This window comes from Diorhabda sublineata, chromosome 2, assembly GCF_026230105.1.
Source record: "Diorhabda sublineata isolate icDioSubl1.1 chromosome 2, icDioSubl1.1, whole genome shotgun sequence".
In the NCBI taxonomy this organism is placed as follows: domain Eukaryota; kingdom Metazoa; phylum Arthropoda; class Insecta; order Coleoptera; family Chrysomelidae; genus Diorhabda; species Diorhabda sublineata.
Window position 1 is genome coordinate 11,973,525 of NC_079475.1, and position 64,537 is coordinate 12,038,061.

At 32.4% G+C, this 64,537-nt stretch overlaps 4 protein-coding genes across 4 annotated transcripts in view; 2 read left to right on the top strand and 2 right to left on the bottom strand.

Moving 5' to 3' along the window:
* LOC130440502 (uncharacterized) overlaps window positions 1-2,084 on the bottom strand; it is a 14,585-nt gene extending 12,501 nt beyond the window's left edge. The window contains exon 1 of the mRNA XM_056773690.1: window positions 1,806-2,084. Coding sequence (XP_056629668.1) covers window positions 1,806-1,856 — 51 coding nt within the window. The 5' untranslated portion in view covers window positions 1,857-2,084. The remainder of the gene's footprint in view (window positions 1-1,805) is intronic.
* Window positions 2,085-5,832: 3,748 nt separating this feature from the next.
* LOC130452822 (splicing factor Cactin-like) lies at window positions 5,833-6,770 on the bottom strand. The gene is made up of 2 exons (XM_056792285.1): window positions 6,629-6,770; window positions 5,833-6,587 (listed from the first exon to the last, which is right to left on the bottom strand). The coding sequence occupies exon 2, from the start codon at window positions 6,585-6,587 to the stop codon at window positions 5,958-5,960; it is 630 nt and encodes a 209-aa protein (XP_056648263.1). The 5' UTR covers window positions 6,629-6,770; the 3' UTR covers window positions 5,833-5,957.
* Window positions 6,771-30,784: 24,014 nt separating this feature from the next.
* Window positions 30,785-37,903, top strand: LOC130440817 (facilitated trehalose transporter Tret1-like). Its single transcript, XM_056774166.1, has 2 exons — window positions 30,785-30,961; window positions 33,087-37,903. Exons 1-2 carry the CDS (start codon window positions 30,844-30,846, stop codon window positions 34,463-34,465), a joined length of 1,497 nt encoding a protein of 498 aa, XP_056630144.1. The 5' UTR covers window positions 30,785-30,843; the 3' UTR covers window positions 34,466-37,903.
* Window positions 37,904-43,966: 6,063 nt separating this feature from the next.
* On the top strand, window positions 43,967-60,734 carry LOC130453109 (uncharacterized). Its single transcript, XM_056792710.1, has 5 exons — window positions 43,967-44,378; window positions 53,426-53,574; window positions 54,682-54,842; window positions 58,257-58,426; window positions 60,039-60,734. Exons 1-5 carry the CDS (start codon window positions 44,349-44,351, stop codon window positions 60,243-60,245), a joined length of 717 nt encoding a protein of 238 aa, XP_056648688.1. The 5' UTR covers window positions 43,967-44,348; the 3' UTR covers window positions 60,246-60,734.
* Window positions 60,735-64,537: the final 3,803 nt, after the last annotated feature.

The window sequence follows — 64,537 nt, forward strand, 5'->3', positions numbered from 1 at the left end:
AGACAACAAGAAAAGTGTGGATACATCACATAAATAGGAAAACACAGAAGATATGAGATTTCTGTTGCTGTGATTTTTATCACTGGCGTCATAAATCGCACTATTTTCTTTAACTTTTAAAATTAATAACTCCACCTCCATCTCGTATGGTTGTTGATTCAAGATTGATCGGACGAGGAATCTGACAGGTTGAATCAAGTACGAAGTGCACAATCAGAATCACTCCGAATCAAGTTGAATCTGATTGACCAAGATTCGGCTTCGAGCGTTCCGCTTAAATGTGAAGGGACTCTTTTCCCGCCTTCAAACCGGACGAATCTGGTTCAATCAGGTTTGATTCGAGGTCGCACTTGATTGAACCTGTCAGATTCCTCGTCCGGTCAGTCTTGAATCAACAACCATACGAGATGGACGTGGAGTTATTAATTTTAAAAGTTAAATAAAATAGTGCGATTTATGACGCCAGTGATAAAAATAACAGAAATCTCATATCTTCTGTGTGGAGGAAAATTGGCGGAGAATTAAATAATCCAGGTTGATTCCAGGAATTCCAGGATTCAGGTTAATTCAGCTGGTGTGAAAAAGTGGAGATGACGAATCAGATTCAACTCGATTCGGAGTGATCCAGATTGATTCGGATTCGTTTGGTGTGAAAGGGGCCTTAGCGTCACCTCGTGTCAAGCCTCCTGGGCAAAAGCCCACATATGGCTGATAACTATCCGTCATAATTTGTACTTCTCTTATATAATTTTTGATTTGATGTATCAATTTCCGTCTACATTGAAGTTTATATTCAAATATTACTACAATTATGCAAGCAAACCATCTCAAGATTGGAATGAACTTATCAATAATTTTAATGGTAATAATCGCGAACCCGTTTTTAATCGAGTAATTAATTTAATCCTGAAGCAAATGATGGTCAACAAGTTCAGCTTAAAATTTCTTTGAATCACACAATTATCATGCTCCTCTTGCTTCTTCATCTTTATCTTCTTCTTCTGTTCCTACATCTCGTCATGATCCAGTTTATAAATGGAATATTATTGTATTACATTGTCATAATTTCTTCAAGGAAAATATCTTATCCACCCATGATAGAGGATATTTCTTTTAAATACTCCTTAGAAGCTACCACTGCACTGGGCACCGAGAAAAAAATCTCCATGAATTATCTTTTCAATAAACATTAGAAATGAAGTTAGTAAGCGTTCAACTTCAACAGTTCAGATGAAATTGGGTCAAATTTTCGTTAGTACCAAGGAAGCGAACTTGGAAACGCCACCTCAGCATAGATTTAATAACACCCGAACTTCTCATAACTTTAAATTTATTTTTGTCTAGTTATAAACAGGTAAGGGCTTTATAAATGCCACACGAAGCATTAAAAAAATATCAATTTAAAAAGTAGTAACTTATGAAGAAAAATCATCATTTTTTTGGTTAGTTTGTTAATTTTTTGTGTTTATAAAATCTTTATTGACTTAGAGTCTCGGATTTGGCAAACTTAACCTTTAACTAAAATGTTCTACTTGTTGTAACAATTAATAGTCGAGATTTCTTCTCAAATTATAGAAATTGGAAATTTTATTTACATTATTGTATGTTAAAAACATCAAAACTTGAAACTAATACTTCTTTTTAGGTTATATGAGTAAATAATATATTTAGTTTGGTATTTACGATACAATATGTATATTACTTGTTTAAAAGTTTGAACTAAAAAAAAATTACGGTCAAACGATATTGAAAACATAAGAATTCATGGCTGTCGCTTAGTATGAAAACAAAAATTTCAAACTCACCGATGTTGTTATTAAAACACAGACCACTAATAGAACCGATAACTTATTCATGTTTCCATACAACCTACCTCACACTAAAGACATTTCGAGGCACGAATAATGTCATTAATGCAACGCATAGCGGTTTTTTTACTGTTCGTACTTATTTGATCAAAGTATTCTTCACTAAACAAACCACAGACTCTCCTTAACTAAACGTTCGTGTTGGAATAAATTAGAATGATCATGACCGAAGCGGGTAACCTTGTTCGTTTATAACAACTATCTTCAGTCAACTGTGGAAGTAATAGTCTGATTTCAGGTATTTACATGGCTCGATTCGACTAATTTATTTATAATTTCCAACGACATGTTTTAATTATATTTTCATTTCCATTTTATTGCGATTAAAAATTTTAAAAAATTATTTCTAATTACTGGAGACAATCCCATTAATATGAGACAAAAAACCACTTCACTATTTTGAAGCATTGGGAGATTTATGAGAACGTAACAAGTAACCTTACACTAGTAGAGTGCTGAATCTTATTCTAACAGATGTCTTTATCTTTAACTTTTTACATTTTTTCATTTGTAAAAACAGGTTTTATTTAGCTTTCAAGTTGTAAAATCTCAATATAGTTATTAATTAATTATATTTTGGAAAAATTATTTAGTTAATAAAAGTTTTTATTAACTACAAATTTAATTGGCGCAGTCAATAGGATTGCAAATTGGTTCAACAGAAATCGTGACATCCTTCCGTATTTACGGTTTATTTGTACAGTGATAGTTAGTTAGTGAGTTGATAATCGATTCCAAGAAAGAGGAACCACATCGCCCAGATCTTATTGAAGAAGAATGAAAATGTTTTCCATAGTAATGTAAGTCGTAAAATTTCTTCGTCATCAAGTATCATATCATCTCCCCATCAGTTTATCCATCTTTTTAGCATTTTGTCTGATCTGTATTGTGCATTCGAGTTGATGGTCTTCTATCGTATTCTTCTATGGTGTTATTAACCGTGTTGTTTTCCATATTTTACACATATGAAACTAGCGTATAATACTAAAAATTCAAGTTAAAAATCTCAAAGCAATGATAAGAAAAAAAAATATGAAACATGGTTAATCAAAAATAACATCTGAATTATGCAGTTTTTCCAAGTCTCCCCATTAGTTTATCTACCTTTTTAGCATTTTTTCTAATCTGTATGATCTATCGTGTTATTAACTTTGTTGTTTTCCATATTTTCGTTTCCTTTTCTCACACTGTCTTTATTAATCCATATATTTTTCTACCTATCATATCATTGTCACATTTATCCTGGCAGGTTACCATTTTATCTCTGTCACTTAGAGTTTTTTATGTCTCTCTTTGTGTCGATTGTTATGATGGTGTCGTCTATGTCGTTATGTGCTATTTAGCAAATCAATGTAGTTAATAATTAAGATTATTGTTTAAAAAGTAGTTTTTAGTAACTACAAACTTTAATTTAATTGGCGCAGTCAGTAGGACTGCAAATTGATTCAACAAAAATCCTTACATCGGCTCGTATTTAAAGTGTTATTTTTGTGAGTTGATAATCCATTCCAAAGAAGAGACACCACATCGCCCGAATTCTATTGGAGAAGAATGAAAATGTTTTTCATAGTACTGTAAGTCGTAAAATTTGTTTTCCAAAATAAAAATAAACGTAAAATTTCGATAATAGTGTATTGAAAAACAAGTAACAAAAGGCTTTCCATTCCAGCAAGATTTCCAAGGTACTAATACTGGAATGGTCTACTTTTCCGAGTGTTTTATACTATTTCTTTGCTTCGGCTTGTTTTTACACAGAAAAATTGATAAAAATATACATTAAGATGAATTTACGAAACACGTAGTAACAGGTGATTAACATATATTATGTAAGCTCTATGAGATCAAATTTTCGATGTAGATCTGTTCCCCCCTGTCTTCCCCGCTCATGCGCCCTTTCGTGTCAGTGAATATGCCTCAGCACTAGTCATAAATACCCCTGCGATGTACTTTTATGATGCTAGACGTTGCATACGACCCGAACTGCAGACTACCAACGAAAAAAAAGTTTCCCTTTGGCCAGCCAACTCAAAACAGCAAACGTGATCTAAAAACACCTAATGACGATAACTCTGATTGTCAAAGGAAATTGCTTGAATATTAAGTTGAGGAAAAAAATGCTGTTGTATGATTTTTCTAATTTACCAATCAATTTCCTATTAAATCTCTATTTGTACAAGGTCTTGCTATTAAATTCTTATAACGTATAGCTTTAAACTTATTATTTAAAATATTATTAATAGTTTCTTGATGAGCTTTTTAATACACAACGACCGTTTAGATACAATGCATCTACAGGTGGTTTAAAATAATTGTTATCCCGTCTCTAGGATAGATAGAAAACTGAAAAATATTTGGGGGGTTTGCTCAGTAAAAAAGAGCTGATACATCCAATGAACTTGTTTTTATTTCTCACTCTCATAGAGGGCGCTAATTACACAGTTCGTACTATAACTTTTTCAATATTAGAATTATTAAGCAAAATTTCCAGTGAACTTAAACATCATTTAATTTTCCTAAAAAAAGGTGTTCTTGATAAAACTCTATAGTGGGTACCGTTTTAGGAATATTTTTATTTGAAAATTATGAAGTAATAACCGATGCTGGTATGAAGTATTGAAACGGATACATTTCAAAAAATTGGGACTGGGGGTTTTCGTTTCTTGTAACTTCACAAAAATGTTTTTCAAAATTAAATAAGTATGGGCACTGAGCTATTGGAGGCCTTAGTATAAAACAAGCAACATTTTGGGTCCCAGAACTTATAAAATAACTACAAAATGTTTTATTTATGGAAATTAATAAATAAATAGAAAGGACTTGTCAATACAGAAAAGTGTTCTGGTTAAAGGTATTATTCGTTAATATTTGATTTTGAATTTGTAAGGATTTTGAAGGTTTGTGAATACAAAAATTAGTAAAGTAAGTGTTCAAGACATTGTCATCAATTGACGTTATTTATAACCCAAAGTACAGTTGCGATTTTTGAGTGTGTTGACATTTTGGAACATTCAAATTGACTTTCTAAATTATAACGGTATTTAACTGTGTTGTATCTAATTGCGCATTATCCAAAGAAGGTTTGTAAGTCTGTTTTCGATATTTTTTGCCACAAATATTTCTAACCTTAAAAACGTTAAGTTTCCCTTTTAAACGTTCAGAAACTTTTAAACTTTGGAAAAGAATCATACGCAGCAAAGATTGAAATCCGTGGAGAACAAGTAGTTATGTGGAGATCATTTCCTACCATCAGATTACCAAGATATACCTGGTAGCAAACGAAAAGTCTTAAAACTTAACGCCGTTCCAAGTGTATTTAATTGACAAGACCAATTGTATTAAAAAAATGCTAATACTTGTTTTTTTTTAATAGATTACTTTTTGCAGTAAATGGGGCTTTAGATAGATTAAAAGAAAATTTGGTTGTATTAGTTGTATCAACAATTATTTATAAATAATATAACATGAAAAAATTTTTAAATTATTGATAAGATATAATTGAACATATGAAAATATTCGAAGTTCTTGCCATTTGTGCGATGAGAAAGAATGTGATGGGGATACTACAATATAGCTATTTCAATCGACCTCACTGCCCGTTCCATTTATTTATCGAGTTCGATGCTGGCGGCATAAGATTGTACGCATTTTACAGCGTTGCCGTTGTCAACTCTAAGCTAACAATGATAATCCTATTCTCTCATTACTTGTTTACAAACAACGTTGAATCGCATTTAGTATCATTTTATTAATGGTCATGTGTTATTAGGTTTGCCTGACCACCAATTACTACGTATAAAACTCTTATCAAGTATTTGAGATAAAATTATTTAGTTTCTTGAAATAAAACAATTCATAAATTAATACTGCGTTGTTTATTAAGTAGTCAATTGAACAATTAGATCAAATTCCAACTTTATTAATAATATTTCATATTTTTATAGAGCTTGAAAGAAAAAACAACAAATGTCAATAATTTTTTAATTTATTGAAATATAATTACACATACAGGTTTCAAATACAAATTATAATAATACAATATAATACGTAAAAATACAATATATGAATTACAAGCTAAAAAAAATTAATAATCTATTCAATATCATCTGCATCATCACATAGATCCAAATACTCAAGATCACTCGTCATATATCTCTCAGCAGCTGGTGTACCTTCTTTTTCTTTTGTATCATCTTTGGTTTTTTCTGATTCTTTCGCTTCAGTACCATTACCACATTTGCAATTCAAATTCCAGGGGAATCTACCAGGTCTACCCCATTTTCCTTTTCTAGCCCAAGGTCCAAATTCACCACGAAACCAACCGTGATGATGTGGAGGGTGGTGATGAAAATGATGGTGATGACGTGGAGGAAACGGTCCGAAATTCTCCCAACCTACACACGGTTCGTTACCTCTACTGCAAGATACGTCACATCGTTCTCTACTACAAGATCTACGTGACTTCTTACTCCCATGCTTATAATATCCGTGTTTACTTTTACTTTTACTTCTGGATCTAGAACGACCTCCGCGACTTCTAGATCTGGATTTACTTCTTGATCTGGAACGACTAGACTCTGATCTGGAGTGTCTGCGTTTTCTTCGACCAAGTTTTGTATTTTCTAAAATACTTGTTACTATTTCAGCGACTTTGGATTCAATCACCTCCTCGAGTTCTTTTGGGATGGCTGTAGAAGCGGTTTTTTGTTTGTCGACCTCCATCTAAAACAATAAAAAAATCACAACTTTTTAACAACAGTTACCTGCAGTTATCACTGAATCACAATCACCGCGCACTATAACACTACTTGAATCGTTGGATCGTACTGATGAACAACGCTGTGCATGTAAACTATTTATACATCGACGTTGCCACAAATTGCACAACATTTCGTCAAGTCGATGACTAAGCATAATAGGAATACGATAAAACTGTTTGTGAATCTCGTTTAAACTACATGATATGAAAAAATATTGCGCAATACAGAGTAATTATGTATTGTTGTCGCGTTTATGTTATACTGTATGTTCAATACTTTCATATAAAAAAATTACTTTGGTTATAAAGGATATCAGCGAACCACACCGACGCAATTATTTGAAATGAAATTATTTTCAAAAGTTCATACCATTCAATATTTTTCTACGTCCGTTATAATATTCACGTTTTTTTTTCATTCATTTGCAATCATAAAAAAAGTACTGTAGTTAAAGATTTTACTTTTGAAAATTTATTTTTAAAAAAACTTTATTATTACAATTTATAATTTTACAATTTTCAAGCGAACGAACTTAATTAATTTTACCATTGAATTAATAAGATTCATTGAATGAATTAGATTCATTCCTTATATTTACGAGGATGTATTGAAAAATTCTTAGCCTACTATAAAACCAAACAAAGTTTCAATGTCAAAATATTTTATTACTCAACATATTCTCCTCTTAATTGGATACATTTATTACAGCGAACTTGCAACATCTCTAGACATTTAAAAAAAATGTTTCTTCTCACTCTGCAAAACAGACCTCCACAGCTTTTATTACCTTCTCGTTGGAAGAAAATTTACGACCTTTTAAACTTTGTTTCAGTTGAGGAAGGAGATGATAGTCTGACGGAGCCAAATCAGGAATTTTTTGCATGGCAGCATGAGATTTGTGTGTAGGGGTGTTGTCATGCAAAAACAAAACACCTTTGTCTTTTCTCTTTAATTTTTTCCCTTAGAGTGGTTAGTAATGAAGAATTGGAATCTCCAGTTATTGTTCTACCCTAATCCAAAAACTCGATCATGATTTATTCATGGCAATCCCAAAAAACTGAAGCAAGAACTTTTCCAGCAGATTTTTGGACACGAAACATCTTAGGTCTTGGAGAACCAGAGTATCGCCATTCCATCGATTGTTGCTTTGTCTCTCATGTCCAAATTGACGTGAACTATATGATGAACGCGTTCGTATGAAATATTCAGTGCTTCAGATATCCGTTTTAGCCCAATTCGACGATCTGATAAAATTATGTCATGAACTTCATCGATATTTTCGGGGACTGTCATAGAAACTGGCCTTCCCGATCGGTCATCATCTTCAATGGAAAATTTACCTCTTTTGAAGCTTGCAGTCCAGGTCGCATACGAAGGACTTGATCACCGAGGGTGTTAAGAATATCTTCGTAAATCTACTTACCTCTTAATCCTTTTCAATACAGGTAGGTGGACATCTTTTTTCTTTTAATTTATTGCGTAACTCCGGCTTACTTTTTTGAAGTCATCCTTTACACTGATACTTCTAAGTTATTGTTCGTTGCTATGGTAACGTAATATTTTGTTTATGCATGGAACTGGTCTAGGCTAACTAGATATCAATACATCCTCGTATACTAATAAAATGCTGACAGTTTTTACGTAATTTGATCTTTATACGATTTACTTTCAAGAATGTGCTGGATTTTTTTCACATAACTTTATAGTGGTTCATTTTTTCACACTTTTGCCTTAAGAAAAGTGACTTAACGTGTCATTTTTCAAAGTCATTATAAAAATGTTTTATTAAAACAGTGTGGAAGGAGTGTAATTTTAGTATTAGTGATGGAAAGTAATAATGAAAAAAGTTTAAAATGCACACCAAAAGATGTTGTTGAATCGGCAACTGCAACTACTTTGCATCTTCTCCCTGAAAAATCCAGGGAACAGTATTTAAAGGAATATAACATATTTTTTAGACGACGCCATCTGAAAGTTGTTCGTTCTGTATTCATTTACATATCGAAAGTTGCGTTTTGAGTGTTCCATGTAGTGAAAGTGACAGTTCTGTACTGCAAAACACTTTCGGAACGCTCTGGAGTAGACAAATTTAATTTCTTTAAATGTGACTCTACCACTTCAATGTTGACAGTTCACAGTTTCACGTCGATGATTCTGCATAACCTTAAATTTTTAATTTTCTGAAATTATTTGTTTTATTCAAAGTTTTGTCTAAATTAATGAATAACAATTAATGATGATGAAAAAGAAAAAAATTAATATTGACATTGCAAATATCATTAAGTACATTATCTTATATATTAAAAAAATTGATTATTTCCATTCCGAGTCCGTTCAGGCGTTCTACCCAACCGATTTGATTAATTTTTTTTTTTTCAATAAAAGGTATTGATGCACAGATCAACCATCAACCATCAGATTTCATCTAATTTTCACCATTCTCAAGTTATACTCAAATGTGATTTCCCCTTGTACATTACTTATGGGAGTTTTTCACATACACACGTTCTATCCTCAATATCTCAGGTTCTATTCAAGAAAGAGACTTCGTTTTGGTTTAAGAACACTCTACATTCAAAGATCTATATCTCAGGTTCTTATATAGCTATAGAGTTCGCTTTGATTTAAGAACACTTGCTGAAACATCTTCTTTCTTTTGATTTTTTGAACACTTGAATTGGTTGAGTTGGAGAGGAGCTAGGCGCGGACATTCAATGTGGATTTTTGTAGATTTTTGGCAATTTTTCTACATTCAAAGATCTATATCTCAGGTTCTAATATAGCTACAGAGTTTGTTCTTTTCTATTATAATGATTTCTGATACTTATTTAATGGATTCGATGCGAGCGAAGCCGCGGGTAAAAGCTAGTATTGTTTAATAAATAAAATGTTTATAATTCTCTATCATTTATTTTCTATAATTGAAAAATCTTGGATCTTATGCGTCATTTAAAAAATGCTGTGTACGCCGCGGCTGAAATACTATTTTGTTGGACTCGTCCAACTTTATTTATTTGCATACAGTCTTCTCGTGTGGTTCCTATCGGAAGATATTCTATTTTTCACATATTTATTTAAACCTTATCTTGCATATTCCTCGTCTTTGCCCACAAGATAAATAATGAAATAGAGGAGATATATGACATCCAGGATGTAGTGAGATGGGCGAAAAATCGGCGAACGGAATGAAAAGACCACGTGGACAGAATGTCAGATGATATGTTAGCAAATATTGCAAAGGGAGAAAAATACATCACGACCACCACCTACAAGATGGTATGAAAGCTGATCCTTATCATCCCAGCTGCAACTAGGCAACCATTGATGCAAACACAGGACTAAGTCCTAACGTACCATGAAGAAGAAGAAGAAGTTTGGACAATCTTTAGAGTGTAGTTAACACTCATTGTTTTTGGAATTGTACATTCCGTTAAAAATTTTCATAAATTTGATTATTTGAGAATGGAACCTCAAATCTAAGTTATGTGAATTAGCTGGAATTTTAATATTTCATAATAAAATCGTACATGAAATAATTATAAATGTAATCTCACTCTGTTAAACACAATTACTGCGTATTCTATTCTTATCAAATATTTGAGATAAAATTATTCTGTTTTAGGACAATGGAAGGTCATAATTATGCAAAATAAATAGTTGGATTCATTACAATTCATCAACTAATCCTCTAATTTACATGAGTAAAATATTGTTAGTGATATAGTTAATTTAGAAAGTGAATCAAATATCAACTTTGATGGCATTAAAAAATTAAATACCAAAATTCCAGATTTTCGTAATTACCTATTTCTACAGCTACTTCCATTGATAAAAAAAAATTTATAGAATTAGTATTAATCATCAGTATGCGAAGTGTCAAAAAACGAATAGTGGATGATTTTATAAAAAAGTTTATATATAATTGTAATCAATCACCTACATCCCTTGCTTAGCAATACTAACAAAACTTCATCTGCTCTACCGTAGCTTTCAAAGTCAGAAATGTTTTCAAAATATTATTCCACTATCCATTGGTAGATTTCAACATCTTATGAGCTCATTCGGTAATTTTTTTTAACTTCCAAACAAGCCGAAACCTATCAATGATTGTGTTAATAATTTATTCCCTTACCAAGATCAATTCAATAAATAAATCAACAACAAACAATATTTGATACGACGTAGCTCTACTGATGAAAGTAAAAAAAATTTTCTTTCTATTGCATCTGATCTTCCGAATATCTCCGAGTAAACCTCATCGATTCTGACTTTCTCGTTGTTTTTCTGTTAGAAGTTGCGCACTAGTTGAATCGGGTGTATCAGACTTTCCATTTCCTCCATTATGGTCCAAAGATAACTCCAGTTAACTCAATCGAACGCTTTTAAATTATCTAGCCTTTTCAAAAAGTTGTCTGATATTTAATATTTGTTCCCTACTTTCCTCTCCTGGCACAAAACCTGCTTGCTCCTCTGAAAGCTGTGGTAAAAGACATGGTTTGAGACACAGGAAGATCATACTAACGTGAGATTTTAGAAAAATCGTTGTGTAGTTGTTGCACCCGAAGGGCGAACATTTTTTAAATATTGGAATAAACAGCGACTCTCCCCAATTTTCAGACCACTGTCCATTTTTCCATATAAGGATACAGATTTTGTGAAATATTTCTATTCCCTCCTTGCCTTGCCAGAGTCTTAAAGTTATTTGATCTGCACTTGGTGATTTTTTGTATTGGAGCAGTTTTAAGGCATTTTCAACTTCCGATCTTAGTATATCAGGCTCTTGAGGGGTAGTTTCTTTTGGCACTTGTCCTGAATTATCTTTGAAGTTTTTGGCGTTGTTTATAATTTCTCCCTCCTCATTTTTCATTTTTTAGATGTCGTATTATGAACAAAAAACGAGACTACAAGAAGCAAATAGACCCCCTTAAATGCGAGGACGTGGGTGAGGCTTCGCCACTGAATTTGATTTTGTTTTGTAATTAAAAACATACGACGAACATGACACATTAATTATTAAACGAATGCAGTGGTGGCGCAGCTCCTACTTATTTCTCTAATTGCAGACTTTATAATTTCAATGTTTTCATTGAACACTACTGTAAATAAAACCAAAAATGTGTTGCGGTTGATATCGCGTAATTAGGCCACTGATCCAAACATGATATAATCATTTGGGGGAACTGAGATATTTTCAGTACAAGTTTGATTTGATATATTAATTTACTTTTTTACTAGCCCCTGTATTTTAATCGAGCTGACCTTGGTAGTTCTTGGAATGCATACATCGCTGGTTTCGTGAACAAATCGATTCACTAGACGAACTTAAAGAACAATAAAAACTGTTTATTATATACAGGGTGATTGATTATTGTGATAAAGTTCAATGTCTCCGTAGTCTTCATATTTTAAAATGAATTACGATCATACAGGGTTTTCCAGAATGTTGGGCCCTTTCAAAGTTACATTTTTCTAAATAACACAAATCTCCGAATAGAACATAGTCAAAAATAGTCTCAAAATCTACTTCAGTTAATTCCTGTTGCAAGTTAATGTGGTGAAGGTACATTTTGTTTTTGTCCTTCGCACACCTTAAGGGCTAAGTTCTTGTTCCCTGTACACTCGTGTGTAGGTTTTCAGTGACTGCCAGCGAAACGTTAATATCATTTTCTTCTGCCACAGAAGTTTTGAATTGTTCACGCTTTTCATAATTAACTGAACCACCAAGAAATGTACGGAACCATCAAATGAAAAAAAGAATATACCACGTGTCAAATATCAATTTTTGACAAATGAATCTTAGCCAACTCACAATTAATTGTTGTATGATCGGATATAGGTACATAATCATTTTTTGTACAGAGAAATCAAAATATCTCAAGAACTAATAATTCAAGATACAGGGAATGCTCGATAAAAAAAGTGTGTTGGTAGTATTTCTCGATACTCATATAAAATTTTTCATTTGAAAAAATCGAGAAAATAATGTATAAGTATTTGGATTCACCATGTATCAGATTGAGTGGATATAGACGAAATTATTAATTTTTCAGAATATTTATTACTATTTTAATGCTTTGGCCGCAACAGATCTTCATATTTGAGTTTCTTTCACATTGTACAGGGTATTTAACTTATTACGATTTTTATAGAAAATTGATTACAACATTTGAAATACCCCGTATATAATATCATAATTCTATATTATTGTAATGTAGACGCTAAGCTGATTCCAAATATGGCATAAAATATAGGGTGTTTCATTTAAAAAAATGTAACTTTGATTTGGCACAGCATTCTGGGATACCCTGTAATATTGTAAATAATTTCAACATATGAACACGAGTGATAGCTATAATCATTCACATTTTCAACTTGATATTTTAAAGGAAAAAAGAGTGAACTTTATCACATTAATCAATCACCCTGTATACAAAAATTAGAGATGGTATAGTACTATAGTAGATTGAGGAATCCCCGGAAAATATTTAATTTGCATTTGCTGTGTCTAGGTTATATTCAATTTTACGTTATCGTTAGATCGAGCCTTTTAACAAAACTTATTTCGTGTTTTTTTTATTTATAACCCGATCTGAGGCTCCTCTCAATTGTTTTTCTCAAAAATATATGAAAGCATTCTGATCCCAAGCAAAATGTTCCGTTATGCAAAATTATTTCAATATATTGCGTTCCAGAAATAAGGAACATTCCAGATTATATAAATAATTATGTTCAAAAAGCAGGTCTCGCTCTGGATTACTATCTTGTATGTTTTTACATGTAGACAAAAGATTTATCATAGTAAATATTCACGTCGTCGGATTAGTTTTAACAAATTTTAAATTGAAGACTAATTGAATTACTAACAATATTTACAATTCACATGTTAATTAAAACACCTGGAAGAACCAGGATTGGACTGACAAAATTTACTTGTTATATAAACGGAGGGTAGTTAAGAAATTCAAGGATGCTGTTGTCCTTTTTGAAATAGAACTCACTAGTAAGATGGACAGTGATCACAAAATTTGAAGTTCGGATAATTCCAATGTTCAATACACTTTTTATAAAAGTCGTCAAGCTCCTCAATATAACCATTAACTACCTTTTCATTATTGGAAAATCTTTGATCGTCAAGCTATTTTTTCAAGTTTGGGAACAGAAAATAATCCAAGGTGGCTAAATATGGCGAATGAGGTTCTAATTCAATTCAATGTGTGAGCATTATATTGATGAAACAACACTCTCTTCTTAACCAAATGCGCTCAAATGTTGCAATAAGTTCACATAATACTCGAAGTTAATAGTTTTTCCTTTTTAGAGATAACCAATGGAAATGATCCCAGGTGCATTTCAAAAAACCATCGTCATGACCTTTCCTGCAGGTGGAACGATATTTGCACTCTTTGGGGTCGATTCTCCCTTTTCAGTCCATTGTTTTGATTGCTCTTCTGATTCGCGTATGCAATGATGGACCCAAGTTTTATCCTTCGGCAATATTTCTGTTAAATATTGCCAAACACTAGATGGAAACATCTTCACGATCCATTGAAAACGTTCACTATTGATGGCCGCCACACAAATACTAAACAACGTGGCGTCTTAAAACTTGTTACATATGTAACTACCGCCATCTCTAGGTCAGGCCAGGTACTTCTGGAATAATCCTCGTACTTCGATTACTAAATACAAAAGGAAGCTGCAGTACTTAATGAATTTGTAATTATAGGAAAGTTATATAAATAATGAAAAAAAAACGTGTTAGAAGATGTATATCGTAATAGAAGACATATCAGTAAAGTTCTTTTGGATAATAGAGAAGGTGAAAGGGCAAATTGAAAATAAAATGTTAGTCAAACGGATTTGAAAAAAAAATGATTGAAGTAATCATCAGAGTACCTAAGCTGATAATAAATGAAGATATAAAAAATTACAAATTATAACTTTCATTATGAGCTTTTAGCCAAGATTGTGGTTCAACAATATTAATTTTGAGAAACTAGTAATATAGTACAATTACAATTATAGATTATTAAACATTGGGCACACCCGTCTCTGGATATTTGTGTGTAAAGTAGATTCATTTATAGCGTCAAACATAGCATTTGAATATGCGTAATCAATCACTAAAATTTCATTATACACTGAAGTATAGCTCAGTTATTATTTAGAAAAGAAAACATTAAGGATCAGTTCACTCTAATATTTTCTTGAATTCTAGGTCAAATTTGAAGCTTCTCTGTTAAATACACGTCGTTGAGGTAAATTAGTAGATCCTGTGTTTATTTAATCAGTCGAATAGTGCGTTATCTGATGAATACATATTGAAATTTCTTGTAAACTTTTCTTAAATATGCAAACTGGCAGTTTATATAACAGTTTACAATAAATAAAACTGAAAAGAAAATATATATCGTCGCTTAAGAAAGGTTACATAGAAAAAAAATATGGAAAAAAGCTCAACTGGCCACTGCGTACCAAAAGAAAGAAGAACGGTTTGCACTAAGAAAGCGATTAATAGAGTGAGTAAATTTTTAACAATGCTTTCGTTATTCTTATTACAATTTATAAAAAGATTTTCTAATACTAGTACATATATTTTATTTTCTGAGAATTTTCCACTCGTTTTCAGTTCGGTTCTGGAATAAATCCCGACTATTTAAATTTAGTTGGTACTTGAAACCACTGAATTATCACCAACTAGACAAGTTGACAAACAGTGACAGATCCGTTTTAGTGCTTGTAAATGCAATCAAACTGATGTAAACCTCAACTAATTGAAATTTAATATTTTCAGTAAATTGAATGTCCATCTGACAAACTTTAATTACGCGCAACCCATTTCCACCATTACATTTACACATTACAGGACACTGAAAGCTGTTAATAAGAAAATAAGTTCATTAACCCCTGTCATATTTCAAATACAATTTCAATGCAACAATTTGATTTTTATTTTGGAACTATGGACAGAATCAGTCAGTTATATTACGATCGAGTAAATGTTCATAAAAACAAAGTAAAAGAGATGAATAAAATTATAAATAATGTGCGTATGTTGTTAAGTATCTCATTAAAAATAGTTGTACTTACAACAAATTGCTTTATTGAAATAAACTTTGTAATTATTTAATTTAGCCCCCAAAAAATTGTAAATAATGCTATATAAATTTGGTTTATATTTTCTAGATTGCTATAGTGTTTGTCAGTGATAGTTTTATTCATTAACTTTGCTAGATTTTCATTATCCACCGTGGTGTACGAGGTCTGACTATTAAATAACGAGACTGGTTACGAAAAAGAATCGTTTCAAAGCAAATATTTTTCTAACCTTTCAAGGAAATATGAGCAGAACCGTTGACGCAAGAGCTTTTGGTCAGGAGAATCAAACTCGCACAGATTGTGTCATGTTTAATTCATCGAGTACAATTTTTCTAACCGTTTCTTTATCGGCGTTTACAGCCTCGACAATCATCCGGATACTCATTCGACGATCTGTACGCACAATTTGGTTGATTTTGGTCACTGTTTCCGGAGTTGAAACAGTCACAGGACGACCTGGGCGCTGGTCATCTTCAGTGCTATCTCGGCCATCACTAAAGCGCTTACACCACTCAAAAATACGCGCACGAGATAGTAAATTTTTCTCCATATGCCTTTTGCAACACTTTATAGATATAGATAATCAACTATATACCTAAAGTTCTTTTTAAGCAATACTCTGTGAATAGCCCCGTATCTTTTAGTTAAAAAAAATTAAATTTAAAACACATTAGAGCGAATCATAGAACAGAAAATTTTTAACAAGAAACTTGGTACAATTGTTATTTAGGAATAATGAAAACAGATACTGATAATGACAAAATTGAAAAAGTAAATTGTAAGCATATGCGAGAATGGTTCCAGAAGTACCCGACCCAACAAACAAAACACATAAATTTTGGAAATTTTTCAACGTAATCTCCTCCTTTTAGCTCTATAAGCTTTTCACATCGATGTTCAATAAGTTCGTTTTTCTTTTTATAATAAGAGTCGTCAACCTTCTCAAAATAGCCATTAACTGTCGACAACATCTGTTCATTGTTGGAAAATCTTTGACAACCGAGCCATGTCTTGGTACAAAAAATAATCAGGGGGAGCTAAATACAGTTGTGTGAGCTGGTGCATTGTCTTGATAAAACACTTCCTCTTAGCTAAATGCGGCCGTTATTGCTTGATTTCTTCGCACAAACTTTGCAAGAAGTTCGCATAATACTCGCCGTTGATAGTTTTTTCTTTTTCCAGATTGTCAATAGCCCAGACCTTGCAGATGGAACGGACTTTGCCTTTTTTGGAGCCGGTTTTCTCTTTTTAGTCCATTGTTTTGATTGTTTTTTTGTTTAGGATGTAAAGTTATGGACCCACGTTTTATCCTTCGGTTTTATTTCATTGCCAAACACTCGATAGAATCATCTTCACGACGCTGTTTTTATTACATTGTGAGCAAACACGGCACCCATCTTGCGCAGAGCATTTTCCTGTCCAAATTTTCAGTAATCATGCGATGTACCGCACTTTTTGAAATGCTTTTTTATGTCTGCTAGCTCACGCACTTTCAATCATCGATCATCCAGTATCGCTTTGTAGATTTTCTTCAATATTTCGGGAATCGATACCTCATTTGATTGATCACTTCGATGCTGATCCTCCCAGCCTCGTCGCGTCTTCAAACTTGAGACATATGTGGTATCGATTGTTTATTTTTTAGTACAGTGGTATTCTTCAAGCAAATTACCGCCATCTCTAGGTCAGGCCAGATACTTTTAGGATCATCTTCGAAGGGGACTGCAATGTTCAATCAGAATTTTTGCTTTTTCTTCTTTCTTCACCAATTATAGCTTTAATTTTGTATTCTTCTCAAAATACTTTCTAATTTTATATTTATAGTCACCATTGTTTGTTTTCGTCTTTATTGATTTTTGCAGATTATTCCCTAACAATTTTTTTCATTCTTCTCTCATCTTTATGTCTTCTATTCTATTCTTGTCTATTTGTACTGTTCTCTGATACTTCATTGCTTGCTTATGGCAACTGTGGATTGTATATTCGATAATTGGTTTTTACTTCGAAAGTCTTAAGCTTTCTTTAGACTCTTTTGGCAGTTTTTGTGATGATGTCGATCATGTTGTAAATGGAATGGAATCCTTCCTTTATCGTTCTCGGTAGTTTCTATTAGAATATTTTCGTTTTTTTGTCTTTGTTCTATAAGTAACTGGAATCCTCCGAATGAGTTCAATATAAATATTTCCTTTCTTTTCTTGAATGAACACAAACCCAAAAAGTAACAGATTTCACATATCTTCGTGTACAGAAAGATCAGAAGATAAATCAACTTAGTCAATCGTGTTCTTTTGTATATATTGATATAGAGGCGGGCATATAAATATTTGTAATGTCGAATTAAACGAGTGTGTTTAAACAACCGTTAAATTATATCTGCTCTAATATCGTCAGAAACGTAACTATCTTATTTTTCTTTAATTTCTTCGTTCAATATAAATATTCCGATTATTTCTAAACGCGAGTATGGAACTTTATATCTTGCGCTTGAAGCCTGAAAGGATCTACTTGCCTTGTCTCTAACTTTCGCGATATATTCCTTAGAAATGTATTTTTCTAAATTATCTAAAAAATTACTTTTCTCATAAAATGATTAAAGTTTAACCAGTTAGTTCGTCAGAATCATCCTCACCACAACAATGCGAGCTCTCACACATCAACAAGTCTGTTTTTTCGGAATAGCTGGATATGTCGCAACTTAAAATGGTCAATTTGTTTGCCAGAAGTGTTCGATAAAACCAGGGATACCAATCGCAGAAGACGGATCATTCTTCACTACGACAATGCGAGCTCTCACACTTCAGCTCAAACAAAAACCGTTTTTAAACATTCAAAACATCGAATTAATCGGTTATCCGCCGTCCAATTCTCGTTTGACTCCCAACGATTCCTTCTTATTCCTGTAGATGAAAAATAAACTGCGAGGTCAACGTTTTTGCACACATGATGAAACGGTTGCTGCGATGAAATCAAATTTTCTCAAAACGTAAGTAGTAACTATCGTAATAACTAATTAAAAATAAACTTGGACAGGGTCATCCTGTAATGTCGAATTAAATGTATACCGAGTGATATAATTCATCCTATACATAATAAAGTCAGAATATATAAAAACATTATTAGAAATTTAATAATGAACGGTTGTGGAACGTAGATCTTAACATAAAAAATGGCAGATAATATAAATACCTTTGAAAGGCCTAGATGTAATTATGAATCTTATAAGGAACTACAAACTTGGGAATTTGTTAAAGTACAAAGACTGCTATAAGCAGACCAGAACAGAGATTGCCGAGAAAAATACTTAATCTTGAAGTTTGATGTAAGACCTGGGAAAAGATGGCAGAAGACGCAAACAGTCTTCTAAACATTCGAAATTTTATACGGAGTTTAAAGATCGTGGCCATAATAAGTTATTTTTGACCACGAATGTATTAGAAAAATGCTGAAATAGAGGCAGCTCGGGTGGTTAACGTTATTAACTGTATATGTAGTACATGATCTCAACTAAACGAGAGTCGTTTATTTGGACCATTTAGCATTATATTTTGGCTGCTCCTACTAATTAGATATTTGTTGAAATAAATAAGTTTCAGTTGTTATGAAGTTATTTTGTCTATTGTCGAGTTTTCTAATTGCAATATTATTCAATTCGTATAAACTTAACGTCAAATTTTATTCTCAGTAATACTTTGAAATCCCACAAATGTACATATTTAAATTATATCGAAAAAAAGAAAACAACTTTCACTCCTTATTTGCTTTCCCACGAAAGTCGAACGCTACAATCAATATAAATAGTCACATTTATCAATTTCATATTTACATATTACACACAACGTACAAAACGCCCTCACTTTTAACTAACTCCTTCGAAAATATTTGCTTTACTTTTTTTACTACGAATGTCGATTAATATCTGAGATTTGCGAATGGTTTATATCGTGGGAAGATTTACGATGCAACAATAGATCGAGTGTTTGTAATATCGAAATGACATAATCAAATCAAATAACTGGGCAATTTTAATAGGGATATAATGTCAATATATTTAATTCATTTCGACTAACATATTTACCACTTTACATATTGCGCATTCTAAATAGATTTCAAACTTTGGTCACTTTCATTTTTCCGAAAAACGTTTTTTAGTCCCGTGGGACCATGAATAAGCTATTTAAGAGTTTCAATTTTGTTATAGTTCTCACAATATCAATTGCAGAAGACAGTTATGCGAGGAACAATCAATATTTCATTAATACGCACGGCATTCATACCAAAGAAATGAAAAAATTCAGTAATCGTCAGTCCACGTGAACTTTTCATCTCCACTGTTTACCAATTAAAATCGTAAACATATAAACATTTCTATTGGCCGAAGCTGTCGGAAGGCGTATATACACAATTTCTTTGAAATTTTCCTGCGATAAGCAGTGGCATGGCTTTGTGAGATTTAATTCATAAATTTCTTCAAATAAATATAAATATGGGCGTTATTTGGGTCATGGTTGAATGAAGACAATGAATTTGCACAGTATAGTGAGAATAAAGACAGGTATCAATTTAATAATAAAGATTTAGATATACAGACACAGCAAGTTATTTTAAATATATTCGAATGTTTAACAAAGAAAAATATTCAACGATCTGATAATGCAATCATAATAAAAATTATGATGAATTAAACTAGAGTAAATGAATTTTCCATTTATCGAGTAGTCACATGGATCATTCACAGAACCGCAAAACATGTAAAGAAAAACTGAAATCAGTTGACAAAGCTACTCAAAATTCTATACGTAGGACAATTTATATAAGAAGTAATACAGCAAAATGTAGTAAATTATCCAGAATTACAATTATACCAGTTTTAAAACATTGCGTTAAGTTTTGTCAGTATGTGGTTTTAAACATGAAAAACTTAATAAACGGATGGCAATAACCGAATCTTAAAGGATAGTTCGATGGTGACAAGATTATTTGCGTCAGATAAAAGACTACCGAAGTTCTAATAGACGAATGGGGTACAAAAACGGCTCAGTTCACGTCTGGTACCCTGTTTAAGCCAAACATTTTACTCGTCTTTTTACATTTTATAATTCCATCTATTATTTCTTCCTTTCTATCAATTCTTTACTGAATAAACGATCGAAAATATAAATTATTACAAGCTTTGGATATAATGTTGGATTTTCCGGGGATTTTTATTTGTCGGATAAGATGAGTGAAAAAAAATGTTTCTAAATAGAGTAATGTAGGTTTTCCATGTATTTTTTCACGTAGAATACGATGGAGAGGTTATTTTTATGATAAATCCAACATTATAAGCGCTGGAATTGAAATACCTAACGTATGTGAGGCTTGGATAAGTCAAAACCGACAATCTGTTTGCGGGACCGTATTTTCCGAAAGGGGTATATTAGTTAACTGTCGTTTGGCAAAAAGGTAGGTCAGGGGTTACTGAAAAACATATCTAAAATTAGCGCATATTAACGCTGAGGTTTTTGAAAAAACAATTTTCCCAAAAAAAAGTGAACTTTTAGATTTCCTTTTGATTCATTGTTAATTCTGAGAATACCAGCTGAAAGTAGAGTAATAAATATAGAGTAAAATTTGTTCCGATAGGTAAATTTGGACCATAATGACAGCCGTTTGAAATGAGTGTACCATTTGAAACGTTTCACAACGTAGACTTCTACATGGCGCCACAGGGCTCAAAAAACGTTTTTCGGAAAAATGAAAGTGGTCATATTTCTTCAAATTGAATATAGAAAATATATCACAAAGTTAGAAAATAAGAGAAGCTTCAAATGAAAGTAACACTAGATAAGAAGTTCAAGAGAATATTCACCCAAAAAACGGACTTGCTTCAAATAACTGTCTTGAATAATGTTGTTTTCAACGTTTATAAATCTTTTGACTATTGAATTATAATAATAAGTAAGTTGTAAGTTTAAATAATGAAATAATTGTGAAATTTTACAATAGTTAATTAGTTATGTTTTGAAACTTGAGCAGTTACGTAGTTTTTATATAATTGATGCATGAAGGTAATGAAAAATGTGACATTTCCTTTCATTTCATACTTATATACCCAAAAAATTTAATGTTTTGATCATTGATAGAACTTTTTGGCTCTATTCAAATACCTTTTTCATATAACTAACTGGTAATAATATAATGCGCTGCGCTCCGCCTGCAAATTATGCTCGTAAAAAAATGTTCACTTTCAATCCTTATAATATAATATACTATTCTCACCCATTCATTCCTTGATATATAACAAAATAAATCAAATCTTTATTATTTTTATATTATAGAACCGTCAAAAGCCACTGTACTAAATTTGAGTAAGCCCTGACATCTTTAGAGCAATAGTTAAACTAAATTCAAGTTTTGTACAGAAACCTATTAAAAATTTAAACTTTATTACTTTATTACATACGAAAGAGGACACTGTTTGTTTCTAAAATAATTACGCTTCTTGTTTCTATGAAAATAATAACAACAAACAAAACATTTGTTAATATACAATTAATAATAGTCTCCTAATAATATTTTTTCTCATTGAAATTGCTCTGAGAATTTAATGGAGTAGCCCGCGACATCTCTTGAATAGTAACTGAATTAAAATCTTCAATCTTTAATCACAAATTTAATAGTAATTTACTTACGAAGATGGCAGTCGCTGTTATCAAACTTATCAATAATATTGAAGTAAGATTATTTCAAAAGTTTAAATATTTGAATATTTAGGAAGGTATTATTTATGAATAAATATTTAACATTCTAATTTTATTTATAATTATTGTGAAGTATTATTTTATACTAAAAATAAAATCCATAGACTTCAAGATTTATTTTTAATTTAATATTTCCAAGTTATATCAATGAGTTCTTACGTAATAAGTTACTCAATAGTCCTAAGAAATAGTTAAGAATTAAATCTCTTTTGAATTTGGAGTTCGCGATGTACCAAGTCTTGGGATGTTTACTGATTGATTGAAGTGTCACATAATAATCTGAAATAATACAGTCATCTATGGGGATTCAACTCACAAGTGTCTTATTATTGGAAAATAGTTGTTTTGATGCATCTCTATCTTTGCTTGCTACTTTTTTAACACCATGATAACTTGAATTATGTTGGATTTTCTGGAACCGTACTTTCAGACTCTGAAGACGGTTATCGAAACGCGCGTCAGACAGTATCATTATGAGTGTTGGTGTAGTTGTAGTATAAACAGTGTGTTCATTCAGTTTTCTTAAAGATATTATCGATATGCATACATTACAAAGTCTGTTATTCAATATAATTCCCGGTACTTCACTTTCTATTTTGATGTAGTTACTTTTCTTTCTAGGTACCTCGTCTTCATATGTTTAAGGTGAATGGAACCATTACAGTTTTATCCGATTTTAAACCTGGTCTCACAGATCATTTTTTCGTTATTTGGAGGCATTTCTGGATCTGGATTTAGCATAATGTTCATTCAATTTGCCCCTGGTGGCCCACACAAAAAAATTAGTAAATGAATTTTTTCTCGAAGTGGAAATGAACATATTATCATATATACAATGTTTTTTAATACGTTTCGGAAGTTTAGGAATATATTAATATAAATATAGAGATTCAGATCAAGTCGTGGAAAACGTTTCGTTTGTCTAAAATGGAAAAATACAAAAAACGAAATATTACATACGAATTTGTTTTTGTAATTTGTTATCCTATTTACATAGGACAGACAACACAATATTTGGGAAAGAGATTAAAAAGACATCAATACGGAAATAATACAGTGTTAAAAAACATAAGCTGACAAAAAAATATATCTGATTAGTAAATTTAAAAAATTCCTATATTAAAATATAATACAAACAATAATTTATATGGATTATTAATATAAAATTATTTTTTCAATGTTTATGTTATGATTGTAGTTTAGTTTAAGCCGTATGAGACGTAAGAACGTCCTGTGATTTATTCTTTTTGGAACTTTTCGTATGCGAATTATTTTCTTTCTCGAAAATTCGGTCTTGCAAGTATTAAAATGGATAAAACTAGGGAACTATAGGTTGAAACTCTACTACATTAATCGCCAGGAGCTTTGGCGATGGAAAATGTTCGGGGCGACCACAACCGGTGAAGATAAACATAATGTATTGGTCTGTACACGTGATAGATACTCACAGGACCAAAGATAGCAGCTCAGATCAGTGAATCTGGAGATCTGCCATTTAGTATTTGTATAGTGAGAAGCTGATCTTTTTAAAGGGTGGCAGTGAAGAAACCTCCTTTGAGACGTCAATATAAAATTGAGAGTTTGCTATGAGCTAAAGGACATAAAAATTAAACACATGAAGTGAGTTTTGGAGCGTGATAAGTCAAAGTTTTAAAGTATGAACACCAAGACGAATGAGGGAGCGTTTTATGGAATGTATGAAGTTTTTGGGCTTAAGAGGAGAGTGTTTGTGCGTAAAGAAGAACAAATGTTAAGTCCTGGCTGCAAACCACGGCGGAGGCACGAAGATGGTTTAGGGGTGTTTTGGAAGAAGGGCGACTAGAGACTTTGGAAAAGAAGAGTTTAAAAAAATATTAAAGGAAAATGTAATACGTTCCGGTCAGCGCCTGGTAGGCAAAAAATTCATCTTCCAGCATTACAACGATTCCAAATTAAGCATTTTTTAAAGCTACACAAAGAGTGTTTGAAAGAATGGAAAGGAAAATTATAAATCAATAGTCTACACGACACTCATAGTTGATATTAACGATTTGAAGAATAGTATGTGACACTATAAGAAATACACCTAAAATCTTCGAAATTCCATTTAGAAAATGCCAAAGCTAGATGCTTTCACAGTAACGGAATACTCAAAGTTGCGGGGCTAGGAAAACGTGATGCCAGCAACGCAATGAAAATAATTGGACGTAGTTAAGCAGAAAACGTCCAACCCACAAATTATAAAAAATGAGTTTTTGCTTTAACAAAATTTAAAAATGTCGTTTTAATAAATTGCAGAAATCGTCCAAGTCAAATCAAATGTTTTTGTACCGATAATCTGTAAAATTTTAACCCACATAATTACAAAATGAAACTTTCATGTTCACAATAAGTCCAAGTGGTTTGGATGTATTCTGTCAGAACAAATTTCGTTTTGATTTTCTACCACAATAAATTGTAGAAACATCTTAAGTGGGTTGGATTCCTTTTTTCCAAATAATATTACGTAAAAAATTCTATGGTTATTTTTTCATTGAAATCGTCCAAGAGGATTGGACGTTTTCTTCCTTACAATTTTACGCATAAATTTTATAATGTTTAATTTGTGGGAAAGAATCCAAACCTCTTGGATGAATTCGATGTTTTCACATTGACAGCAACTTGAATCTTATACCAGACGATGCAAAACCCTTTTATACGAATTTTACGAGCTCTCCAAGAATCATAGAAGACATTGTTGAGTTCAATAATGAGTTAGACTTCGATATAGAGTCAGATGGAATTTAAATTTTTGTTTCTTTTTCATAATAATTGATTTTTTTGTACCTTCAAAGATATATTCTTGGATTTTTGTTTCGGTTTAGTACAGTAAAATATTTCACTTTTTTTATTTACTTGAAACGTGCCAACCCATCTTCTGCCAAAATGTTTACTTACTCAATATTTTTCTCTTAATCAACAAATTTGCAAATTACTCCAAAATTTTTGGAATTCAAAGTAAATTATCATGTTATAATACCATTACAGCTGCAGCTACATAAGAAAAGCAATGTGACATTTAATTTAATTATTTTAGGTTTAAAGGGCACATCAATAAACTTTAAGTTCAAATTATCAAAATTTATCATTTGTGGGTTGAACGTTTTCTGCTTAATTACGTCCAATTACAATACATTGATTGTTGAAGTAATAAAATAAGGTGCTGTAGAGTCAATTTCGCGAAAGTGCCCGAATAATTAATAAACGAGTTAATTTCCGCGAGATAACGAATCTAAAAATTAGTTATCTCTAAAATTAAGATCAATACTCAATCAGATATCAACTGAGCAGGAACATTAGGTGCTTGTGGGAAATTTAGATGACGAAAATCATATGTGAAGACTTAGTACATCAGGCATTGTGGTTTCCAGGTCTGCAACCACTGTAGAAATGATATTTCTCGACTGTCTTCTGATTATTTAGCGAGCACTTAATTAGCACCTCATTCTCTAACAGTTTCGAAGATAAAAAATCATCCTTTGGACATATTGCATAACTTATAAAGTTTAATGTATTGCAATGTTTCCTTTTTTTCATTAAAGCACTTAAATTGATTTGACTATTTTGGCATTTTCTAAATGCAATTTCCTTTTCGTTGCTGGCGAGATGGAACTATGAATTTTGGATTGAGGTGGTTATTTCCAGCATTTACTATGAATTGCATTACATTTTCCATCTTTACTATTTTCCACTCGATTTATAGAGAAAATTCCAAATTATGTTGCTTATTTTGTTCGCTGCAGCGATTTTAGTGGTTTAGGGAAAAAAATAAAAAATATCATATTTTGATAAAGTTAAATCGAAACGTCAATTTTTTATCAATCTTTCAAAAATTATTGAAAAAAGAACCAATTTTAAAACAGAAGAGATCTAAAATCAAGAAAATTTAGATGATATGAATAAAAAACTTTGGAAAAGTTTGTCATCATTAATTCATTCTTATCATTTATGACAGATTTGATTCCATCATTATACGTTTTCTATTTTTTTTCTGATAATCTTAATAATAACTAAATATAATATAAATAATATAATAACTAATATAAATTAATCAAGATTTTTCAGTTAAAATATTATAATGTAAATGAAATTTTCATCTCAAATTTTCTAATTTTTCTATGAAAATGCACGTGTACATCACAAGCTCTTATCACATATTATTAAAATAAGACTTAAAGAAAAATTTTATTTGATGAAATTTTATTTGAGCAATTTTTGTAAAATTTTGTTAGTTCAGTCGCCAGGGTAGGCTTCCGATATTTATTATGAGGTAAATATATAATGTGAATTAAAAACGAAGGATAAGTTTACTTAAATTGTTTTAAATTGAATTCTGGAAGAAGGGAAAATACTTGAAAAACCAATACATAAGAAGGACTGTAGTAATTATCATAAAATCACACTAATTAACATAGTGTTTGAAGTATACGAAGAAATCCTAAATATAAGAACCAGATAGAAAATATACACCCCACAAAAATTATCGCATCACTCATTATTTTTTAAATATTTTAAATGTGTTGCCTGTTTTTCCAATTTTATTTTCGATTATTTTATTTCGAAAAACAGGGAACACATTTAAAATATTTAAAAAATAATGAGTGATGCGATAATTATACGCCTTTTGCAACAACAACATTTATTTTATATCAATTTAATCTACAGAGGACAGAAAGTTTGATTTATCAAAACATAGAAAATATCAAAAAAATTGTACAAAACTTCTATACAAAAAAATTAACGTTAAACTGAAACCAGCCAATGAATTTCTAATTAGAGCTTCCATTCGTATTGGAAGGTTTCTAAACAGGTTCTGGACGTATGCTAGCGACATATTTTTCCAGAAGTTAAAAAGAACATTTTGATGATCATGTACTGTTCTTATTGGTGCCAGATGCTGCTGAATTTGCAATCCTAGATGGTCCCAGACATGCTCTATTGGGTTAAGGTCCGGACTACGTGCAGGCCAATTCAGGGTGGGTATTTCGACCTCTTCTAAGTACTGCCGAATCACTCTAGCAGCGTGTGGACGAGCATTATCGTGCATTAGCACAGAGTTGTGACCGATATGAGGCATATAAGGCACTACATGGGGTTCTAGGATTTTGGTTATGTACCTGTCAGCATTTAGTCTTCCATCATTCATTGGTACTAACTCCGTGCGACCCTCGAAAGAAATTCCTCAGACAAAATCTTGATTCATCCGTGAATAAAATATTGGACCAATCTTGAATATTCCAAGTTGCGTGCTCTACAATCTTGCTACTCGATGTTCTCTGGTAAGACGTGGACCTCTAGCTGGCACTCTGGCTCGTATTCCTGCTTCTCTCAGCTTATTTCGAACTGTTTGTAGGCTTATTCAGACATTACGAGCAGCCAACAGATCTGTTTGCAGCCTTTGAACTATCATCTACTACGGAAGTTACCCTTTCGCGGCCTTGTCCGGGTCTTCTGGTTAGCTGCTCTATTTCTTGGTAGCGAATAACAACTCTGGATATGGTGCTTTGTTGAACTCCAATTACCCCGGCGACGTATCTTTGACTGTGGCCGTCTTGTATGAGCGCGACGATTCTAGCGGCTTCTTCATTCATCACATGTCTAGTTAAACGTTGAGGCACATTCAATATTAATAAAATAAATTTAAATTTTCACTATACAATAACACAATTTGCTTTTAAAATTCTCGATCTCAATGCATTATCCAAAATAGAAATGATTTACTCGAGCATTTTTGCTTCCAAAAAAATTTGTAAGAAATTGTGATATTTTTTAGCCCATGATAAGAAACCAGAAATATCTATTGAGTTGATACATATACAGATTGTCCCAAAAAACTAAAATTAAGTATTAAAAATATTCTAAAATACCAGTTTGCGATCATTTTTGTGGGATGTATATATTAACACAAGTGGTATTAGTAATAGTATTTTCAAACAGGGAAATAGCACTAAGAATCACACATTTACATTACAACAAACTGAACAAAGAAACAGTGTTGAATAGAGTACCAACTAAAAAAAATTAGTCAAAAATATATCACAGAGAAATGAAAATATGATAAAAGTATGCAAACAAAAACAATAAAGTAAGTAATCAACGATAACAGAAAATCAGAAATATGTCTCACAGATAAAGGGTTATTATAAATAGAACAGCTTTTTATAATATTCATTGACGATATAAAAGAAAAAAATGTAATGATATAATATCATGTAACACTTAATATAGTTAAAAGGTACACGTGGAACACAAAATATTATGAATATTGATAAAGAAAAGCTATGAAGATAAATAAAAATGGGCAGAAAATAAAAATACAAATAACAAATCAAACATACGACTATGAATATCTAGGATTAGTAAAAGAAACTAAACAAGGCATAGAAATATATTTAAAAAAAAAACAGTTGAATACTTGCATAAATTGATTACCGAAGAAAAATTAGATTAAAAGTAAAACTTAGATAAACATTATAAAGAAATACGAGGGTTGCTACTCAAGTTATGACTTTTTGTTTTTCAAGATCACACTTTCGGATACGTTTGAACCAATTGTCGAAGCATTTTTTTCCATATCCATCGAGGTACTTCCAAAACATGAAATTTTAACGCATCAACCGCTTATTCAGGCGTAGAAAAACGTTTTGTTTGAACTGATGTAAGAGAGCTCGCATTGTCTTGGTGGAGAACGATCCGTCTTCTGCGATTGGTTTCCCTGATTCTTTTGAACATTTCTCACAAACAAATACAGGTGTACCATTCAGACTTGACCGTTCTACGTTGCTACAATTAATATCTTCAATTATTCCACCATTTGCTTCGAATTGCTTCGTGCGCGAACAACTTTTGTTGGTTTAGGCTCGTCTTGAAAGAATATATAGGCGATTTTTGTCTAGGTGCCACAAGGTGTTTTTTCAACGATTGTCATACGGTATCCAACGCGAGCAAATATGTTCGACAGTCAAATGTACCTACAATATTGAATGTTTGCGAGTGAAACTAATGCCCAAATATGCCTCAATCTCACGGTATGTAAAATGACGATCTTGCAATATCAGTTTACGCATAGCATTGATGTTTTCTGATACAACGGCCGATTTTTCACGATTTTCATACTATAGCAAAATGCGACCAAAGGTTGAAGCGAGTTGCTGGGCACACTGCTGTTGGTTAAATTCACGTTAAAAGTCGTGGAAAATCATCACATCCATGTTCAAATAGCACTTATTCCCATTACTGTTACCATTACTAAAAACTTTAGTAGCAACCTTCGTATGATTGAAAAGACAGCAAATGTTGAAAAAATAGTTAAAAAAAATGAAATATAACGATAACGGGATATCAATTTTGACTTGAATGTGATTTTGTTTATACATACATATTACAAACTGCCTTGTCAAATCACGATCATTGGAATTTGCACAAAAAAAAAGAAGTCAACAGAACAATATCCATTAGTGTTTGAGTATGTAAGTGGAAAACACAACACGTAATTTGAAAAAGCAAAATCCAGTTTCCACTCTTCCAATGCCACCAAAGTTACATTATAAATTTCCTAGTTTATAAATAAATTATATCATTTCTAAAAGCTGCTCCAACGAAAAGTTGGTGATTTGACAACAGTAAAACGTTAAAAGGGGGGCCAAGAAGAGATATTTTCATCTTGTTTTTAGTGCTTCAATAATCTAAGGATTCTCTAAATGAATAAAGGAGTTAGAGGGAAGTATTCCAGACAATGTACTAATACTTATGCATAATTGACCACGTAGATCTACAATAGATTTTCTGAATAAACGGAAATTAGGTTGGAAGGATCGCAGTTTAAGTAAGAGAGAATATAAAATTGTTACAGAGGAATGACAGGTGACAAACTATAAGGAAAAAAGGATGGCCAAACATGAGATATGTGAAGAGAAAAAACGAGATATCCTACATTAGTAAGAATGGTCTAGATTATACATGACATGTTTAAATTGAGAATTACTCAGAAAGGATAATTTTTCTCGCAGAAAATAGAATTGGGAAGAATCAATGAACTATTTATGAAATCAACATAACTAATCAAGCTTTAGTAATAATTTAGAATTCTTGTATTTGTAAATCTGCCGAAAAGAACGTCTAAAATTTCTATAAACGAAACTAGAGTTGGAGGAATGATAATCTTTAGAAAAACTGAGTTTCATTGAAATCATATTATTGAAATTCTCATTATTTATACAATAGAAAAAAATATCACGCACCAATTATCGATTTTTTTAAGATTGTATTAATTAATGTCAAGTACCTCTCAGCATAAAACGACGTCATTTGCCCTGAACAAACTCGTTAAGTTTATATATAGACTTATCTCAACAAATATGTATGAGAAAATCTACTACAAATATTTATTTAAAATTAAATTTAAATATTTCCCGAACTGGTGAAATTACCACTTTCAAGATGCCTTTCAACTTTGCTTTGTACCAAGCTGCTTTTGCAGGTAAGTCCATTCTATTAACTAACTATCTAGTTTTATCAAACAGATGGTCAGAAAAATTTTCTTCTTCCTTTGCCCAAGATACTATATTCAAAGACAATTCTTGTCCTTTGAAATGAAACGATTTTCATCGTAGTGATTGTATACCTTAAAAAATATATGATCAGTTCGAAAGCAATCACGCAGGAAGTTCTAAGAAATTCTGCACGACCAACTATAGAATGTATTATACTGTAAGGTGTATAAAAGACTTCTAAATTTAAGCTAAAAATTTCTTATTTCGACCTAGTTCTTCAAAATGTTGAGAATGTAATAAAGACAGAAGTTAACAAAAACATCGAGTGCGCAATTTTCTAGGTTTTTGGTTTTATAGAATGTTTTGAAAATTTTTATTATTTGTGCAAAAAGTAAAGGAAAAAGGTGAAAAGTGAAGGAGTTCTATAAACAGTTTAGAACATATTGAAATGAAAATAAAACTTAATTAGTATAAATGATACAAGTTTTTTCAAATAATTCAGTGCCAGTTAAAACTATCGGAAAATTTAAGTAGAGGAATCTGTAAAGAAATATTTTTCAACTCCAATTCTACTAGGCGATATTCAGTACTAATGACAAGAGCTGCTTTCTTTTTCCATTGGCACGAACTTTTACGAAGTAATATAAATACTGTATCTACTAATTAATGGACAGTATCTAAAAACAAACAATCAATTTTTTAGAGTCAAGTTTTTTCTTCATATTTGTTTCTTAGTACTTATTCTTATAGTCTTAGATAATATATATAAAAAAATAACTTGCGCAAAGATTTATTTCTAGAATTAGAAACAGTTATTTATGATGTGAGTGTTTTAAATGATGTTTTAGTTTGTGTAAGTGATTTCACGATTTCACGAACAACAAGTAAATCACTTTTAACGCTAATGTCATACATTGTTTTTAGAGTAACTGTTCTATTTTCATAATAAAATGAGCAAATTTGAAATGACATTGAACTTCAAAATGCATTTTAATCTTCAAATGATCACAAAGATGTTGTGAATGACAAACGTTGCCAACGCGCTGGTTAATAACAAAAGCTTGCTTTTGTTATTTTGGTAGTATTTCAAACTTTTCGAACGTATCTACCTTGATAGTTACAATTTTTAATTATCGAAAAACTAGAAAGTGGTAGCACAAAATAAATAAGACACTACAATACACTAGTATTTAAAACAGAAAAGTTAAGGATATCGTCCCAAAAAATCAAAAAATTCTCACACATGAACAAGTTAAAAAGTTTATAAATAAACAAGGCACCAGATGGTTAAGATTACAACTATTTTCGATTTATTTGGAGCCTGTAGGTTATTAGTAGAAGATATTGAAATAACTAATAAATCATTGATAAAACACCTTCCAAGTACAAAAAAGAAAGTCAGTCGTTTTTCCTGAAATACGAGAATAGAAAATGCACTGCAAATCCAGTTGGTATAAATACATTTAGGAATACCAGAACCAAAGCAATATACAGACCACTGCTTGTAATGTGTTGCGAAGCTTCCTAACGTCCCAAGGCATAAATTTTAGTAATGGTTCTAGTTGTATGATGTTCATTAGTAATAATTTTTAAATATTGATGTTAAGGGCGTCTGCAGGCGAACTCGATGCTCATGTGCCACGTCTGCCTATCGAGTAGATCTTGCAAATACTGCTCTAAGCAGAATTATGTTGGACAAATCGGAAGAGCATTGGCCGTGGTAGCAATAGGTCAATGACCTCCCTTTATGCTCTAAGACGTTTCTGGTCAACTTTCGATCGCCTATAAATCGAGCTTCTTCCTTATCGAGTCGACCATCCTCAGCCAAGCTTCAAAAGTGCGAGAAACATTCCACAAATGGACGAATCTGGTCCTTGTAGGGGGTTAAAAGCTATTGCGGAATATTTAGATTTTTAGTCTTAAAGAGAGGTCTCAGTTTTTATGAAAAAAAAAAATAATATATACAAAAAGTTAAGATGATAAATAAAGAAATTATTGCGTCATTTATTCATTTATGCGTTTTAATGACTTCACATAGATGCGATTGTGGGGTGATGACGACACGTTTATATTGTAAGTTGAGTTTATTTATTTATATTTCTTCATTTTTAGTGAACCTCCTATCAATCAACACGGCAAGTGTATTTTCATGGGCATCACCATCGATACCACTCCTATCAAGCAACGACAAAAACATAAATCCTTTGGGAAGACCTGTAACGACCTTTGAAGAATCTTGTATAGCCTCGTTAGGCTCAGCTGGATCTGTCATTGGGACTTTACTATCAGGATATGTTGCCGAGAAGCTTGGTCGAAAGAAAACATTGTTTGTTTTTAGTATTCCAACTGTAATTTTGTTAATATTAACAGCTAACGCTACAAATATTTACTTGCTATATTTGGCGAGGTTAATTTTAGGCAGTAGTGCAGGTTGCGTCCTCAATGTTTTACCAAGTTTTATAGGCGAAATTAGTGAAGATTCTAATAGGGGTACACTAGGAGGTATTTTTGGTATTATGAGTGGTATAGGACATTTGCTCTGTTTCGGAATAGGTCCTTTAGTGAGCATAAGAACATTCGCTTACATTCTATTAACACCAGTTTCTATTTTCATTTGTTCTTATTTCTTTCTTATTCCCGAAAGTCCGCGATATTTAGTTAGTAAAGACGATCATGAGGAAGCTAGAAAGAATTTGAAGAGAATACGTAAGTCTTCCAATATAGAGAAAGAATTACAATATTTAATCTTAGTAGAACAAAATACTAAAAACGGAGATAAAGTTTCTTTGAAGGAGCTCTTCAATTCTCCTGTTGTTATAAGAGGTTTATTCATTTCCTGTTCTATGTTTTTGATACAACAAATAACAGGTGTTGGTTTTATTTTAGCTTTTTTGCAACAAATTCTTGAGGCCAGCGGAGGAGTTATTCCGCCAGCTGTAGCATGCGTCATCATCGGTTTCGTCCAAATAATATTCAGTCTGTTTTCAACCGTTTTAGTAGATCGCGTTGGTAGAAAAATTCTCCTACACATTTCTTCGACAGGTCTGTCTTTATCCATGCTGTCGATTGGTATATTTTTCGTATTAAAAGATTATAACTGTAACGTTGATAGTATATTTTGGTTACCTCTCGCAGGTCTAATCGGTTTTTACATATTTCTCAACGTAGGTTACGGTTTTATACCTTGGACGTTATGTGGAGAATTATTTACAACTAATACCAAATCCCTTTGTGTCACTATATCAACATCGTTTTGTTTATTATTAAATTCATTTGTGAACGCATCTTTTCCTTTACTCCGAGATACTCTTGGAATGGGCGGAGTATTTATAATGTTCGGTACTTTAACCGGTTTGTCGTGTATCTTTGTCGCTTTAGTTGTTCCGGAAACGAAAGGAAAAAGCTTTGAAGAAATACAAAACGCTCTACGACCTAAACCGAAGAGCATTGTTTTGGTGGATTATATATTTGATGAGAAAATTCCACGATGAAAGACTGACTCTGAAAAATGTCAACTAGTTTAGGATAACACAAGTTAACAAGATTTTTTATATCCAATTTCGATTAAGTATGATTAATATAAGAAAAGATACTTTAGACTCATTAATTTTGTGATTTTGATGCTATCTAAACAAAAATTCACGTAAATCTCAATTTTTTTCAGTTTTGGTTGTAAATTGAAAGACAAGAATTAATTTTATTTTATATATGTTTAAAAAAAACAGGAAGCGTTAAAAATATAAATATTTTTAGTGTTTATTTGCTCAAGTGAATGATTCCTCTCAAAAAAAATCACCCATAACATTGCCATGATATTTTTCTGAAAAAAATTGTTCAAAATTCTCTTCTTTCCCTTCTTTCTATCTCAGTTTTGAACTGATTGTACTTTCGTGGTCATTCTACAAGCCCTACCTTCAAAGGTATTAAGCATTTTACAAATAATTGCTTAGAAATTTCTAGCTCAACCTGGAACTATCCATTTATGTTATTAGGTCAAAATAAACTATTCGATTAACAGAAATTTCCTTCCTTCTTCTGAGCGAGCCGTATCAAGTCCCCTTTACGTTGGCGATCAGCATGGCAAAACTCTTTCTATCTTGAGCTAGTCTAAATAACTGTCCAGCTTCTCTTAACCCAGTCCATTCTTTATATTCTTCAACCAAGAGGCTTGTTTCCTTCTAATTCCTCTACGATCTTTAACTTTACCCACGGGAAGATAAACTCAAATAAGCTATATTCCTGCATTTAATGTTATCCACCAACTCACGAACAGAATTTGCTCTGTTAAGGACTGCATAGTTTATTTGTACGGTATCTTGAGAATGCGCCTCTATAACCGCATTTCAAAAGTCTCTAATAGTGGGTCCACACGAAACATATTTCTCTAAAATTCTATAGAATTTTGTCTGTGCAAACTAGACAATACAGACAAATGTCGGTGCGATCCAAAAGTCGGAGTATACATGTAAGTCTGCGTATTTATCGTATCTAAAAAATATAAATTGTATTTTCTCACGAAAAGTCTGTACAGACATGTATGGGTAAAATTTTTTACTCCGACTTCATAGACTGTGCAGATATCTGTACGAACAAAAGTCTGTATCGTGTGGACCCACCATAAGCGGTAGATATTTTTAAAGTGTATGCTTCGACACCATATAAAAAAACTGATCATATGTAACATTTGATCATCCGTTTCCGGATGTTGCACGAGCTACCTCAATTGTAAATTTTATTTCCTTATCTGGATCCGGTTGTTCAGGAATGTAGCCAAGATATTTGAAACTAGACGTTCTTTGAATCGTTTGTCCGCTTACCTGTAGCTGTGACGACAAGCGACTAAATATAAATTCCCACAGAGCTGATTTATACTGGATACTTTGGGTGCACATTAGTAACAAATCCCCATCGATCCCATATGTGCTAAATAAGTTACTCATGATCAAAATTTTTTCAATATTTTCGTAGTAAACAGTGAGTGTCATGGAAAGAATTGTGGATCTATCTATCTATATCAAACGCACATATTTCACACTATGAGGTCGTGTATTTGATGACTCGATTTTTTTATCGTGGTTTCTCTAGTAGGCATGAAAGAATTGTGGAATATTCACTACATTTCAATTATTAATATTTAGTAACGATATTAGAACATCTTTTCCAAACATCCTTCAGTTCATCTGTTTTTTAGAAATTTAAACATTTCTTTCATTCCGGATGTATCTGGAATACGGGGAGAGTACGATTTCCGTGGCGGGGATTAGGCTCAATCAACCTAACCTAACCAAAATAAATCGAAAATGGAGAATGGAATTTTTTGATATCTCACTTCGTTTTCGAGATATCGATACTTAAAGTTATAATCAAACGTTAATTGAAAATTCGCTTTATTGAACAGATTGCGTTCAATACTTCGTTTCAAATGAATATTTTATCACTTCTAATTTAATATGAATATTGTAATTCAATAAACAAAAGATTTTTTATTATATAAGTTTTATATTATTTATATGATAATGAAATAAAACTGAAATAATCCTCACGCGAAAAAAATTTAGACAATTTTGGCTGTAACAAATTCACGAGTTTTGAACTTTTTACACTCAACGTGCACCACGAGAAAGTCGGGTTAGGTTAGGTTGATATATACAAATATATTTTATTCTTCATTTTCGATTTATTTTCAGTCGATTCACAAAATGGCATAGCAAATCCAGACGCCACGGAAATCATACTCGTACCTGGAATACAGTCAATTTCACCCTTTGAGATGAGTTTCAGGAAGAGTTTGTGATAATTTAGCGTTCTCGTACTCAAAATCCGTGCTACAACTTTTGCACGAACTCGAATTTCTTTGAAAATTATTTCTTAAGATGGAGGACTAGTAGTTTCTGCAAACTTTTAGTGTTTTTATTCTCCTCATTTGCTTCATGGCCGCATAATACAAATATTAACTTCCATCCTGCTATAATACGAGGTGGAGTGATTTTGTATAAACCGTCTTCTTAATTCCTTTCATTTCTTTAAATACTTGAGTCGATTAAACTTTTCACTCCACTAATTCCTCTAACTCTGACCATACTGTAAACGCGATGTAGCATATGCAAGTGATTACTTGTGATAACGTTAACTGACTTTTGGCGTAACCCCCGTATAATGTAATTTTTACCACTTTTGGAATCGCGATATCTCAGAAACGGTAGTTCCTAACCATAAAAGGATAATGACAGTTTTTGTAGATAATTTTGTGATCTACAATTTTTACTTAAAACTTTTTTTTATAAAACATTTACCATAACAACAGAAAAAAATTGACTTAGTATTGATGGGGACTCCTGGTAACTTATTTGTAATGGTAATCTCAAGGTTCTCACAAAATTCACGTTTTTGGTATCGTAGATAAAAGCATGGGTAGCATGGTTATTTGTACCTACATTAAATTTTTTCCTGAAAACCAGTCATATTGAAATCTCTGGAATTTGGCCGTCTGGAATATTCTTCATACTTAAAAGTTTAAAACAGCATTTATAATTTGAATTTAACTCAATTAATTTTTTGTTGAATCTATAGGTAATGTACAAAACCAAATATTTACCACCATTATTTTTTTTTTGTGAACAGTCAAAAATTATTTTTTGTTAACTTGTGTAATTTATATGATGGGAAAATATTAACAAACTCCTATATCTATGAAAAAAAGTTTTATTTTGACATTATAGGAGTATAATGAAAGTAATCAAATATAATAATGAACGACTGATGATTATTTCCCATCATCATAATTAAATATTAATTTTTTATCAGTTGTTCAACTACTATAAATTGGAGTGCCATATTTATAAGCACAAAATGTTGTATATTAGTACAAAATATGTGCAAACCAAGAGATTTTGTAACTTTTTTATAAAAAAATAAAATATAATAGTGAATATATTGTGTCAATCTCCAGCGCTGGTATTAAAAAAATACAGATACATCTAGACCTTGCATTATATTGCAGTATTAATCTTACCCTCAAAATAATTAATTTCCCATTATTTATATGGTTGCGAAGAATAATCATTTTTTGTCGTAACTTTCTACAAAAATGTGATCCATAGAACAGAAGTACCTTTCGACAAAATACGCTTTTCCAGATTATCTGATATGATCTCTAAAGAAATTTAAACTAATTAGTTTGTTATCATAACTAATTTTGTGAGATGTCGTGTTTTCAGTGGACTCTGTACATGCATTAAGTTTTCTTTAAAAAGAATCATCTTTGTCATAATCTTGTACAAAAATTTATGAATGATCCATAGAACAGAGGTACCTTTCGACAAAATACGCTGATCCAGATTTTCTGATATGATCTTTAAAGAAGTTTAAACTAATTAGTATGTTATCATAACTGATTTTGTCAGATGTCGTTTTCAGTGTACCCCGTACACGCATTTAGTTTTCTTTCAAAAAATGATTTAATAACTCTATAAAGAATGAGGAAGGTTCGAGAGAGACCTCGACATCAAAAACAAATAAAAATATGCACGAATAAGTATAAAGTGCTTTTTCATTCAATTGGAAGATCGTTTTCATGTAGATTCACAATTCATTGCCACAGCTATTACTGGAAAGAGGAGCTAAGCCTATGAGTTTGATGCAGGAACAAAAATATGGAGGTCCTGATGAAAACACAGCGACTTCTTCTTTCTTCGCCTTCATCGTACGCTAGGATTTGATCCTGTGTTTTCATCAATGGGATGATGAAGACCAGCTTTTATACCATCTTATAGGTGGTGGTCGGGATGTATTCGGTTTTTCATCCTTTGCAATCTGTCATCCAACATTTTGTCCACGTGGTCTTTCCATTCCCTTCGCCGATTTCTCGTCCATCTCACTACATCCTGGATGTCACATATCTCCCTTATTTCATCATTTTTCTTGTGGTCAAATAATGTGTTATCTGCTCTGGTCTCTATTGCGTATGTCATTATTGGTCTCACACTGGTCTTGTATATTCTGATTTTGCTTCGGGTAGTCATCTCCCAAATTACATTTCTCAGGTACCCTGATATTAATGACGCCTATGATTGCGTTGGGTGGATTGTCGGTCAAAAATTAAAGTGCTCCTAGAACCAATGGCATAGCTTCCGAACTGACCGGATCCAATGACAACAGCGACTTATATAACTTAAAAAATCCCATCAACTAAAGTAGAACATTAAGGGTAAATGTAAAATCCGTATTTTACAAAAAAAATTTGCTCAAGGATGAGCATAAAAAGAGAACTTAAAATTTATTGGTGGCCTGTTTTTCGTGATCACAACTCGTCATACCACGAGTTTTTTTGTCCACATTCACCTTACTCCCAAGATTTGATTACATGCCACTCGATTTTCCAGAAAATGAAAAAAATTATAAGGAGGAATGTTTTTAAATCATTCCCGACATACTGTCATATAAAATCATTTTCATTGATCACACAGTAGTTCAGAACGTACATGACATCTACCAAATGAAAATGAATCTTCACATCGCTACTACTAAGAAGTTTTCAAAAATTTGTAAGATGATCTCACGCTTATTTTTAAGCCCGTCATCCAAGATTCTTGGCGCAATCTTTGGAGCGATGGTATGACATCGATACACAAAGTTAATATTTCTCTTTTGTTCATCATACCATCATCTTGCGTATTAACTATCTCCTCTTGTGAATACCATTTCAATGTCTCTTGACTCTGGTTTGTCAATTCCTACACCGACGGTTCATCTTGACTGAGGCTGGCTAATCCCTTATCTATCTTCAAGTTTGTTTCTGAATAATGATGAAGATGTTCTAACATTTATACGTGTCAGGTTCCCTCTCTACCTCAACCTTTTCACTTCCACTGCTCCTACAACATTAGGTTCGCAAAAATTTCTCAAAATTATATCGACGCTTCCTTCACGTTTATCCTTGAAGATTATTCGTAGCACTTTGCGTTCAAAAATCCATTAGGTTTTATTAGATTAAGAACTTTCTTTCGACAATAATTTTTAGCCTAGAAGTCTTAGTAAGCTAGCACTCCGAGGTAAATAAATTCCTCTACAATCTTATAGAGATGACCACCTTATTTTTTATTAGAACCGTACTGCAAGTGGTTTTCACATGCTTGGTATTATTATCGTTAATCGTTAATCTCAATTTTACTGCTTGGGCTTTTATGTCAACAAAAGCTTCTTCTATTAATGCGTGCGTGCATCCAAGCAAGGACCATCTGACGGCCAGTACTTGAACCAAACCATTTAACAATATTCTACTTGTCGAAATGTCCGCACGGCTCATCGCCAGTTTGTGTAACAGCTCGAAATGTAGAGATGGAAGGGCGTCGCGCTGCTTTTGTTCATTATTGTATCACAAAAGTCGATCTGCATTTCAACTCGACAACTAATATGAACACACTGTATTATTCTACTTACTAATGCGAAAAACCAGGTGTAACTGCATTTCAAAGAAAAAATAGGTAACTGCCTAATTCCAATAGAAAACTTTACAAATATTGGTTTGAATTGTTAAGTTTTAAGCGTTGAAAATACAGGGTGTCCCACGACGATTTAAAACTATCTGTAAACGGCAAAATACTTAGAATAAAATCATGAAAATTTCTACGGTTGGGTTTTGGAATACGATATTTTCAACTAAGATATTTTCAAAGATGGCCGACTTACGGTTCTACCAGAAATCGACTCAGTTTGTCATTTTAAATGGAATATCCTGTATATTAATACATTTTTGAAATCTACGTAAAATTGTAGTATACTTTTGTCTGAAAACTTTCTTCGAAAAATGCGTAATTTTTTTGTAAAAAATTTGTCCGTTGCAAACTCTTAAATTTACAGAAAATTTTTTTAGATACCCTTAAAGATGTAAAAATAGTTTCTGTTCGTTTGCTTTTAGCAAGGTCAGACGTATTTGAATTTTGAAAAATTTTTCATTTTATACAGGGTGTGTTATAAGAACAAGTACTTCATTTGCTTCAAGATATCCAGATAGACCACAACCAAACTCGCATACTGTTAAAAGAATCCTCCAAAATTCATTTGAAGCAAAAGTTATCGGGTCAAAATAAAATTAAGACCACACATGAATCTCTAAAAATTTACAGTAAACATTTAATATCTGGATAACGGTAAGGTTTAGGTATAGGAAAGTTCACATGAATTTGCTTTATTTTTTATCCCCAAAAGCATTGGAAGAGAAAAACTGGGTGGTTCTATTTAAAAAAATAAAGAAATTTGATATTTATGAAGCCAAATTTTAAACATCTTATATACACACCCTGTATAGAAGGAAAAACTTTTTAACTTAAATTCAAATACGTTCGACCTCGCTTAAAGCAACTGAATGGAAACAATTTTCATATCTTTAAGGGTATCCTCGTAAAAAAATAATTTATAAGAGTCTACAACGGTCAAATTTTTTACAAAAAAATTAGTAACTCAAAAAGTATGCATTTTTCGAAAAAAGTTTACGGACAAAAGTATACTAAAATTTTGCGTAAATTTCAAAAATGTATTAATATACAGGGTGTTCTCTATTTAAAATAGCAAAGTTACGGTTCTACCAGAAGTCGGCTATCTTTGAAAATATTTTAGTTAAAATTTAGTTTTCCTATCCGAAAACCCAAACGTAGACATTTTCATGATTTTATTTTGCCATATACAGATACTTTTAACTCGTCGTGGGACACTCTGTATAATTTGTTGAAGCAACATTTCTGTTCAATCATTCTATATATTTGTCATAACCTCAATGTTACATTTTCTCATCCCCAACAAGATAATTGGAGAAGTTAATATAGGAACGATCAAAAAACAATTTTAAACTCATGTTACTATAAAGTTTATTAAAACTGTAGAGAATTTGTCGATAATGTTCACAAATATCATCAACAACAATTTTCAAACAAATAATCCTGTTTTATACCAAATTATTTCGTTCTATTCGCCAAGATATCGTTCAATACAAAGATAGACAAAAACACAAAGAGAATATAAATATATTGAGCTTATTAAGTCTATTACCATCACGAAGAATCGCTCTGCTGACCCGTATCGATATTACTCATGAATAACAATGGCATTAACAATTCCAAGAATAGTTCAGTAGCTTATTTAAAAATTTCGAATGGAAAATTAGACACCTATAAGTTCGAAAAAGCCAATTTCTTCAACAAAAATTATAAACATTTTAACTTAATATAAATTAAGAACGTACGTGCCAGATATATTATACTTCATCTACTACATCATTATAGCAGCGCCCCTAGATGTTGTTTTCAGTGGTTACAACCCTCTCCTTAAAATCGTGAGTTATTAGAGATATTGATATCTAGAAAAAAGTCGATGGACACCACGTTGTTCAGAGGAGATATAATTCAATATTCGTCGTGGTATTAACCAAGAAAGTAACTATTTTCTCCTTTGAGGAACAGACCATTCGTTTCGAAAATATACATTTGCATGCGTTTTAACCAATTGTCGAAGCATTTTTTCCACATCCATTGAGGTATCTCCAAATTTGTTTGGTTGAATTGATGTGTGTGAGCTCGCAATGTTGTGGTGGAGAATAATTCGTCTTCTGCAATTGGTTTACTTCTGGTAACCCAACGCCGATGCAACATTCAGAATTGAACGTTCTACGTTGTTTTAATGGAAAAATGGTGCAATATCCAACAAATTTTTGTTGGATTTGGGTTGCAAGACCAATACAGTCGATTGTTCTTTAGTTTCGAGTTCGTCACCAGTTACAATCTTTTGAAGCACCACGATTAAATTTTCTTCAGCATCTCTTTGCACCAATCGACATGAGGTTACTTGCACAATTATCAAATTATGCGGTATCCAACGCTAACAAATCTTTTTGACAGGCAAATCTTCATACAAGATTGATTGTATGCCGAGTTGATCTCACAATATGTCACATGACGATCTTACAATATCAGTTGACGTACAGCATCGATTTTTTATGGTACAACTACCGATTTTGGACTACCTTCGCGAAATGCAATCACGAAACAATTCGGGAAACTAGCGAAACATGATGTCTTGAGATGGTGCTTCATCACCAAAAATCGAAATAAGTAGATCGTACATTGTTGTTGGTTTAATCCGCGTCGGAAGTCTAGATCAAGATTAATGTTTCAAGTATCTGTAAGCAACTCAAATAGCATTCGTATGACACACATTCTTAGTACGTTCACCGTTAGATTTGACATATTCACATCAGTGTTGCCATATCTCGAAACTTGAGTAGCAATCTTCGTCTGATGTGATATGAATGATAATTTTGTAGTCGCGACAATTACAGGCCTTATTCTGATTTCTATGCTTTTTCAAAATATCACGAAATTAGAAAAATTGCTTAAAACATATTACTTTGGAACTTTTACTTTTTTACTTTTACGGCTATATACCCCATATATTGATGCCAAGCTTTGGGGTAAAAATAAGTCAATTGTACATTGCGTCACGGAAAATGTCATTAGATGTTAGAGGTTGCTTGCGACTCCAATTACAGAAGACCAGAAAGAAAAATGTGCCTGTCTAGGCAGAAAACACAAAAGAACAATGTTTTAAAAAATTTTGATAGCACTTTACACGTACCTGTAGCTTTTTGTGTCGGAAACGCCCCCGCAGTTGTCCATTTTGATTCTGTAATACCAACTACCTGTTATGACAGCTATAGAAAAATTCTGTCGTGCGATTTATTCTAATTTTGTGTTTTTTGAAAAAGTTCTAACATACTTTGTAATTATCGCGTCTACATGTTTTTTTTCATGTTATAATCTGTAATTACTGTACTTTTTGGTTTCATATACCATTCGATTAAAATTTGGTGTCAAGAAATGGTAACGATTGTTCAGTATTTGTGAAGTGAATTATATATGGATTGAAACTATTAAAAAAAAATAGAAATGAAATCAATTTCATTATATGGAAGAAATATTTTAAATGAAGAATTACGTCGAATTAATGGTAGTTAATTTTTTATCAAAAATTCTTGGAGACCGTGTCAAGCTCCTTCACTATTTTCATTCGAGATTCTCATAAAGTACCACTACGGTACTACTTTACAACGGACCCGACGGTTGACTAACATAAGAATACCCCTTCTCTGCTACTTGAACGAAGTACTCTCTGGTTGGATGGTAAGTTCAAGAACGAGACCGCGATTTTATGACTTGAATTCTCGACCTCAGCATATCAATCTGCTCGATTAAATATAAATGAAGATTTTAGTAGAGCAGGTGTACTATTAAACATGAAGTGAAGAAAACAGTGAACGAAATAGTGTCTTCAGTTACAAAGCAAAAATAAACTTTTTTAATCGAGTGTCTGATAAACATTTGAAAAATGTTAGGGAAAAATGTTGTTAAGCTAACTGTAAGTACAAGTCTTAGTTCGTTATCACGTATCTAATCTAGGTTTACAACTATTCGTATGTTGTTGATTTTTAAATGGTCAAGAGGGTCAATTTTTACAATTGGGCCAACGGATATTAGTATGTACGTGGATTCTTGCAAAGCCCACATAAGTAATAAAGAACAGTTACAGTGAGGTCAATGATCAGTTTATCGTTTGTGTATAATATATCTCTTCTACAATGTATTCATTTATTAGATGCTAATGACTAGAAATTCTATGTAAATATTCCAAAAAATTAGAACCCTAAACCACATACAAAGAAAATAAATAATTTTATATCTATCAAAACTATGCTGATTTACAGAATGATATTTATAATAATTAAGACATTATTTTCAATTATTAATAACAAAATTCAAGCCGGGTATCAAAGAATAGTTCTTTGTAAAACAAATATTACTGGAATTGGAAGAATATACATAGGGCAGACATCTCAATATTTCGAAAATAGAAGGGAACATTTTATAGTGACACTTTATATAATATAAGTCTGTAATTTGGTTCAAATACTATTTTTTTAATGCTCGAAACCGTCTATTAGTATTTTAAATCAAGATTTTTCTCATAATAATGCATATAGGGTATCCAAATTTAGTATAGCGTCAGCCTTGAGAACAACCTCGAAAGTGGCACTGCAGATAATAACAAGCATAATTCAATACATCGAATGGTTTAAAAAAAAAAACTACATATAGAAAAACAGCGAAAACAAACTAAAAATAAAATAGCAGAGCCAAAGGAAAAGCTCTAAGAAAGATGGGAAAGCAAGACAACTAAATTACAGTGGACAGCAAATCCCAAACTCGTCCAGATCCACCAGGGGTCCAGGAGAGACTTCAAAGACTCCACAATTTATTCAATTTCGATAATGAACAGCTAAAATGTTGACTTCTCCTGTCAAAATAGGCACATATCATGTAGAGAAGCTCAGCTACTGTTACTTATAATAACTTGCATATTCTATATGCAAAACAACGCGTCGTTACTTACCTTAGTCGCACCGGCCGCCGTCCCGCCCGCAACGTGCAAATTAATACGTTTCCTAGTGTAGGTGCTTTCAATCTTGTATGAACTTATTTGATTCTCCACCAATATAAATATGAATGTTAAGGATAAACGTTATTAATTTTTTTGCGGAATTTTATACAGAAAAGTGAATCGATATTAGTGTTGGCCAGCCGCGGAATTTGACTTTGTTCACTTTTACAAGGACCTGACCACTTAGAATGGGTCAATGATAACTTTCATTTGTCTATAATATTTTTCTTGTTATCAGCCCACTTGTTAGGTTACACATGGTTTTGACCTTAGTTTCTTCAAACTCTGTATCCTTAAAATGCTTTCCATACAAAGTTTTTACTGTAAACGGTATTTTTTTGGTATGTTTGATTCTATAATTTCATTAATCTTTTCGTCAGTATTCTAGCCAAATCGTCACATTTGGAAATATTAAATTCTCTCTCTCTCTCTCTCTCTCTCTCTCTATCAGCCACGTGATAGAAATGTTTTATTGTCAAAAAATTGCTACAATTTGTAGACAAAAGCTTGTGAAGGCACTTTCCAGTAAATATACCCTCAAATTATTGCGAAAAACGGGAAAAGATGATAACGATTTGATTCCAATTAGCAAGTGATTGTGCATTTTTTTGCATTGTAAAATATTGAACCCTTAACTAATTCTAAACGTGCAGTAGGTAGGTAGCTCCGCCGTGCAACGACCTTTCTGACATTAGAGAAGCGTTCTTACGAATTAGGCAATTCAAATATCAATAAGGAAAGAAGAGTCAGAATTTTTAATCTTTTAAAGAAGTCCCTGCAATGAGCCCTGCTGTTTATGTTTAATCAGAGTCAATATCTAACAGCACACGTACCCCAGGGTGAACCAATACCATACACGTTGTGGAAGTGATAATATAATTCACGCAAGGAATTCACGTCGCTAGGGAGTTCCTCTGATATTAACGTTAGTTTGATGCTGGCATTCGTGTGCCTTTCGAAGCACACGCTGGATGGTTGGTTGTTCGTGGAGATAGACGAGGAATAGTCTAAGATAGTGGAATCCCTCAGTCTTGTCAGTACATAGCGATGACTCCACTATAGGTGAAGTCATCGGATCTATATGTGAGGAATCATCTCTTTTCGCATTTTTATCTATAATTATATCAGACCTCCCTATGTTCTGAGACTTACAAGCAGCTATAGCCTTCCTGTTAACCTCCTTAAGTAAATTTTCTCGAGTAAAGCTAGATTCTTTCTTCACATTGTTCATTGCAATATGTTCACTGGTAGACCCAGTACTTGGATCTCGCGGCATTAGGTTTAAAGGTTTTAAGGGTGAATTGGTTCCAGGCGACCACATATTTATGTCTAATCCTTGAGTTGCTTCAAGTAAATTTTCTCAGCTTTGGAAAACATCGTATAAAGTCATTAGTTCTTAGTTTTTCTTTCACGTAATGTACACGCTAATTTGCTGCGTATGGAGACGGAATATTGGACAAAGTGAAAACAGTTCGTGGGATTTATTTTCAGTATAATATTGTATTGACTGGTTGTCTTCAATCAAATTAATATTACTTTTTTTAGTAGTTTTGGGATAAACAACTCTCTATGAAGAAATTTAATGAATCCATAAAAAATAATGGGAATAATCTATTAACCATTAGAGTAAAAAAATTTGTAACTGAATCAAACTTAAATTGATACAGGAATGTCTCATATAGCGACTACTTTAAATGAATCCGTTTCTGTTATTTCTTTTACTAACCAATCCCAATTAGTGAGTGATTTAGTAGAATGAGGTTATCAACGGTATTTTGACTGTTACCTGATGATAAATTTCTTGTGAATCAGCTTCTTTTAAATAATCTCAGTAGTATTATTACTTTTTGTATTTTTATAAAACGTGTTTTTCACTAAATATGTCTAAGAAGAAACGGTGTTTTCTTGGTGATTCATACTCACGCTCTAATTTCCTAACACGAATATCACGAACGAATCATTTTATTATCTTCCGAAATGGCAAATTACTCATAAATTAAAATGAAAATTATTGGTTCACTGAGTATAATTCATACAATCGTGATTTAATAATTTTTGGTTGAACCTTTTCGTGTCACTGTTCAAGAGTCATTTAGGAATTATACAGAGTGGAACGCCTAATTATCTCGGTAACGTCAAAAAAATTAATCATGGAAATTGAACAAAAAATCCCTACTGATACTATGAAAAACACCACTGCATTTTCAAATATCGCCATCCCTAAGAATATACCATTAATGGAGTAAATACCATTTGCCATCAAAATATGAATTTTTAAATGTGTGGCTGGTGGAAGATACAAGAATCACATATCAAGCTATTGAGGTAACTTTTGGTATTGGATCTGCAAATTTTTTCAATTTCAGTGCCACTAAACAACTTCCAAAAAGCAAATCTGTATTTTTTCTAGAATAGTGATAGCTGTTGAAACATAGATACCTCAACTTACCAATGGGCACTAGAGCTCGGTGTAAGACTCGAGAATTCGCCTCCAAACTGCTCTGCTCTTCACCAACGTTCCCAATCCTCCCTGCATCTTTTTCTACTGCTGTATATTTGAGCATTCATGATTGTCTTAGACATCCGCTTGTCATCTATTCTTCGAATTTGGCTGCCGCAACCTTAGGGTTCAATGAATCTTTATTATTTCGGATTGTCCAGTCAGATTCATTCACTTTAATTCGGTGTAAGCTTTGGCGTCCTCGAGGATTCGCCTCCAAGTTGATCTGTTCTTTATCAAAACTTCCTTATCCTCTTCCATCCATTTTTTTGTGTATCTTCGTGAACTTGGGGAGTCTACCTGATACAGGGTCTGCATCTTTTTCTACTGCTGCTACAACATTCATGATTCTTTTAGACATCCGCTAGTCCTCTATTCTTTGAATTTGGCTGTTGCAGCCTTAGAGCTGCTGGATCCAACGATGTTTTAATTGCTTTCATTTTTCTCAAATACTTTTGGTCTTCTTATATCATATCATACAACATTTACCGCCAAAATTCACAATTGGTCTTATTAGAATCCAATAAATTTTAAATTTCATTTTGCTTGATGTTAATTTATTTTTCTTTTCTATTCTTTCTTATATGCCAGTGTTTAGTTTGGTTTGTTCTTATATTTTTTCTGACATATTTAAATCTATTTACATCTTCTTGATTCTTAGTATCTATTATTGAATCTTCTACTTTTCTACAACGTTGTGAAGCCGATATCTTCATAAATACAGTTCTAAATTTATTAATAATTAGGTAGAGCTCCTTACATTTTCTTTTCTACATCTTTGAAAACAAACATATTTCATGATGTTTCTACTCGCTAAGACTCACCAACACATGGCGTGGAAGCAAAGGTCTGTCAAGGAAGTTTTGTACACAGTTTTGCCCGTGTACAGTATTGAGAAAAACAGTTAAGTTTGACAATTAACGTAGAGTGTGAGCAAATTGGCCAATCACTAAATGCTTATTACAACTCTTGAATTAGTTCGCTATTAGAGTGTTAATATTGCATCGCTACAATCACACACACACACTACACAGTGGACAATTGAATTTTCATACGAAAATGAAGTACTCGTCATTTTTCGATCCCCCCATTCGTTTGATTGGCAATTTGTTATGATTTCTGGTTATTCTTTAACTTGAAGAAATATTTAGGAGGAGTTGCTTATACACACAGTATAAATATCTAAAAAGTAAAAAGAACACTAGATATAAAATATACATTATACGATAATTTCATTTAAACTAACAAAAAATAGTGCAATGTACTGGTTTATTAATAAAACAGGATTATTTGAACAAATAAGCCTACTGACACTGCTTTTGCTAGTCAATTTTCTGTCTATATTGACTCAAGTATCATCTTTAATAGGTAATAAAAATTAAACTATACAAATATGAACAATTTACCATTTTATTGTTTTAATATATTTATCTTGAATTAACTGTAATGCCGGTAAAATACGACATAGGAAAAGTTACTTACCTCCTGATTGAGTGTTCTGTAGACTTTGTTATTGACGCAAATTCTCGAAGCTTAATATTTTATACAAAAACTCCAAATACATCTCTTTTTTGATTTTTTATGTGCTTCTAACGCTTAGCGTCATTACCATGTTTTTTTTTTTCAACCTCCGATAGGCTGTAAAGTTCATTTCGACATAATCATCGGAGAGATTGAGACATTTATCATATCTGTGGATAAGCTTTTCAATACCTTCTTCAAAGAAAGTTGTCGCCAATGTAGACTAACCGTTCAGTCATAAAATAGTAACAAACCAGACTTTGAAACTTCTAGAAATTCCGTAGACAAAGCAGTAATGGTTCTCTTTAATAATTCTGTCAACTCGAAACGACAGATTTGCTTCTTTGGCCCCCTTCATTATGCACATCATTACGGCCATTTTTAAAATTTCGACAATATTCACGCACAACACCATCATTCTTTAAATTTTTCCCCATACACACGATTCATTCTCCGATAGATTTCTGCAGCCTGTAGAAAACTTCACAATTAACACTTGGCGGGAGAATATATAATTGCGGCAGTGTGAGTTCGAGAGCTTCGCAGTCGCCTACAGAGCGTGTACCCGCTTTCTTCAGTCCGCGTAGTGTCTGCCCCTCGTATTTATTAGATTTATGTTAACTTCATTCGAGATTCCGTCTTGTTAGAATTCTGGTCTTGTTTGGATATTCTTCAGCCATGGGTAATACGAATATTCTCGATTCTGAATCTTGATATTCTAATTTGTTCTCTCCAACGTTTTTTACAGTAACGCATTGTAATAAATAACTTAGAGAGAAGGGAGATCATCTGGATTTCCATCATCGTCCAACGCTAATGTCACTTTTTTTTAGTTGGAGCAGACGATTCCTGCGCAGTACGTGGACAGAAGATGAAACCCTCCGTGAGGCAATTAGAGCCAATTTCACAGTCCTCTTCGCATTTACATAGAACCATCTTAAAGAGGTTTTTCGTCTCTCAGTCTAATCTGGTGGCTGACAATGTATACCAAGCCAATTATGTACTTGAGAGAGATCAAAACACATATTTATATATAACTGAATAACTATTGTCACCGTATGCTTATTATGAACTTAATTTGAACTTTACTTGCAAGTAAACTCTTAGTGAGTTTTACTTAACAGCTCCAGATGTAGATGATTGTATTCGGAAATCGAATTTGTCAGCTAGGGACTGTCTGCAAACAATTTTCTTGTAGTGCTACACTCGAAATTTTTTTAGAATGATGAACTTGGAGCCATTACCCAGTAAAGTTAAAAAAACACAATTTTCAAAAATTTTATGGCACTATACAGATAAATGTCATGTCGATTTCCGAATCGGGAACTTCCATAATGCCAACTCCTAATCTTAAATCACTTACTGATGATAACCAGTCAAAAGTGAATGTCATTTTGGGATTTTCTGAAACGACATTTTTCCAAACAAATTGTTGCCACTACACGATTTTTTTTTCACCATTAGTTTTTTAGCTAAAATTTCTGAGGTGATAATTAATTATAGACTGCGATTTCTACTATTAACTTATTAAAAACAAGGAAACGATCCGGTTTACTGAAATTTTTACTTTTTTCATAAATTTTTCACGTTCTCAATTATTATTGATTATATACCATAACTGGCAATTTCTCTGGCACCTGTCTGTTTCGTGTAAATTATTCTTAACAGTTATTTACTTGAGTCGGAAACAACTTTAGAAACGGGAGCAGTAAAGTAGGTATTGTTTGATTTAATACTTTAAAGACAATTACTCAGTAATACTATTAAAAATTAAGCTTCTTATTCTCATAGTTAATTCCACGTTATTGTTAATAATGTATATTATTTCAAGCCTTTTCATTATTGATGGAAAATGGATTTGTTTGTATATTTATTGTGAATTAAAATAACTTTCAATCATTATAATTATGAAACATAATAAAAAGTCAACCTTAATTGAAAAAAAAATGGACATAATCTATAGAGAAATTTCATTCTAATACAAGAGTCTGTATATTTTAAGACGCCACGAAGCTAGAGGTGGAGGTTGGAATTCCGATTGCAGATTGATCAATATGTGTATGTTATGATCTACGAGGTCTAGCTATTAAATAACGAGACTGCGCACTTAGAGGGCGCCCTAAACACACATCCCCGTCACTATTATAGTATTTCTGCAGTAGTGGTTTGAAACGAACATGGAGCAACGTATTAATCTCAAATTTCTCGTTAAATTAAAAAAAACTCCAATTGAGTACTATAAATACTGAATACTGAAGATAACCAGCGCCCAGGTCACTCTATGACTGTTTCAACTCCGTAAACAGTGATCAAAATCAACCAAATTTGCGTGCAGATCGTCAAATGAGCATCCGGATGATTACCGAGGCTGTAAACGCCGATAAAGAAACGATTAGAAAATATTTACACGAGGAATTACACATGACAAAAGTCTGTACCTAGAAATCTGACTCTTGACCAAAAGCTCTTGCGTCAACGGATCTGCTCAGATTTCAGAAAGGTAAGAGAAAGATTTGATTCGAAAGGAACTCGATTTGAGTCGAGAGAAACGGTAAAGCATAAAAAGGCACTTACCAAAAAAGACTTCCAGCACTGCTTGGATCAATGGAAAAAACGTATGGAAACGTGTGTGGTGAGGGGACATTCGAATGTAGAATAATTTTTATAATAAAATCCTTTATTTCGCTGGTATAGCGAATTTGAAAAAGGATATTATGTGCTAGTAGGACTGAAAAATATCCAAGATGCCCATATTGAACAGTTGGGGCAACTCTTTGTGTTAGATCCGCAACAGTAAATTCAATTTTAAATTATCATCGTCAAATGAGTCGATCCAATCTGTCATACCCAATAGTTTTGCTGCTTTGAGATTATATTTAAGGGATACAAACGGTGTTTTCTTCAAAATAATGTTGTTAAACATTTTCGGTTATAAATAATAATGAAAACTTAAGATTTAAGGCATTGTAATTTTTGATTATCACGGTGACGATGTGACGGATTTCATCAGAAACTCACAATCTGTTTTTTCTCGTAGACAACTTTCAAAATGCCTATTGCTAGTTTCAGTTGATAGTTCCAAAACTCGCCAAACAATGGAAATTCACATACACCCCTATTGTAGTGCCTACCGTGGGCTCCTGTGATAGAATACTTTTATTTGAAAGGCATTAGCCCAACCAACATGAAACATTAACTAGATTCTACTCTGGGTGAAACTACTCCTTAGTTATTAACAGTAAAATAGAAGAAAATCCACGAAGTAGTACTGGATGATCGTCTACTGAAAGTGCGCGAGTTAGCAGACATAGTAGACATTTCAAAATGTGGTACATCGTATATTCACTGAAAATTTGGACTTAAAAAGCTGTACGCAAGATGGGTGCCGCATTTGCTCACAAGGGAACATAAACAGCGACAGGAAGATGCTTCCATCGAGTGTTTGGTAATGTTTCACGGAAATAAAGCAGAATTCTTGCGTCGTTTCATAGTCATGGATGAAACGTGGGTCCATCAGCTCACACCCGAAATAAAAGAACAATCTAAAGAATGGATTGAAAAGAAATAACCGGCTCCAAAGGCACAGATCTTGAAAAAAGAAAAAACTACCAATTTCGAGTATTATACTAACTTACTGAGATGTTTAAGTGAATGAACCAAGCAAAAACTACCGCATTTGGTTAAGAAGAAAGTGTTGTTTCATCGAGATAATGCACCAACCCACATATTCGTTATTGCAATGGTCAAAATTAATTAACTAAAATTTAATTTGCTACCTCATGTACCCTATTAGCCAGGTTTAGTCCCCTTGGAATATTTTCTTTTCCCATACTTGTAAAAATCACTCGCTGGTCGAAGATTCTCCAACAACAAAGGGTCGGTCAGTGACCATCACGAATAATATTATTACCAGATTTTATATTGAGTTGTTTTCTTCTTTTTCCAGATAACAACTTTCTTTTTTTCCACACTAAATTTAGCTTTATCAAAGTTAACGCCAGCATGCTCGGGAAGTTCTGGATTGAAATATTTATGGGGTGACGCCATGGTTGATTCTCCAGATTGCGTAGGGCCCAATGAAATGCCATATCCAACGTAAGTATTATTTTGAGCACAAAGTGAAAATAAATCAATTGTAGTCCTCAAAATCTAACTAAAAGGTTGGATGAAAAATAGTTGATAGAATATTATTCGTTTTTAAATGGAGTTAAAAGATTAAATTTCGTTAATAAAAGTGACAATATTAATGATAGTCAACAGTATTAAAAGTGATTGTTTATGTGGAATCATGTTAAGAATATTTTAATATAGTTTTAAACTAGCAGTATTGCCAACATTAATGAATGAAAGGAAAACAGATTCCATCCTAATTCAATAAGATTGTTTTGTAACAGCTGACGTAGTTAAGAGTGGACCATAATTTGTGGATGGCGTCACGCATTCTAGTTACATGTTATTTGTCATAAGGACCTCCCCATGTGTGAAACGTCAACATCAAGTACTGAGCGTAACATGGCGGCGGTTTGTGGCTCATTTAATTTTCATTTCATTTTAGCCAGTTTTTCTAGTTAAAAGTTAAATAATACTTCGTGTTTTTGGTTATAATAACCTCAATTAAAGCCTTGTGAAGTCAAAGGGGCTTCATAACATATTACTAAAATCCCCAATACCATCATAACTAGTAGAAACCGCAAGTATAATTTTGAATGATTTTCAAAATCTGATGAGTTGTAAGAGGTTGGAAGAGTTTTTTTCATAATAAATTTTCTATACTAATGGAATGATCAACATAGGGCTTGACAAATACAAAAAGAACGACTGACTTTCGTTTTTTTTTTGAAAGTTATATGATTTATTTGTTACTTGCTCTTCTCGCAAACTCTTTAATGTCTACAGAAACAACCAAATTAATAGTTTTATTAATTATTCTACTGTTGACAAAGATATTAAACAGTCACGAATCAAAGACAAATATTTTTCAAGAACGCAGTCTTTATTATTTATAAACAAGCTCATGTTAGTAACCGTAACAATAATTTCCACTGTTTTATTATCAAAATAGGGCAGTTATACAAAAAAAAAACAATTTATTATCATCCATTTTAGAAACATTAAAATTATTTCCAGTGTTCACCATTTCTTATTTATTATTAATTTATTTTATTTGATAGTTAATATTCCATTTTACGGATCTTCTTTCAGAGCTGCCATAGATAGAAATTTCAAAGCGTCTAAACTGTGGTTAAGTAATTTTAGGACAGGAAGATCTCAAAACACAATAGATCCGTTCATAACGAGAAATGTTTTACTTAGTGCGCATCAACAAGCATTCAATGATCAACCTCAAATGATCTTGAGACATTGTAAGTATTTTTATATATGTATATTAGACGAGGATGGTCTCCGTACACTTTTCTCAACGATATTTAATACGTTCGATACCTTTTTTATAATGAGAATCGTCAAGCTTCTCAAAATAACCATTAACTGCAGACTTAACCTCTACATTGGTGGAAAATCTTTTACCAACAATCAACAACAGAAAATAATCCGAGGTGGTTAAATCTGGAGAATAGAATGCATAAGGTGGCAATTCAAACTTTAATTCATTTATTTTGACCATTGCAATAATGGATGTATGAGTTGGTGCATTTTCTTGTTAAAACAACACTTTCTTCTGGGCCAAATGTCACAATTCTTACTTAATTTTTTCTTTCAAAAAGATAGAAAATTATCCCATGCGCATCTCAAAAACTACTACTACTATATGTGGATTTGTGGATTTTCTGGGTTTTCTTCAACATTCGCAGGTCGTACGGCCTCTTTCAAACTCTGTTTCCCAAGTAGTAGTCTCACTCAGAGTAGAATGTAATTCAGCATAAGGATGACCAATTTTTTCAATGTTCACAAATTTAGTGAAAACGTTCAGTATTAATGGCTGCCAAACAAATTCTAAACAACGTAGCGTCTTTAAACTTGAAAAATATGCTTTATAGATTGTGTGGTATTTTTCAAGCAACTTTCGCCATCTTTAGGTTAGGTCACGTACTTCTGGGACCATCCTTGTAGTTTAACGTATATTTATTTGCACCGGCGTAGCTAAGGGGAGGGTTTTGGAGGCTCAAACCATCTTCGAAATAAGCAAAATATTACCCAATTTCATATCAACATAATTACAAACTATTGACATCGATCTCATAAATTCAAACATTTATATGCTGTTATTAATGTCTTGCAACTCCTGAGAAACAATACTACCGTCGAATTTCCTCATCTCTATGGAAATGCAAAGGTTTTAATGGAAGAAAATGGTGGTATACTGCGAATTCCACGTGCCACGGAAGTCAATTAAATAGACCGAACATTTCTGCGTTGGATGTACGCACGTATTAAAAAATTAATTTGGTTTTTCCATTTCTTGATCATACAATTCAACGATTGAAAGGTTTACCAAATATCGTAAAGTAATATCAGCATTAACTGCCAGTTCTAAAATTGAAGAAATAATTTCCATGTACCTTCACTGCTTCTGCAATATATCCTAATATTTCACATTATTGCAAATCTTTGCTTCCATTCCTGTATCCACTGCTACCCAAGAAAGGTCTTTATCGAGCCTAAGGAGACTGAAAAACAATTTACGAAACACTACAAATGAAAACAGACTTAATGGTGTGGCTGTCAGGAACATTCACTATGGAACACAAACTAATGCAGATGAAATAGTGGATATATTCAAAAGAAATAGCCGAAAATTTCTTCTTTAATGGTGTTAGATTTAGCGCAGAGAAAAGAAATTAAATTTACCATTTAATTTAAAGTTAAGAACTTTATAAATACCTATGTCGTAATTTTTTCCGAGGAATATATAAATATTAAATTTCATGTAAGTATATTTTTGTTGTTCTATTTACTTCAAACCAAACCCCTCCAAAACTAAATCCTGGCTACGCGCGTGTTTATTTGTATTTTGATTAGAATTTGAGATGACTGAATGTTATTTCATTCTAGTACTACTTTTTATGAGTAATTTTTCGACATTTCTCGAAATGTTCCATATATTGTGACATACCTTAAATTTATTCCATCAATATTCTATTTTTTTACGTTGTTTATATAGTCAAAAGCATTGTTAAGGTCCATAAACCATGGATGTAGCTCACTTAGATAAGGTATAATAATAAAGTAATATAACGATCATATTTCGATTTGTCGAAAGTATTTCAAAATACTACAGGCTATCCGTTTAAGTCTATTAGAAGTATATTCTAAAATAATCTATTGAAAAGTCTTTATAATCTATTAAATTACAAATATAACTGTCTATACTAATTACTTCTGAACTTCTTGTTTTCTAAAGTTGACGAAACGAATATTATACAAGAGCGTTTTTCTGATGATAAAACAAATTCGAATATCTGAAATACACCCTAGATAGTAAACTCCTCTGGAACAAGCCTTAAAAGGCGCCACGAATGCCCTTGTATCATGACGTATACGGTAGTGATCCGAGTCACTGGGACTGGTCTTAATACCTCGAGAATCGAAAATTGGAGCTATTAGATCATGCCCAACCACTGCACTAGAAGTGATCCTAAATCTCCCACCTCCACATGTATTAGCGGCAGAAAAATATTAACTCAAATTGTGTGAGAAATAGTTGTCCAGGGAAAATGCCGAAAAAGCTAAGGTTTGAAGAAAAATTTACCGAGTTTTAAATTTACTGAGAGTAAGATCAAATTTATACCTTATAAATGAGCAGAAGTGTCATCAAATAGTACACAGATGGCCCCAAAAAGGGGAAACAGATCATGTTTTCTTATTGTGTAGAAATATTCCAAATGATTTAATAATTCTTATTTTAAAGGAAAAATGGAATTCAATAAAACAATGTACGTTTACTACGTACAACGAATTTTTAGAAGGAATTATAGTAATTCTTACTAATCTTCGAGAAAGACGTGCCTTGGTAGCTGATTCCTCAGACTTGCTTGCTTAGTGACAATAAATTGACATTCTGAACGAACTTGGTGTTCATGAGCTACGTCTGCCTGTCGAGTCAGTCTTGCAAATACTGCTCTAGGTAGGATTATGTAAAACAGCTCAGAAGAGTATCTTCCGTGTAAGTAACGGTAAAACAGCGACCTTTCTTCTATGTATTCAAGTTTCTGATCAACTCTGGATCGAATTTGCTCTCTCCTGAATTGAATCGAGCATCTTCAGGGTATGCTTGGGAGCCAAGCTCCAAATTTACTAGCAAGATTCCAAATGTAGACGAATGTGGATTTTGTAGATGATTAGAAGGTGTTATGAAGTATATATATTGTATATTGATTTAAGCCTCAACACCCAACAAGCGAATTTGCGGTGATGGTGATATTTTTTATCCAAATCTGTGCTAGCCTTCTTTGTAAAAATAACAGCCTGGGTCTTTGCTGCATTAAACCCCATCCAGAATTTTTTCAAGATCGGTATTGATGGTGGTTATCCGTTGCTGTCTATAGATTTAGATGTTAGTCAAGTTTATTGGGGCGGTTTATTTGAACGACGAAACCAGAACGCTTTTAGAATCTTTGTATAATTTCAAAGTAGTTGATTGTTCCAATTTAGTATTATTTTACGCAACTAACAGAATAAACCGATTAAATTATTCCATTCGACAATAAACATAAATGAAAATTCATACTTGAATTCGTGTAAGTTACACTTTTGAATTTTGGCCAATTGATTGGCTTATTGGTCCGGCGGATTCATGAATAAACTATAACATTTTTTAGCTAGAGCTACTAACTTACCGCAATCGAATATATGTGGATCGACGCCTCCTAGGTTATGTAAAACGAGGTATAATACAACGGCACCTATGTACGGTGTTTCCCTAACGTCTGGCCAACCAGTTACTATTGTTCAAAAATTTCCCGATCTTCTTCAACAAGTAGTTTTTGAGGTAAGTCGAAATGTTTGATTCAAAACTTTGAAGATAATATGAAATAATTGTGAACAAGTATAAACAGCATTACGAGTTGTGGCTATTGAGTAACGAGACTAACGCTGTTTAACCTATTATTTGAAATGAGTCTACCGTATCTGTAAACAAACCAGTATAGCAGGGGCTTTCGTTTGTATATAGACTGTTTTGTTTTTGTTTTGCCTTAAAAATGATCGACGTAAAAATTGTGGAATTAAACAAGAAACTAGAAAAAATTACATCCGAAAACTGAAGGAACCGACAGAAAAAGACTGCTTCGAACAATGAAAAATGTTTTCTATCATCAGTATCGTTATTTAACAGCTACACCTCGTATATTTTGAAATTTGGTCACGACAGTTTTACGAACCCTCTTAGCTACATGCCCCAATGAATATAGAATTATATTTTCTTGTAAATTCTTAATACTGATCGACTATTGTCAACGCACATCATTTTCAATAGTTCGCCATAATCGTTTGACCGAATTTTTGTTATTTAAATCAGCACCACGGCCATGCACTTTCGTTTGAAATTTCCAATTTGAACTCTGTAATTCCGTCAGGACTTCATCGTAGCTTACATCTTGTTGTTAGCGCGTTTTCCACTTCCTATTTATCTAGTTCTATGCCAGGTCTTCTCCTTTTGGAAGAGTAAGCTCCAAGGACTGTACACCCTTATCGTCAGAGTTGTTTGGTACTCGTGAAGTGTGTATGTGTGTGTGTTTACTGCCTCGGTAGAACTTTTCTAAATCTTCAACCGTCGCTTTCTCTAAAGCGACAGGTGCTTCCATTTTGTTGATTCTTTCAAGCATCTGATCTAGATCTGAAAATTTTGGTAAACGATGTTTCGATTGACTATGCCATTCAATATATTCACCTACTTTTTGTTCCCAAGCTTGACTTGTTGCAAAGCAAATGCAGAAGAAATGACAGAGATAAACACGGAGCTTACGGAACGATTACTGTTTAGATTATTTTAAAGAAATTGGAAATTCACTGAACTGGATTATGTAGTTATTGACTGGCCTTGTACCTTCATTAATAATAATAATAAGCAGTTCTTTGTAGAATCTTGTTTGGTGTTTCTTATAATTTCACAATTTTAACTGGACCAATTTATTTGGCAACCTATTTAACAGCGGAAAGTTGATTTGTTAAGTTTTGTTTGACATTTCATTGTGGATGCACTGCAACATTCACAAATTATTCTTTTCGTCAAACTGTTAATCCATATTATAGCGTACATAATCAACCTTCAGAGTAGCTAATTGAGTAACTATGAATTGATTTCGGACAACGTTTACTCTTACTGATAATTTCCACCTCAAATACCTAACAGTGCCCTCTGAAGAAGGTGTCGCCGCTGTATGAGCAACTGGGTTTGTGTCCTTTCAATTTAGGGAAATATTGTTGTGACGTAGTTCATTTTCCGATTGTTGAGCTTGACATGTAACAATTTTCTTTAACTTCAATAAATTGTAGAGGGTTAGTTAGTTCTATATGTAGAAAAGCAACTATCCCCTTCAACAGAAAACAGTGATTATCATTGTCAATATTATATCCTGAAATGGAATTGTTTTATGTTTTAGGTTTGTGAAAGCTCGGAATGTGACGTTGTTCGAGGAGAATGCACTCAAACGTATGTTCCCTACTTATTTTTAGTCATCCCTTTGGGACCAGTTACTCTTACAGGACAAGATTATGTTTTAGTCGAAAGTGGATGCGTTTGTAGACCGAAATATGCTGGACAAAATAATGCAGAAGCTGCTAATATACCTACCATTCCCAGGATTTAACTCACATAAAACTTTTTGGAAATCAGAACAGCTCATATTTATTGAAATTTGGAAGTAGGGTATTTTATAGATTTAAGACGCAAATTTTGATCAAACCACCTATTCAAAGATATAAATATCAATAGAAACGCTTAGTAACAGACATGGCTTTGATTGAAATATGATATTATTTCAAATCTACCATAATGCCTATACAGGGTGTCCCACGACGAGTTAAAACCATCTGTATATGGTAAAATACTAATAGTAAAATCATGAAAATGTCTAAGTTTGAGTTTTCGGATACGATCTTTTTGACTAAAATATTTTCATAGATGTCCGACTTCCGGTTCTACCGGAAGTCTTCTGTAATTTTGTTATTTTACCTAGAACACCCTGTATAGTAATACATTTTTGGAATCTACGTAAAATTTTAACATACTTTTGTCTACAAACTTTTTACGAAAAATGCATACTTTTTGAGTTATTAATTTTTTTGTAAAAAATTTGACGGTTGCACACCCTTATAAATTATTTTTTACGAGAATACCCTTAAAGGTATGAAAATGGTTTCTATTCGGTTGCTTTTAACAAGGTCAGACGTATTTGAATCTAAGTTGAAAAATTTTTCGTTTTATACAGGGTGTGTATAAAAAGTGTTCTTCATAAATATCAAATTTCTTTATTTTTTTAAATAGAACCACCTGAATGCATTTAGGAGTGAAAAATAAGGTAAATTCATGTATACTTACCTAAACCTTACCGTTATCCTGATATTAAATGTTTTCTCTAAATTTTTAGAGATGCTGGTGTGGTCTAAATTTTATTTATTCGTTATTATATTGAGAACAAGCTATTTTAATGATTTTCGAGAGTATCAACAATTGACTAATGACAGTTAAATAAGTGTCATTTATTACATAGCCTACTAAAAGAATACATAAAAAATTAAAACTTGTTAAAAAATACAATAATAATTTAAAACCTCGAATATCTTGGAAACGACTAAAAGTTGGAATAGGATTAGTAAATACAATTTGATTTCATTTTTTTTCAGACCTTGCTTGTATCACATGTGTCAAAATGAAATTTAGACACCTGCATCTCTAAAAATTGACAGAAAACATTTAATATCTGGATAACGGTAAGGTTAAGGTAAGTATACATGAATTTGCCTTATTTTTTACCCCTGAATGCACTAATATAGAAAAAACCGGGTGGTTCAAAAAGGTAAAGAAATTTGATATTTATGAAGTGAAACTTTGAACACTTTTTATACACGGCCTGTATAAAATGAAAAGTTTCTCATTATAGATTCAAATACGTCTGACTTTGGTAAAAGCAACCGAACAGAAACCATTTTCATACATTTAAGGGTATCCTCATAAAAAATAATTTATAAGGGTCTGCAACGATCAAATTTTTTACAAAAAAATTTCACGTGGATTTCAAAAATGTATTAATATACAGGGTGTTCCATTCAAAATAGCAAAGTTACAGTCGACTTTCGATGGTATCGAAAGTCGGCCATCTTTGAAAATATTTTAATTAAAAAGATCGTATCCTAAAACCCAAACGTACAAATTTTTATGATTTTACTATAAGTATTTTGCTATATACAGATAGTTTTAACTCGTCGTGGGACACCTTGTATAGTATACCTGCTAACTATTTTGGAGTTGAAAAGGTGGTGGTATACAATCAAATGGACTGGAAATATTGTCTATAAAAGTACTGTGTTTACATATTAAGAGACTATTTATTTCAGTGTACTTATTTATCAATTATAATATAGTTATGTTTATTTTTAAGGTACCTAATTTACCTGAGATTATTTATAATAGTTTTTAACAAAACATAGTTGTATTAAATCGTTTAAAATAAAGAAAAAGATTTATATTAAAAGGTTTTTCAATACATCCTTTTCTCGAGGCAGTTCAGGCCATTTTCGACCCCCTATAACTTCGTTGTGAATTAAACTAGAAGTCTGTATTTCCAGTAACCAAGCAAGAATTCTATAAACAAGGTAACTTCAAATCCTCCGATAAACACAAGGAGTGGATTTTGAGAAAAACTGTAGCTGAAGCTCAAGAAGTTGTACCGGAAAAAAAGGGAAGACTATCTACAAATCAAATGCTCATAAGACCGTTATTGGTAATTAAAAATTGGAGGGTATTGAAAAAGAAAACAACAAAAAGAAATGAGATGCCATCAGAAACACAAAAACAGTTCTTCTACAGTAAAAAGTTGTGGATCCATGTAATACCAAATCGGCTGATTTATTAAATCCCTACATAAGGGACTTTGTGTCTTAAATTACGACGTAATTAGGTAATCTAACAACCTCTTATAGTGAATATATTAATGTTGAAAAAACCAAGTCTCGCAAGTCTTGCAATCGCTTTAAATAATCTTATTTGTTATAACTGCTTTCCATTTACATTCAAGTGAACGCAGTTATGTTCATATAGTATCATATGGATCTCACAATTTTTCACGATAAAAGAACCAAGTTGCAAGACTTGGTTTATTTTAAAATTTTCGTTTTTGATGGTATAACAATTGAGGACTTTGCAGCAAGAACGACGCAGCTCCAGTTTTAACGAAAATCGGGGTTATGCGCTGTTTACAATGATCAAAATATTAGCTATCGTTTGGTGCAAGATCGACGCAGCTATGGTGATTGGGTATGCTAAAGCATGTAATAATGGAGATGCGTCATACTGTGTTTGGAGCAAGAAAAACGTAGCTCCGGAGCTACGTCGCTCTTGCCCCAAACGCGCATCGCATTTTGTTTTGACGTTTATTAGATATTTTAGTAGTTTAACTGTTTGCGTTAGTTTTCTACCTTTGCTATAATATTCTTAGTTGTTATTTTTGAGTTTATAACAAGTGTAATATGTTAGAGGAATTGGACAGTGAACCTGAACCTTTTAGTGGTGGTTCCAGTGATGAATATGTGGCAGATACAGCCGACAGTAGCACATCAAGTAGTGATAGTGATAGTTTGGAGGTTAGAAAAACAAACAGGAAGTTTGTAAATGAATCGCAATGGATTCGAAATAAAAAAAGAAACTTTTGGCTACTGGAGCAAGACATCTTAATAGTGTGAACAAAATGGTCGGGCCTAGAGTGGTTGGCGAAGACTGTAAATGCAAATTTAAATGTTTCGAAAACTTTAATGAACAGGAGAGAACGCAGATCTTAAATAAATTTAATGAAATTGGCGAGAAAGTAATGCAGGATACTTCCCTTATAGGCCTAATAAGTACGTCAGAAGTAACCAGAAAACGTCCTAAGACAGGAAATGGTCGGCAACGAAACGTTTCCCATAAATACGTGGTAAGTACTTACTCCCCTTTCAATTTATTTTCTGAAATAATCCATTTTTTTAAATTTCAGATTCGTATTGGTTCAAAATCCCACCGAGTATGCAAAAAAGCATTTGGTGCGGTTCATGGTATATCATCTAAAAGAATTGATCGCTTGTCAGCTTTCTTAAAATCTAACGACGCTATCACATCTCCTAAGGATGGTCGTGGAAAGCATCACACTAGACCCAACATGATCCCCCCAGAAATCGTTGAGCAAGTAGATAGCCATATTCGCAGTTTTCCCAAGAGATCGTCTCATTACAGTCGTCAAAAAAATAATAATAAAATGTATCTTTCACCGGAATTAAATGTCAAGAAGCTGTATGAATTATATCTAGAAAAATATGAAAAAGATATTTTTGATATACAGTGCTTTTCAGATAAAAGTATCCACCTTTAATAACTTTTGTAATACTGGTATTTAGAAAAAATCCAAAAACACGTCAATTTATGTTGGAAGGGGCAAGCATTATGGCTTATTTAAACTTACTGGAAAAGCCACCCCCTCACCCCTAGCAGCATCCCCTTTATTTTTTTAAATTACTTTTCATATTTTTTATGTAAAATTTGGATACTTCTCTTTGAGCTGATTTTAAAAATGTATAATACTTGTAGGTTAAAGTGGTTAGTTTATGAGATAAACAATTTTTCTTTTAAGAGCACAAATTTTACTTATTATTCACTTTCACCTTATTTCACCCTGTACTAAAATGGGTTGTACAACAGTTCAAACTCTTTAATCTTTTTAACTGTGCTATTTATTATGAAGTTACAATAAGTGTTCAAAATGAGTACAATTCACTTCCATACAATGGTATAATCTATTATGAAATGCCTCTCTGACATTGCTTAATACGGCTGGATTTAATTGTCGACATTCATTTTCCATCCTCTCTCGTAAATCATCCAGAGATTCTGGTTGGGTAGCATAAACTTTTG

Excerpts from the sequence above, each read along its gene's own strand:
- LOC130452822 (XM_056792285.1), bottom strand. The coding sequence starts at position 6,587 with ATGGAGGTCGACAAACAAAAAACCGCTTCTACAGCCATCCCAAAAGAA.
- LOC130440817 (XM_056774166.1), top strand. The coding sequence starts at position 30,844 with ATGAGAAAATCTACTACAAATATTTATTTAAAATTAAATTTAAATATT. Across the intron at positions 30,962-33,086 it reads GTACCAAGCTGCTTTTGCAG|TGAACCTCCTATCAATCAAC; the intron begins GTAAGTCCATTC and ends CTTCATTTTTAG.
- LOC130453109 (XM_056792710.1), top strand. The coding sequence starts at position 44,349 with ATGTTAGGGAAAAATGTTGTTAAGCTAACT. Across the intron at positions 44,379-53,425 it reads AAAATGTTGTTAAGCTAACT|ATAACAACTTTCTTTTTTTC; the intron begins GTAAGTACAAGT and ends TTCTTTTTCCAG. Across the intron at positions 58,427-60,038 it reads TTCAACAAGTAGTTTTTGAG|GTTTGTGAAAGCTCGGAATG; the intron begins GTAAGTCGAAAT and ends TTTATGTTTTAG.